Source organism: Procambarus clarkii, chromosome 66 (assembly GCF_040958095.1).
Source record: "Procambarus clarkii isolate CNS0578487 chromosome 66, FALCON_Pclarkii_2.0, whole genome shotgun sequence".
Taxonomy (NCBI): Eukaryota; Metazoa; Arthropoda; class Malacostraca; order Decapoda; family Cambaridae; genus Procambarus; species Procambarus clarkii.
Window position 1 is genome coordinate 23,887,518 of NC_091215.1, and position 65,848 is coordinate 23,953,365.

At 40.7% G+C, this 65,848-nt stretch overlaps 2 protein-coding genes and 3 long non-coding RNA genes across 9 annotated transcripts in view; 2 read left to right on the top strand and 3 right to left on the bottom strand.

The window, feature by feature from the left end:
- LOC138355139 (uncharacterized) overlaps positions 1-5,602 on the bottom strand; it is a 20,600-nt gene extending 14,998 nt beyond the window's left edge. The window contains exon 1 of the long non-coding RNA XR_011223856.1: positions 5,035-5,602. This is a non-coding gene — a long non-coding RNA (uncharacterized lncRNA). The remainder of the gene's footprint in view (positions 1-5,034) is intronic.
- A 13,502-nt stretch (positions 5,603-19,104) lies between these two features.
- Positions 19,105-29,521, top strand: LOC123769290 (uncharacterized). 4 transcript variants are annotated; one of them, XM_045760397.2, is made up of 8 exons: positions 19,105-19,258; positions 20,139-20,287; positions 20,828-20,982; positions 22,683-22,739; positions 23,923-24,061; positions 24,250-24,378; positions 27,771-27,896; positions 28,363-29,521. In XM_045760397.2, the coding sequence occupies exons 2-7, from the start codon at positions 20,167-20,169 to the stop codon at positions 27,875-27,877; spliced, it is 708 nt and encodes a 235-aa protein (XP_045616353.1). In that variant the 5' UTR covers positions 19,105-19,258; positions 20,139-20,166; the 3' UTR covers positions 27,878-27,896; positions 28,363-29,521. The 4 variants fall into 4 exon arrangements, with proteins under 4 accessions (XP_045616353.1, XP_045616352.1, XP_069165963.1 ...); XM_045760396.2 differs by having other exon boundaries at positions 27,771-27,892; XM_069309862.1 differs by lacking the exon at positions 24,250-24,378 and having other exon boundaries at positions 27,771-27,892.
- Positions 29,522-32,883: 3,362 nt separating this feature from the next.
- Positions 32,884-37,208, top strand: LOC138355142 (uncharacterized). The gene is made up of 5 exons (XR_011223859.1): positions 32,884-33,091; positions 34,187-34,407; positions 35,582-35,635; positions 36,451-36,526; positions 37,085-37,208. It is a non-coding gene; the product is annotated as an uncharacterized lncRNA (long non-coding RNA).
- Positions 37,054-53,943, bottom strand: LOC138355141 (uncharacterized). 2 transcript variants are annotated; one of them, XR_011223857.1, is made up of 6 exons: positions 53,610-53,943; positions 49,472-49,635; positions 47,812-47,975; positions 46,152-46,315; positions 44,513-44,611; positions 37,054-37,134 (listed from the first exon to the last, which is right to left on the bottom strand). It is a non-coding gene; the product is annotated as an uncharacterized lncRNA (long non-coding RNA). The 2 variants fall into 2 exon arrangements; XR_011223858.1 differs by lacking the exons at positions 46,152-46,315; positions 47,812-47,975 and having other exon boundaries at positions 53,610-53,933.
- Positions 53,944-55,683: 1,740 nt separating this feature from the next.
- On the bottom strand, positions 55,684-57,065 carry LOC123769396 (integrase/recombinase xerD homolog). The gene is made up of 2 exons (XM_045760506.2): positions 57,008-57,065; positions 55,684-56,672 (listed from the first exon to the last, which is right to left on the bottom strand). The coding sequence occupies exons 1-2, from the start codon at positions 57,063-57,065 to the stop codon at positions 55,684-55,686; spliced, it is 1,047 nt and encodes a 348-aa protein (XP_045616462.2).
- Positions 57,066-65,848: the final 8,783 nt, after the last annotated feature.

Here is a 65,848-nt window from a genome sequence, read left to right on the forward strand (position 1 = left end):
AGAGAGAGAGAGAGAGAGAGAGAGAGAGAGAGAGAGAGAGAGAGAGAGAGAGAGAGAGAGAGGGGGGGGGTTGGCATATCAACACTACGGGGGAGGGGTAAACTAAGAAGTTGACCATGATATAGTGAAGCCATAACTCACCAGAGATGCATCACAGTGGACGTTTTCTGCAGCAGTGCTATTATTATCATCATCCATCTCTCTCACCTACTTCCAAACTCCTTACGTCTTAACTCTAGCCATCTTCACCCACCCCGTCACAACGACCAGTCCTGCCTCAATATGAACCTTATACCACCCTCCCCTCCACATTCTACCTAATTTTTGATGAACGACTCACAAACCACTTGCCCTACGACACCACTAACCTACCCAACTCAAGTCCTATCTCCTTCTGCCACTCCCACCTACCAGCAACTCTCACCCATAGCTGCAACCCCCATCTCATCCCACAAGACACAATAGGATCCTCACGCAAGCACCAATGGAATCATAAACAAGACAAATGATGTTAAAAAAGAATTAAGAATTCACACATTAAATGGGGGTGAATCCATTACTAGACGTAATGGCAATCCAGTCCAAAACAATGCCAATTATACTTAATTATATGCGCTGGAGGCTACCATTTGTTATATAGGGGGACAGGCCAACTAAGAGAGAAGTAATTATATAGTCAAGGGGAAAATTGTATAAAAAGATAAAAAAAGGACTATAGGAATGAGAGTAGCATGTGATATAAAGTTTGCTGCGATAATTGTTTACAGTTTACAATTATCAATATAGGGGGACAGGCCAACTAAGAGAGAAGTAATTATATAGTCAAGGAGAAAATTGTATAAGAAGATAAAAAGGACTATAGAAATGAGAGTAGCATGTGATATAAAGGTTGCTGCGATAATTGTTTACAGTCTACCACCCAGCTGCTTGAAACCAAGGAATGAATATTTTAACAAGGTTATCATAAAAATCACAAGGCGGATGACGCTGATGGCACCATAAGATATAAGTATAACTCCTAGTCCTTGAGGAACTTAAATCGCCAATAAATGGATTAGGAATCTCAGGTCCCATAGAGGTTTAAGGAGATATGGAAAACAAAGTTAGTGGATATAAAAATAAAGATCATTCTTGGTCACTGTCAAAGTGCTACTTAAATGAGAGAAAACAATGAACCCGCTAGGCTTGACCTGATATATATATATATATATATATATATATATATATATATATATATATATATATATATATATATATATATATATATATATATATATATATATTCGGAGTGAATGAGAACAGTAAATCCAAAGAAATTGTTATAACAATGACCACATTAAGGCTGGGACCATCAAACTTGGCACCACAAACAGCCCTAAATACAGGACAGATATCAGTAAACTTTGCGTCCACTGCCATGTTCCTGAAAACGCTGAACATTACTTTTTTTCACTGTTTCCGACATCATAGTACCAGAGTAAACTTCAAGCAAGTACTTATCACCCTTAAAATACCTTTCAGCATCAAGCATATATTAGGAGGTGATCTTCCATTACATACAAAATATCAAGTAGTCAAAGCACTGGTTAAATATCTCCAATCGACCAACAAATTGGGCTACATTTGACCTGTGGCTGTAACCTCACGCCACCGACACCCATTGAAAACAAATTCCAGACTGCAAAAGCTACGTCTATCAGCTGACGCCATAAATATAACATGCAACTCGACCCGCCCTGCAGTGTTCAAGTCTCCTTCTAACACACGCATATTTTTAGCCACTGCCCCTGTATCTACGGTAAATGATAACAAAAAATCTTCAAGCCTAGTCACTCTCAACATTGACACGCCACAGTGACGCGTTTCCCAACATTATACAATACTTTAATTCTAGTAAACGGTTAACGATTTTATCATGGTGTTTGTATCAACTCTTTCATCATTCTGCATGTTTGTCTGAGGTGAAACTGAGCACCGAGCACAACAGAGAAAGTAGCAGGCTGTATGAAGATATAGGGTACGGCTGGCTTACCTTACTCGACACGGGGTTAAAGGAACTCTAACCGCATTGCGTTTCTGAAGTTGGGGCATAAGGTGTGGGACCACTCTGCCCTTCCACCAGTGTTTGTGGGTCATACGTAAAAACTTGGATTGGCTTCAGTAGGGCCTCCAGACTTTCTGTGATTCCAGTAGAAATCCGGCTGTATGACTTTTTACAAGTCCTCGGTGGTCTACCACTAGAGTATGCGACTTGGGAATGTCAAGGTCGTAGGTTTGCGCCTACCTATAGCCCTGGTGGATTTTCTCATTGATATATCACGTTAATGTGATTTCTGTGTGAATCCTTAAACTACTAACATTCTCCCTGGTATGCATGCTCCGCAAGACGACAGAGACAAAATTAATAATATAATATACCACGTGTAATGGAACACCTGTATCAATTCAGGTAGTGGAAATAATGTTATGCCAATTTCGAACTATGTAAAGTACGAAATGTACAAGTAACAGCAGCGTGTAGCTGTTTCAAACACTAACATGTGTGAAAATGTACAAATCTTTCTCTCTGATGGAGTTTGTCTCCTGTGGGTTCTCCTTCAAATATTGGTCTCGGAATGCATGACAGAACTTAGCTAAAACATTTGCTCGTAAAAAGGAAAAGACAATTACCATGAACATATATAGTGCTTAATGAAGCTTGACCCAGGTGTTTCTCTACCCGGCCCCAGGAAGAGTTCCTCTGAGGCAGATGTTTACTGAGCCGCTAGCTGTTGACTGCTATAATAATAACAAATCCTATTATCGGGGACAGGAAGCCCGTATTAAGATAATATTTAATAGTATTAATACAAATCCTGCATTAAGGCTAATCGCGATTCCCCAGGCCAACTACTGACCATCCCCAGGTTGCAACCCACAATAATTGCCTAACAACCGGGTACCTATTTTACTGGTGGGTGAACAGAGGCCTCAGGGAGAATTAAATGTACCCAAACGTCTCGTCCTTTCGCGGGATTTGAACACTGGCCTTACGGTTGAGAACCAACTACAATGACCACTGACCACCGTTGATACTCGAAACATATTTAGGATGCATAGACGTAAAATATATATGTGAAAAACGGGTGCAGTGGATACTAACTTTTGTTTCCAATCTGTTCCGAAATGTTATTGTTATTTGTGTAAAATTTATTTATCAAAAGCTTTGTGTCAACAGAAAACCAGGAATTTTCGCCCTGGGCGGAGTTGCCAGTTGCTGTTTACTCAATGTCAACATTTTCACCCTTCTTGATTTTTTGGATCTAATTTCTCGTTACATTGTGATTCCATGTTACTATATTGTTCTATATTGTTTATATTTTATACACACACACATCATATATATATATATATATATATATATATATATATATATATATATATATATATATATATATATATATATATATATATAACTGAAAACTCACACCCCAGAAGTGACTCGAACCCATACTCCCAGAAGCAACGCAACTGGTATGTACAAGACGCCTTAATCCACTTGACCATCACGACCGGACATAATGAGGTGATAGCCGAGGCTATTTGAACCACCCCACCGCCGGCACTCGGATAGTAATCTTGGGCATAGCATTTTACCAAATCACCTCATTCTTTGGGGCACACGTGAGGAACACAAATCACATTCAGACCATTCAGGCTTGTTCGCATATATATATATATATATATATATATATATATATATATATATATATATATATATATATATATATATATGTCGTACCTAGTAGCCAGAACGCAATTCTCAGCCTACTATGCAAGGCCCGATTTGCCTAATAAGCCAAGTTTTCCTGAATTAATATATTTTCTCTATTTTTTTCTTATGAAATAATAAAGCTACCCATTTCATTATGTATGAGGTCAATTTTTTTTTATTAGAGTTAAAATTAACGTAGATATATGACCGAACCTAACCAACCTTACCTGATAATATATGACATAATGTCATAATACCCCTTGTCATAATATATGACATAGGCCCGACACAAAGGCTCCATGAACGCGCAAACCATATATAACTAAATCTAAATAACCTGACCAGGATTTCGAACCCATCAGCTCAGGATTACCCCCTAAACATACATAGTAGATTAGATTAGATTAGATTAGATTTTTTCCGTTTACTAGAATTAAAGATAAATAGTTACGGCCAGCAAATATCTTCAAATATTTTATAGATGACAACACACTCCCCCGCGCAAGTCAGTGTTACTCTGGCAACACCTTAACCGTCTTTTTCTAGTCAATTGAATTGCTAGGCTCTCTCTCTTTAAATGTTTACTTTTGCCACTTGGAACGTCACTTAAGTAATATATGTGCACTTTAACTCCTTACAAATGATGTACAAATAGTTTAGATCCTCAGTCTTAAAGAATAACCCATAAAGTGATGTCTTTCACCTCAATAAATTTCGCCTCATACACATATAATGGTTAATAAACACTTCCTTATACAAGGTAGAAATGGGAGGACAAAACTAGACAGCACATTCAGTACCGCTACTGTGCCAGGTAAGTCTACTACGGGCTTACCATAGCCCGTGCTACTTGCCCCGCACCTGTGCCAGGTAAGTTACGGGCTCACCATAGCCCGTGCTACTTGCCCCGCACCTGTGCCAGGTAAGTTACGGGCTCACCATAGCCCGTACTACTTGCCCCGCACCTGTGCCAGGTAAGTTACGGGCTCACCATAGCCCGTGCTACTTGCCCCGCACCTGTGCCAGGTAAGTTACGGGCTCACCATAGCCCGTGCTACTTGCCCCGCACCTGTGCCAGGTAAGTTACGGGCTCACCATAGCCCGTACTACTTGCCCCGCACCTGTGCCAGGTAAGTTACGGGCTCACCATAGCCCGTACTACTTGCCCCGCACCTGTGCCAGGTAAGTTACGGGGTCACCATAGCCCGTGCTACTTGGAACTTATTCCGAATAGCTGAATCTATAACAACATATCAACAAGGGAGGACAAAATGATGTACCTTAATGCCAGAGCCTGGAAGCTGTAGACTTCGCAGCACACAGCGGTGGGTCGAAGACTCACGCAGCACTCCGCCCAGATGAGCAGGTCTCCTCTCCCGTTGGTGTCTCATCTGTAAATCCTCGGCAGGTCTCTTCTCCAGTCGGGTATGCTGCTCCCTACCACTGAGTTCCTCCGTTGATTGTACCATGAGGTAGCGACTGTCGGCCAACCTCCTCTAGTTACTCCACACTGGGTTACTGGTCCACTTCTCTTCTACTGTAGAGACTTGTGGTATAACTGCTTGCTCTCCCGGAGACGTTATTACTGCTGGACCAGGACTGCCACAGTCTCCCTAAGTAGTTCTACCTCTTGGCACGGCCCGCGGGTTGAATCTCAACCCCTCAAGACGAACTGGAGCTCCGCTGCCCCTTGAGAACTCCTCTCTCACTAACCAGTTCCTCTACACTTCCTCGGAAGTCCACTCATAGCTCCTCCTCTTCGCCTCTCGAGTACTGCTCAGGAATACGTCCTTCTGGAGGCTTAACTGTCCAAAACGAGGGACCGTCGAGCGACGCACCTGCCCAATCTCACCCCTGGTGGTTAGTGACGAGGGCTCTCTCCCGCCTCGCCGCCTGACGTCACGCCCGAGGCGCTTCCCGATTGGTCAATCTTGCCATGCCCCTGCAACTGACCAATCACATCCCTCGCAAGCCAGCGCCATGACACATCCCCGGAGTATCTCTTGGCGGGGAAACGTCCTCCCTCCTGAGCTGATCCGCCATATTGTGGATGAGCTGCTCTCTCTCTCTCGCCTATTCCCATACGAATTTAAAACATAAAATCTTTGTTCTGCGGCGTCTTGCTTCTTTTTAATTGACATAAAATAAAACCAGTCTTCTAGACATGTACACCGCTAGTTTGTATTTTATAAAGTAACATAACGACCAATAGCTGTTCTTGCAAGATCTTATCTCAAAAACTTGTAACTTTTAAGGATGTGAAGAGTACTGCTAAGCCTAATGAGACATGAGGCCAGACCATTACCGTACTGAAGCCTAGTGAGACATGAGGCCAGACCATTAGCGTACTGAAGCCTAGTGAGACATGAGGCCAGACCATTAGTGTACTGAAACCTAGTGAGACATGAGGCCAGACCCTTTGCGTACTGAAGCCTAATAAGACATGAAGACATCATTTACGGACTGAAGCCTAGCGAGACATGAGGCCAGACCATTTGCATACTGAAGCCTAGTGAGACATAAGACCAGATCATTTGTGTACTGAAGCCTAGGGAGATATGAGGCCAGACCATTTGCGTACTGAAGTCTAGTGAGACATGAGCGCAGACCATTTGCATACTGAAGCCTAGTGAGACATGAGGCCAGACCATTAGTGTACTGAAGCTTAGTGAGACATGGGGACAGGCCATTAATGTACTGAAATCTAGTGAGACATGAGGCCAGACCATTAGTGTACTGAAACCTAGTGAGACATGAGGCCAGACCATTAGTGTACTGAAGCCTAGTGAGACATGAGGCCAGACCATTTGCGTACTGAAGTCTAGTGAGACATGAGTACAGACCATTTGCATACTGAAGCCTAGTGAGACATGAGGCCAGACCATTAGTGTACTGAAGCCTAATGAGACATGAGGCCAGACCATTAGTGTACTGAAGCCTAGTGAGACATGGGGACAGGCCATTAGTGTACTGAAGCCTAGTGAGACATGGGGACAGGCCATTAGTGTACTGAAGCCTAGTGAGACATGAGGCCAGACCATTAGTGTACTGAAGCCTAGTGAGACATGAGGCCAGACCATTAGTGTACTGAAGCCTAGTGAGACTTGAGGCCAGACTATTAGTGTACTGAAGCCTAGTGAGACATGGGGACAGGCCATTAGTGTACTGAAGCCTAGTGAGACATGAGGCCAGACCATTAGTGTACTGAAGCCTAGTGAGACTTGAGGCCAGACCATTAGTGTACTGAAGCCTAGTGAGACATGGGGACAGGCCATTAGTGTACTGAAGCCTAGTGAGACATGAGGCCAGACCATTAGTGTACTGAAGCCTAGTGAGACTTGAGGCCAGACCATTAGTGTACTGAAGCCTAGTGAGACATGAGGCCAGACCATTGGTGTACTGTAGCCTAATGAGACATGAGGACAGACCATTAGTGTACTGAAGCCTAGTGAGACATGAGGACAGACCAGAGTTGTACTCAAGTCCAGCGACTCAGAATAGACCAGAAGCTTACTCAAGCCTAGCGAGACATAACAAACTGAAGATGGGGACTTTGAAGTTAACAAGAAGTAGTTGGAGTAACCCGAACATCCGTAACATCTTTGCGAAGGCAAAGATGACCTGGGTAAAGATGGATGTACTACATGATTTGGAAGGACGTAGAGTATAAAGCTACAGTAAAAAGAGTAGATACACCTCAAGGACAAATTAATGCCATATAAGACCTGTTGGTACACACACTAGCTGATGACATTTTAAAGCATAAGGAAACCAGCAAGACTGAAAGTTGATTTTCTGTGATGAGTGAAAGAATATAATTTGCTATACTCTTTTACGATGAATGGTTAAAGTATAAATTACAGCACAGGATGAGAGTTAAATTAAAAGCACAATCAATCACCGAGCTACTGAGGTATGTTAACTAAGAATGAATGACGCTGTCCAATAATCTCGCCCATGGGGCAAACAAAAATTGAAACGGCAGATGTAGAATATTATGAGATCTAGAACTTTGTTCCTCCCCCTTCCCATTTACCTTCTCCCCATTCCCATTCCTTTCCTTTCCCATTTACTGAACCCTTCCACCTATCCTACCTTGGCCAGGCTGAATGACCCGCGGCGAGCGAGGCCCAAGTAGCCCACCGGGAGGCATTAAGACGCCCATTTGACTCAGATACAGAGCAGGGGAAGGGAAAGGAGAGATGGTGGAGGAAAGGAGTGGAGTTGGCGGGGAGAGACGTGGAAACAAGAACAGGGAGAGGCATGGAGAAGGTACAAGAAGAGGTGATGATGGGTGAGTTGGTGAGGGAAAAGGGTGGCGAAGGGTGCGTTAGCGACGAGGAACGGGTAGTGAAGAGTGTGTTGATAAGGGAAAAAGGGGGTGAAGGTTGTGTTGTGAGGGGAAGGGGTGGTGAAGGAGGGTTGCTTAGAGTGTGTTGGTGAGGGATAAAGAATGGCCTAGAGCACGTTGGTGAGGGGGAAGGGGAGGTGAGGCGTAAAGGGTGGTGAAAGTTTTTACCTAATTGTAATCATAAACCACTGATTTATAGCTAGAAAATCCAGGGCTCTTAAAGCATCTTTATCGTAATTTATATTTGAAATTTTAATTAATATTTTATTTTCGCAGATAGGGGTATTACCTCAGGTGCAATTGTAGGGATTCGTAGCCTCGGAAAAGAGAATAAAGAGTATTCAGAAAAACTCGCCATTTGACTCTAAATACATATAAATATTCACTTCTCCTACCACCCCTTTTTACGATGTATGTTGTACACTTTATTATGCAAGGATACATAGTTACATTGCTGATTAGTTACAAAATGTAGGAAATAAAGGGAATTTTGTTTCCTAGAGACAAGATTTCTTCAAACTCCAACACCGGGCAGGAACCGAGGATACAGCAGACATTCCCCCTCTGGATCACCACACTGAGGTGCTGGATGAGAAAGCTCGCCGCTCTAGGGCCTCTTGTTGTTTTGATAAGCCTGGAACCAAGATCCTTGAGAAATCTCCTTGCACTCTCTCCCCCCATGGACCAAGGATCTCTGATCCTATTGGAAAGAAGTTGTACCAGTGTTCCATTTCCCTGTACTTGGTTAATTTGTCTCTCTGTGTGTGGTCACGGCTCCTGTTTTGCCAACAGGGAGGTTGATGTATGTGGCTGCCAAGGTAGATACGTAAGTATAGTCCCACTTTAATTGTCTGCCATTTTTCTATGGGCGCAGTGTGATTCCATCTGGACAGCCAACAAAGCTACTGAGTTATGGTTTACTAGATTGCGAGGCTCTCTCTCTTCTGGACACTGAGCCGAAGCAATGCTCCTCTTAATTTATCATCACCGTTTCCTAATGTATCCCTACCTGACTGTTATTTATGAACTCTTCTTTGAATGTGAGAAACTCAACAATACTATTTTCTCATAGACCTTTGACAAACTATTTAAGAAAGTTCTTCTAGCTGACTTCCAAGAATTCCTTTGCCTGCTCATTACCTATTTGTTTTGTCTAGTTTAATTGATCAAAACATAAATATTTTGCTGTAAAGATATAATTAGGTTTAGAAGCCTCTCTAATTTTTTTTCCAAAAATAATCTTTAATTAAATGTTGTAAATAATTTGAGACCTATATATAACTTCCAATATTGAGGTTTTATTTGTTAGGCTTCCAAAGTGATCTCGTTGTCGACCCGTTGTCATTACTATTTTGCAGAAATTTAAGTTTTTTCCAATTTCTTTAATCAGTGGCGCGCGCAGTTATTACCAGAACAATATAGAGAGCCACACCAAGTGTGTTGATCTCCGTGACAAGAGCCTAGACAAAACACCACACTTGTCGCACTTCTGCCAGATGCTGCTAATGAGTTGCCATTATCTCGCTACAAAGCGTATAAATTAGCTTCTTGAAATTTTGATAATGGATTTGGGAAACTTAAAGGGCCAATTATACGAACACAGGCAGCTAATATTATATTTTAAGAGCTGGGTGGTTTTGTTATATTGGCGACACTATGTACTCATATATTGGCAACATTATGTCTTCATATATTGGCAACACTATATACTGCTATACTGGTTACATTCTGTTGTTAATACATTACAATGTAATGTTAATACATTAAATTATTATCTTCCAACTGGTTCAATCTTCAGATGTAAACCAAAGGAAATAAAACGGTATACTTAGGGACAGACATATTAAAAGTACGTGTATATATATATATATATATATCTATATATATACATATATATATATATATATATATATATATATATATATATATATATATATATATATATATATATATATATATATATATATATATATATATATGACTTTTTAGACACTCAACCCACCAGGGGACTCGAACACTGGCCAACAAGGTGGCAGTTGCACGCTGTATCCACTGTATCCGCTGTGTAGTGGATACAGCGTGCAACTGCCACCTTGTTGGCCAGTGTTCGAGTCCCCTGGTGGGTTGAGTGTCTAAAAAGTTATAAACTTCAGCTACTGGAATAGGGTAGTCTGTGCATTATACACACACACACACACACATATATATATATATATATATATATATATATATATATATATATATATATATATATATATATATATATAAATTATAATATAATATATATAATCAATTATATATATATATATATATATATATATATATATATATATATATATATATATATATATATATATCTTCCCGTAGTCACTGATAAGTAGATACCACCCTACTCTCTTTTCACATACAAGTACCACCTTCAGTTTGCATCAGCTTTAATATAACCAAATGTAAACTCCACTCTAGGTATACATTACGTCATTATGAATTGAATCTAAAAACAATAAGGAATATATAAATAAGTCTACCAGCAATCTTAGTCAAGTATCTCAGGTTTGTGTACTAGTCACCTCCCCCCCCCACCCACCCCGCTGGGTGCGGGCGGCGTGCTTGTCAAATCAAAATCTATGTTAATAGCTCACTGCAAATATAAATTTAGTTTTTTATATTATAATTATCATGGATGCGCGAAGTGAATTAACAGTCATACACGTCTCCATGTCCCTCTACACACCTCTCCAGCTCCTTCTATACACTTATCCAGCTTCCGCTATACGCCTCACCATCCTAACTCCCTCTATACATTTCACCTTCCCCGCTCCTTATTTACACCTCTCCTTCCCAGCTCCCTCTTTACATCTTCCCATCTCCCTCTATACGCCTCTGCAGTTCCCTATACGCCTCTCCCGCTGTCTCTATACACCTCCCAGTTCGCCTGGGAAGGTGAGGTGTATAGAGACACCCACCTCGCCTAAGTCACCTGGGTGAACCTGTCACCTGCAGCCGTACCTGTGTGTGTTTTATTGTTCTCGCCTCCCTCCCTGCTGCTCCCTCCTACCTTTACCATTTTTCCTCCGTGTGTCCTAGTTATGCCCCGTCTCCTTCGCCCCACGCTACTACCCTCTCTATATCTACCCTTCATTCTCTGCTCCAGTATTTTGTTGTGGTTTGCGATTTCCTGCAGTTTAAACCCGGCATCTTCCTTTCATGGTATTTTCTCTACACTTTATCCTTAATTTGATTTCTTCCTAATGAACAAAATCGTTATTATTGCTCACCTATTCCCACTTACATTCATCTCACGCCCTCGTGCGGTGGCATAACTCTGCCACATTTTAATTTGTAAGATTGTTTTGGACAGTAATTATGGGGAGTGTTATTATGTGTTGCCCTTGACAACAACACACGTATCCACGTACCAAGGCTTAGGGGTCACGCAGAGTTGTATAAGTTGTTACCTATAATGTCCTCTAATACAATTTTATTGCAGACATTGCAGACGACGTATTGTTCAGGGAGAAGAAGAAGTAGGAGAAGAAGAAAGAGGAGGAGGCAGGAAAGTGTTTGGCTAATACCTTGGCTAATCTGGGAGGTACATCCCCCTTGAGAGCCCTCATATCATGCAGTACATCTCACCCTGTGCGTCAGCTAATCATCCTACAAAATAATCCCGTTTTAGTCTCCGCCACTGGCGCGTCGGGGGTATAACCTGTTATGGGTTTTCTACTTCAGTCTGGTCAGAAGAAAGAGTTCACTGCCTGAAAAACGCCAGTAATAAAGACTTTCCCTTGTCATGTTTTCTTCCGACAGGCAGCTCCTACCCGCCGTCCACGAGTGTATAAACATTGGAGATGCAAATGGGTAGGGGATAGATCTTAGATATCTTTATTGAGGAGACGCGTCTTAGATATCTTTGAGGGGAAGGGAAGTAAATTATCAGGAGAAAGCAGCACTTCGAATGGATCAGATAAGGATTTGGGATGGGACGGAGGGAAGGAATAGTGACCAACCACTTGGACGGTCGGGGATTGAATGCCGACCTGCATTAAGCGAGACCATCGCTACCCGGCTACCGTCTAACCCAAGTAAGTGGTTGGGTAATCTTCGTGGGGAGGGGGTCATATCTTCGACAGCTTTGTGGAGAGGGGTCACATCTTAGAGTGCTTCGTTCTTTAGAAATTGCAAGTCAATTTGAACAAAATTTGACAAATCTCCGTTTTCACTTATTGTCATATTTCCCGTATAAAAAACGTAATTTAAAACTTCAAATATGTGCAATCACCCTGAATTACGCTCGAAAATAACGGTCAAGAATAATATTTCCCATATGCATCCTATTTTTCAAAATGTAGGTCTGTTTAGGCAATTGCCCGAAACGCTATGCGTATTAGTGGCATTAGGTATTGTATGTACTAGCTCTATATATAAATCCTACATTATGTTTGTTAATCAACTATGTATGTACCTTTCCTGAATAAAAATTTAGTTCGTTATATTATTTATTTATTTAGTTGGCATTCACAACTTTTCACCATTGCCTTCATTTAACGCAAGTTTGACAAGGGCATCAACTTTATTATGTTCTTGCAGCCCAATATGATAGGATACACAACAATTTTATCCTGACTTTTGTATTAATTATGCATATAAAAACACTATCTGCATGGATGCAGCGACAAGATATATTACAATTAATTTTGCAAGATATTTAGAACCAATAATGAAGAAGGGGAATTTGAGATTTTTAAGTTGTCTACTGTAATTTTTTCAATCATTTTGACTCCAATAAGAATAGTCAACAGTTCATTTTGTACGATGAAATCGTACAAGACTCATCAGTATAGAAACTGCATGATGAGTCTATTACCGTTATAATGACGTACAATGACAACAGCACCACTATGGCTAACCATCCATAGGTGACTTATACTCTGTAACCCTTCAAATAGAACAGGTAGTAGCGTATTGCTATCTAGAACTAAGATTTTAAATAATAATAAAAATACATTTTAAATCTTTTATAGGCCTATATCTATGATATAAGCAGTTCAATTTCCTACTTTCGTCATATTCCAATATAAAAATTGGTAATTTCTAAGCAAAATTGCATATATACATTTTATTTTATTTTTACACCCTAATTTCATCTGAAATTGATACAATTAAAAAATATTAATAGTTAATACATGTCCCTTCGCACCGCACCCCCCCATAACCCCTCTCCTGTATCACCCCCGAGCCCCTCACACCTCATGTAACCCCTTCAAGTTCAAGTATGTTTATTGAGATTAGAAGAAATACATCTCAAAGGGATAGAGTAGCTTAGGCTATTTCAACCCCTCCCCCCTCCCCCCCAAAGGCAACCCCCCTCCCTACTACATTGCCTGCCTCTCGCCCCTCCCAGTGCTCCCCACGCCCCTCCCTGCCCCAAGTATGCCCGTACCTACCATACTACTTGTGAAGGAGGAAATGTACATGTTTATCTCTCAGAATGTTTGGTAACAGGTATATTGTTTGTGATGTGTGTCTATGTATGTACTAACACGTTGTACTGAACGGGGTGAGAATAGCTTGAGCTACCTCATCCCTTTGTGTGTATTTTACCTCAATAAACTTATTTCAATTTCAATTTCAATGCCCGTACCCGGTGCCCCCCCCCCCCCCTGCATGCTCAGCATCATCACACCTTCCCGTGCGTTTTACACCCCATGCCCTCCTGCGCCACTCAGCACATGTATAGGAAACCTTAATGATTTATTATTTACTAATACTTCAATTTTTTTTTTAGGAATGAAGTCCGTAAATATGTGATGTATTTGGCAAGCTCCGCCAACCCGTCCTCCTAATGGAGTGTCGTATTTTGACACATACTTTACAATGAGGCTTGCCGGAAAGAAAACATTGATTATGACTTTGGACTATCTAAGGCAATTATTAGAAACATACAAATTAAAGAAATTAATTCAGATTTAGAAGAACTAAGAAATGCCCAGCAGTATAAAAAGCTATGACAAGTTTTGTAATAATAGGTATTTGTATGGTCAGCACAGTAACCGGACCAGGCAATGTGATGTAGTCATTGCACGAATTCGCCTTGGCTATAGACACATCTGGCAGGTTAGTGAGGCTGAGCCACTACCAGAATATTCAGATTATAAACCGCGACGGCTCATGGGGGGCGTCGCGGGTGTATACGGTTAGTTTATTTCATTTATTATGCACCCCATACTCATCATGTGGGCGGTAGTAGAAAGGGTTGCAGAGGCACATAATGGGCTCAGGGACTGAACCCCACAATTCATTTAGATAAACAAGTTACAATCTTCATGAGCTAGTTACAAAATTCAACACACATCGTCACATTAACAATGGGCTCGAGACCGACCATAAGTAGTTTGGAGCCCATTGTTAACTTGACGATGTGTATTGAATTTTGTAACTCACGTGTACTTGTATATGTGGCCGGTCCTCTAGCCGCCTCTACCACAACAACAACATTAACAATAACATGACCCTCCATGGTGTAGCATTAACACAAGTTTCTGCCCGAAACGCTATGCGTATTAGTGGCTTTAGGTATTGTATGTACCAGCTCTATCTATAACTCCAACAGTATGTTTGTAACTGCATCTATGTATGTACTTTTTCTAAATAAAGTGTTATTTATATGTTATGTTATTAAGTTTGCCATGTATTGAATAGCGTTATTTGCTTTAAACTGTGAAATCTGCTAACTGAATATTTACCGAATTATTTACTTTATAAATATTTCAGTATTTATTTAAATATTAAATAGAATATTTACTGAATTAATTATGGTTTAATTCGGGCATTGTTTTTAAGGAAAATATTCGATATCTGCAATGCATATTTGGTTAAAACAAATGTAATAAAGTAATAGAATAGAATCCCCCGCTCCTGTTCCAGGTAAGTCCACTACGGGCTCACCATAGTCCGTGCTACTTGCCACTTTGTGTTCCCAGGCACGGTTGCCAGATCTAAATTGCTGAAAGTAGCGAGCTGACAGTCTAAAAGTAGCGAATTTGTAATAAGAGTAGCCCAATTTTTTTTGTGAATGATATGTGTTTCAAAGTAATATATTTTGATATATAGAGTACACTACACGATGTTAATTGTTTTATTAATATTATTTCTGCACATGCACACACACACACACACATATTTTATATATATATATATATATATATATATATATATATATATATATATATATATATATATATATATATATATATATATATATATATATATATATATATCTTGGTAGCAATCTTTCTTGTAAACATGTGTTGTTAAATATGACCGAAAAAGTAAGATTAATAAATCTAACACGAATTTTTTCAATATTTCTTATGTTTCTTTTTACTGTCGATAGTAATTGAAAAATCAGTTCTCCAAAATTCATTTTTATTTCTAGTCTAACGAGACGTTTGAACGCGTTTCGTAATAACTTATTACATTTTCAAATTTCAATTTCTTCGAACTTTCTTGAATTTCTTGAACTTGAAGTGGACTTTAATGTTTTTTCGGCAGTTTTATTTCCTTAGTTTCCGAGCTGTTTTCTTCACCGTGTATGTTGTAATAAACTATTCCTATATTTACAGTTGTTTTTCCCTGTGAAGATTATTAAACAATGGTGATTATAAGGGCGCGGAAGTTCAGCCTGGCCAGGGCAGCCAGCAGCCCTTGGGCCCGCCCCGGCAGCACTCAGTCTTTAATTTGGCACCTTTGTGAGACCTTGGTATAAGCCTAACATGTATATATACACTGGCTGCCTGTCCCCCTACACAATGATTTATTATTACCTATTATTTTATCATTTAATTTAAATATTAAATAAAATAATTTATTTAATTATTATAGTAAGTACTTAATAATTTAATAATAAGTAGTAAGTACATAAAAATGATTAAGAAGTACAGTTTAGTCATAAGAGATTCCTAGATTGGAATTCACTACCAAATTTCAATATATCCAAGTATTTTTAATGTGAAATGCTGTTATTATATGCATAAATTGTTGTTTTAATAATATTACGCTTAACCACTTGGGCTGGACGGTAGAGCTACGGTCTCGTTTCCTACAGGTCCGCGATCAATCCCCGACCGCCCAAGAGGTTGAGCACCATTCTTTTCCCCCGTTCCATCCCAAATCTGTATCCTGATCCCTTCCCAGTGCTATATAGTCGTAAGGGCTTGGCGCTTTCACTTGATAGTTCCCCCTCCCCCCAGAATAATATTACGAGAGCAGTATTTACGGGTTATTCATGCCCGTGCCACCTCTTGGGTGGCTTAATCTTCATCAATCGAGAGCAATAAATACATCCTATCCAGACTATACGATCCATCTGGTCACCACTTGGTCCGGGAGACATCTCCCGTCACGCAGGGTGCAGTCGCGCCTCCACAGATCTCTTAAGCAGTATCATCTCTTGATATTGGTAATGGCTCAAAAGGGCCACCACTTACAGGCTATTCATGCCCGTGCCACCTCTTGGGTGGCTTAATCTTCATCAATCAATTCAATCTGTTTAAATCACGGAAGACATCTTCCGTCACGCAGGGTGCAGTCGCACCTCCACAGATCTCCAGTATCATCTATTGATACTGGTAATGGCTCAAAAGGGCCACCACTTACGAGCTATTCATGCCCGTGCCACCTTTTGGGTGGCTTCATCTTAACACATTCACAAAGGAGACATCTCCCGTCATGCAGGGTGCATTCGCACCTCCACAGATCTCCAGTAACAGCTCTTGATACTGGTAATGGCTCAAAAGGGCCACCACTTACGGGCTATTCATGCCCGTGCCACCTTTTGGGTGGCTTAATCTTCATCAATCAATCACTTTATACGATGATATCCTGAACAGTTGATAAATAGAAGTAATTGCAGAACTCCAGTTACCTAATCCTTATCACAAACTATATAAAAGCCTATCATAAGCTACGGGATTTGTAGATCAGTATTTAAAAGGGAATTCGGAAGTAATAATGATACAGCTGATGCCATCTGTCGGCAAAAGAGAACACTATTAACTGGCTGGTCAACAGTGACCATAAGATACAGCTTACGCCATCTGTTGACATCAAATTACACTTATAACAAATTACCCCACAAAATACCACTAACGCCATCTCGTTTTTTTCCAACGCACTATAAATAGCCAAACAGCAACCCATAAGGCGGGTTGTTGGGCTCAGGTAGGAGGTTCCTAGCTCCGCCCACAAGTCGTATGGGGGTGCATAATAAATGGCATATCATTGGTAGATATTCTTTGTTGACATTCACACAACAGCCAATCACAGGAAGGGATCAGCTAAAGGCTCCATCCACTTAATAAATAATCTTTATTTAGCACACCATCCTTGCTTATGACATTCTGTTTCAACTTTAATCTATCTAAAAAGTGAAATGTTAATTATTTAAAAGCATTAATATAATGATAATTAAATACTGCCGGATGTAACGAGTGTTACAGAAACATGGGCTGGCTACCTGACTTGTGACGTCATCAGTGGGGGTTGCCTTACACAAATAATATCGGCGATACAATGCCTCCGCCCTCTTATTGGTCTTCATTATTCAGTTAAATGGAAATTTCTGTCTTGTATAAAACATAAATTGTTGTTCTTTTGTACAACAACAAAGTTGTTAAGCAAAAGGACGTATTTCTAATTTTGCATTTTATTCATATAAGCGTTGGCATTCCCCGCAACAGCCAATCACAGGAAGGTATTTGCTGGACGCTCTGCCTTCAACAAACTTGATTCCTAATGAACTCTAACAATGAATTCGTTTAATAAACGAGTATTTAGGGTCAAGCTACAGATGAACATTATAGGATATCGGTGTTTTAGCTTGTAGCTTCGTTAGACAGAATCCCTGGTCTTAATTTTAAAAATAAAGAACTAGAAAGCGTATTTTATTACTAACTTTTCGAGAAATAAATCCCAGTCTCATATTTGCAAACATTTATGCATTGATTTTTTGGTTTAAGTTCTTATCTAATCCTTTTCGCAATCTCAACACCACTGGCTTGTATCTTGAATCTATCTTCGTTACTTAGCCTCAAAACCTTACATTTGTCTTACATATCCTCAACAGTAGATAAAAAGTAATTGCAGAATTCTAGTTACATATAATGCCAGCATGGTATAAAACCTTATTATAAGCCAGCAGACGTATAGATCAGTGTTTAAGGTAATAATAATACATTATTATTAATGTAATAATATTATTCAAATAATAATGATACAGCTGATGCCATCTGTCGGCACAAGAGAACATTATCAACTTTTTTTTTCTTTTTTGCAGGGATAATCCTGCGCGGGCCCTAAGCCTCTGGCTGGCCCACTAAGTGTTGCTTGTTTCTGTTTTACTTGGGCGGAGTATGAGTATTTATGACTCGTATGGTCGCTTCAGTAAGATTTTGCCATATGTGTTTAACAACTTCTGCTCTGTTGAATCTAAGTTGAAATCTGAATGGGTTTGTAACTGATATTGGAGATCTGTGGAGTTTTGTTTAATTAATTGTTTTATTAATATTATTTCTGCACATACACACACACACACACACACACATATATATATATATATATATATATATATATATATATATATATATATATATATATATATATACATATATATACAATACAATACAATTTTATTTAGGTAAGGTACATACATACAATAAATATTTACAAGGATTGTTTAACTTATAGGTATAGCTAGTACATACAATGCCTAAAGCCACTATTACGCAAAGCGTTTCGGGCATGTAATATATAATATAATATAATAATATATAATATATATGTGTGTGTGTATGTGCAGAAATAATATTAATAAAACAATTAACATCGTGTAGTGTACTCTATATATCAAAATATATTACTTTGAAACCCGTATCATTCTCTCCCCCCAAAAAATTGGGTTACTTTTATTACAAATTCGCTACTTTTAGACCGTCAGCTCGCTACTTTCAGCAAATTGGAGCTGGCAACTCTGGCCGGCCGTCAGTGGTCAGTCAGTCATGACGGGGAAGGTGGCCATGACGCGTCCTGACACAACACCAACTCTTACACTGGCCAACCCGGGTGTCAACCTTCCCTCTACACCCGGACGTGAGGTGAGAGTCCTGTCACGCCCCCTATGTAACAGGATGGGTGTAGACTACACCAGATTCCTCCCTGGTGTAGACTACACCAGATTCCACCCCTGTGTAGTCACTCGGGTTAAGTACCGTGAGGTCTGGCCAGTAACTGGATGAGTGAGAGTGCAGACGGCCTCTCCCGTGGGTAGGGTAGGGTGAGGGAGGGTTCTCTGGAAGCTTAAAGCAGGTTTCCTAACGTCAGCAATGATATGGGAGCTCGGTAGAGGTATACTTAGACTTGTAGAGGCGGTAGTACACAGCTGACTATAGACACCATAAGTGTTGAGAGAGTGCTGGCGGTGACCCTGGAGGCATGTGCTGGGCTTAGGAGCTGGAGCCTAGTGTTGTACATTGTTAGCACAGTACTGTGCTAACAATGTACAACTGTAACTGTCGCCTGTAACACACAATTCTGGCTGCCAACCCAACCATGTATAAGAGTGGAAGACATCTGAATTGGTTTCTTACTAGGGCAAAATGTTTGGGCATTTACACCTAGAAATCTTACAATCTAGAAATCCAACACTATGTAACTCATTTTGAATGTATGTACTTTTTACCTGAATAAACATGATCTTATCTTACCTGATGCCTCTGTTAACTTAGCAGTAAATAAGTACCTTGTGGGCTTCATCCAAGGCAATGTCAGGTATAGGCATAGAGGGGGACCTTGATAAACCTAACAGGCTTTCTGACAAATATTTTGAAGATTTTTAATCAGTGTAAAAAGTTACTTATTAATTGTGAATCAATCAGGCAATTTGCAGAAGTTTTCCTGAATTACACTACTGTACCTTTGTTCAAATGTCAATGTCATACACTGTGAACCTTTCATCACGGGTCATTATAATTCTAGGTCCCGTGAGACTTTGTACAAAACCATCATGGCCGGCTCTGAACCACCAAGGAGACTAAGTGATAATGACCCACATGTAGCAAAAATGAATGTTTGGAATGAAGAGAGACCAGATTATAAAATTTTGCTCTATATTCCTAATATTATTGGTAAGTATGCATTATATTTGTTTGATTGTAAAATCACGCTATTATAGTATGTGTTTGTTCTTGTTTCTTGAAAAGGTTTAAAATAATTTTATCAACCTCAAATTGTAGGTTATTAGTAGTTTCTGCCCTCCGATCAAACACTTCACATAGTGAACTTTGCCTTGTCATGTGAAATGGAAGTTAAAGCAGTACTGACACTCCTTCCTGTCTTGCTTAATCAAGTACTTATGACCAGAATGGGATATTCCTGTGGCACTGTTCATATATGATACTGTAGCTCAAAGCCCGATTTAGTGTTGCAGTACAGCATAACCTCTCCTGTGTCAAAGAAGCTTGTAACAATTCTGCTCATTAACTGAACCACAAAAAATGCTAAGATACTGGTATTAAACATTTGCTCACTTATGACACTATAGATAACATTTTTGGGTTAAATTTTCTTCTTTTAATACACTATGCCATTAATGATTGCATTTGTGAACCAAATGTACAGTTAGGTATACAGTATATTATTTAATAATGGACAATGAACATTGGCAGGTTACATACGTTTGTTCTTCCTTCTGATTGCCTTCTGCTACTTGCCAATATCTCCTGCAACGTTTGTTGTCCACTACTCCATCTCTATTGCATTGGATGGTTTTGATGGCTATGCGGCTCGTAAATTACGGCAGTGTTCACTGTTTGGAGCTTGGGTTAGTACAGTAATTAGTATGTTGTTATTTAATACAATTATTTTTGAATCTCATAATTATTTTTATTAATGAGTACTTGCAGAAATTAAATTATAAAAGGAGCTTTTAGTTTTCTTTCAAAAATTAAACATGTTAAGTGTACACAAGGAATGGAAATCTTGCATTGGGATGATGAATATAATGAAAATCCAAGATTTTACATGTAATGCATTAAATATACATAATAAGTACCATATAAACTATACCACTATTGAATAATATTAAAGAAAAAAATAAATGACATTGAAATATATATGTAAAAATAGCTTTTTGATAACTCCTGCCTCACACCTGGCCCAGGGCGACCTCCACGGGGCAATTGCTTCATGAACGCTTATGATTTGTGACACAAAAATTTCCTTGTTCCACAATGGCAAATACAAGTCAAACTTTTTTTTTCTTTAATTATCCCATGATCAGGGAATGCATTTAAAAAATTAAAAGGTAAAAAAAAAATTCTTGCACACAGAGATGTCATGGAAATTTGAGTGCACAGCCCAGGGGTTAAAGAAAATATAGTACAGTAGTTATTCATGAGGTACAAGTCTCTGGTGTGTTCCCATCTCAATCACTGTATCCAAGCCATGGAGACAATTTTCAAGAGGATATACAGAACAGTGATTTTTAGGAAGGGTTTATCCCTGAAATAAGTTAACTTGCATTCCAATGAAGGTTGAGGGCCTCAGGATTAACAACACTATAAACCGGACACGACTGGGCTGATCTCGCAGAGGCCTTTAAAATACTGTACTGTACAAGTACTTAACAAATTGGAAGACATTAATTCAGACAACCTCTTTAAATGGTTACATTGTTACTTGCACAATAGGCGACCGCTTGAAGCTCAATAAGCTGCAATGTAGGACAGAAAACTGAAGAAAAACTGAAATTTTTCATTCATAGGGTAATAAACCTATGGGCTTGCCAACTTAATAAATGCCAAGGCAATACCCGAGTTCAAATTATAACTAAGAACAAAAACCCTCGGAAATAATGGTGGGATCTTTTTAAAAAGCCACCAGTTTCCTATTCTCATCAAAACCACTTGAGATGATACTTGGCTAAAATCAGAATCATTTGTAGTAAGCATAAAATCTATGAAGCATATTTTGTGTTTAATATGTTTGTTACTCCTTGGTTAGCTGAAAATGGAATAAGGAAAATGTATGTATTGGGGTATTGGAATATTACACATTTAAGTATACTGTATATTCAGTATACTGTATACTACAGTACACCTACATTATATTGTAGTACAGTGGTTTATGCCCTCAACTCATAATCGAAGGACCCAGCTTCAGTTTCCCGTGTGGGACAGAAATGGTTCCTTTCATCTGATGTCCATTCACCCAGCAGTCAATAGGTACCTTAGTTAAGCAAATGTTGTGGGGTTGCATGCTCGGAAAGATCAGTAGCTGGCCTAGAAGGGAACCTCAATAAGCATAAGTACAGACTTCCTCTCCCTGGCAACAGGAATTGTTCTCTCTCTTCTCTTGCAAGAAAGGTAAATAATATACTGTAGTGAAAGAAGGTTTTATTGTAGATATTAAATACAAAATATTTCAAGCATATATTTGTTTTGTCACTCTCACTAGGGTGTAATACAGTGGCTTTACAATATATAAACATATCTCTTTACAATGCACACTTTGTCTACACAGTTTGATGTTGTACTTGATAACCTGAGTCGAGGCCTGCTCTGGACTCATATTCATCCTGTAAGTATTGTACTGTACTAATTTAGACCATTTTAGCTGGCTTGGTCACCTATGGGAGGACTCTTTTGAGAAAGATACTGATAGGTTTATCAGAGAAAGTATTTTTGTATGCATCATTATATGGTCTGTCATACATACTGTACTCAGATTTTAAAGTATCCTTTAGTGTTTTGTGTTCTCAACTTTGTGCTCCCCTTTTATTTTGCTATTTTTTTTTTTTTAATTTTCACATTCTTTCCAATTTGTCAGTTTCTCTATACAGTTCATAATAAGATTTATTTATTAGTTTAGTCCCTCCATGTGGAGGCACAGCACAGTAGCTGTGTGGCGGCACCTTTCATGTGCTAACAATCGTTTGTTCTGTAGCATTGTCTTCATTGGCCCCTAGTCTTTTTAACCCTTGTATGTTTTAATAGAGATTCAACATTAGCTGTACAGTATCTCTATTAAGTTTAAGTCGATGGAATACTGCTGGGTTCCCAGCCACTTTGGTGTTTTTAATGACCTCACGGACTCTACTAATCAAGATGCTGTCCATCTGTGTCTATCCTATCTACCAGAAGCAAGTCTCTTAATTGGATTTGTCATGTCATTCATAACATAGTCTGGATCTATTGGAGAGAAAAGTGGTTAGCTGTTATAACAAATTATACACTATACAGTACAGTACTATCAAATGTGACCATCTTCATGGTCTTTCTCCTGTCTCTGAAACGGGAAGTATGGAGACAAATGTCTCTGGCTAGGTTACATATTAACCACAAACAGTTAACCGATGGGCATTTAATGGAACAGAGATCTGCATTTTGCTGTTAGAACTGCATTGTTTTGCTAACAGTTGTACACCTTGTAGAATACTGTATCTTGATTTGATTGAAAATGTACTTTCTCACCGTTCCTTCTAGTAGTATACCTCTTGATTAAAATGTTATGTAAATCACATTTCTTCAATCTCTTATTAAGAACAAAGTGACAAATTCTAATGTCAAAACCAGAATTTTTAGTGTTCAATCAAAATGTTTTCTACATTGTAAATATTTTTCTATAATTCATGTTACATATTTTTAAACTTTAAGAAACCCATCAGAAAGATAGGTTTCGTAAATTTCAGCAGCAAACATGTGAAATATTTAAAATGAAGCTCCTCCAACACAAGATAGTTTAGAATATTTTGCATTTTCAGATGCTGTACATGGTGTCGGCAGTGGAGTGGGCATCATTTGTGTGTAATCATTCTTTGGGTGCCGACTGGCAGCATTCTCTTACCAGGCACAAAGAAAAAAGAATAATTTCATCAATAGTTGCTTGTACATTGGCTAAAAGTAAGAGTAATTGCTAGTCAGAATGTGCAAACATGGTTGCATTGTCATGTGTGTGTGTATATGTATATATATTATAAAATAATAGTGTATTGAAGTTTCATAGTTAATAGATTGTTAAAACTTCAAAATCTAGATTATAGTACAGTATCTTCCTTTTGGATTTAGAGCTTTGGCATTTGCTTTCACAGATTTCCGGAATCCTTTGGGTGTTTGGGCAATTGCAGGCCTTCACGTGTTGCCAGTGTGGATCTTTGGATACCAATATGACTTGTTTGGGTCCCACCTTTGGTTTCTTCCCAAGTTTGTGGAGCCATTTGGTCAGTATCTAACAATTTAAGCAGTTGAAATAAGATAAGATAAATTTACTATTTAAACTTGAAAAGTCTGCATGACATGGGGCTCATGTCATGCAGGCCTTCATTAACTAGACGTGATCTGGAAAAAAAAATGTCTGCATCCTTCCTGGTTGTAAGAGCCTCAGTACTGAGTGAGTGACAAAGGGGATTTCATGCAGCAGGAGCTCACAGCACCACTGTGCAGCTCCGGTCCACAGCACCACTTAATAATGTTGAATATAATAAATATAACTGCGATTATTAAATGATTATTAATATCATAGATAATCCTGACTGTGATGAAGACTGTGTACAAGTTTTGGATATCATTGAACACAATTCTCGTTATGAAGTTCACAGCATGAGGCAGACAGCCACAGTACTAGCCATTTTGTGCATCTGCACATCATGAAATGACCTTGTGCTTCTCTAGAAAATAAACCTATGTTAATTATTCATATTGAGAATTTAATGACCAGAATTTGGATGATAATAGCAGCATTGTACCTAGTTAGAGATGTGGTTATTACATTGGAGGCATTATGCAAAGTCAGGTGGTGTCATGAGCTGACTAGCATGTTGATGCCATGCTGAGTTTGGGCCCACAAGTTCACTTGTTTTATTTGTGATCCCATCTGTTTGAGTACATTACCTTGAAGCTCACTTTCTTCTGTCCATTCTTGTTTCCTCTTCCTCTGGGTGGGTTTCCTGCTGGTGGAGGAAGTTGTCCCATGGGTGTGAAAATTTGTGGGATGGTTAACAGGGCCTCGGAGGCTTTTGGGGTGAGGGGTCAAGGGAAGAAGGGATAGGGACGGTATGGGGTGAGGGGTCAAGGGAAGGGGGGGCAGGAGGGTATGGGGTGAGGGGTCAATGGAAGGGGGGGGGGGCAGGGAGGGTATGGGGTGAGGGGTCAAGGGTAGGGAGGACAGGAAGGGTATGGGTTGAGGGAAGGGAGGGTTGAATGAGCATTTGAATAGGGACAGGGAGAGTTTGGGGTGAAGACGGTTTTTATGGTTTTCAGTCGATCAAACCATGGTTTTCCGTGGTAAACTCTTTTCCTGATCATGAGTTTACCATGATCAGGGAATGCATTTTAACAATATTAGAAAGAGATTTAAAATAGGGAATAATTTTATTTTACACACATCACAAAATGTTGCATTAAATAGCCATGGAGTACAGTGGTTAATGGTACATCACTGAGGGAAATAGTATAGCTAACTTCATAAAAGCTTGAGATTCATGGGAGGAAAGTGGTTTGCACCTAAATGGGTCAACAGAGGTGCTGTGGTGTCTAATATGTCTTCTTTTTGACTACCATACGTATGTCAGAGGCTAGTGTGGCATCAGCATAGTTTTAGGAAGAGATTAAGGACTGAAAGTCGTGGAAAGATGTGCACTAGTTAGTAAAAATTTTTATTTGTTTGGTTCACTTACATTGAATGAATGGATAATAATTTGAGAGTATGTGAGTAAATTTAAGGTAATAAGAATGAAAAAAGGCCAAGGTGATGGACAGGCATAGTGAATGTGTAAGGATGCAGGAGTTTAGTATATACAGCTCATAAGAAATGGCTGGGAAAAAGCCTAGTTAGCAACAATTTGTAAAGATAGGTGTAAATAATTAAAATTTGTATGAAACATTTCATGAGAAGTTCCTAATACCTGTACCTTGCCTTACAAATATTCACATTCCTCCAATGACAATTCAAACTTGAGACTGATGGTAACATGGCCCAAGATGATGTGCCATCCGTGCGCCACCGAATCATGGCTTAGTTTTCTACAACTAAGACTCGTGCTACAACTTTTATTCATAAGCAGGTCATTCTTTATCCACCATTGTTGCTCTTTTGAAGTCCCCTTCTCTATAAAGATTCTGCTAAACTTTTGCAGTTGATCTTTAACTTCATTTGTCTTGATCACCTCATAAATCTTGCCTCCAAGTTGAATGCTCTAAGGCCTTTACCTTACTTAAAATCTTGTCCCATACTTCCTGGGGAGCTGATAGACCACATTCCTCTCTCATGCTGTGTAAATTCAATTACAGCTGTCCTGCTTACTCGTCTGCCTCTCCTCCAACTCTTCGTCGTCTTGGTGCTCTGCACCATACTGGGTTACGCTTCGGCTCTGGCACCTTTCGTTCATTTCATACCACGAGCCTGTACAATATGATGAAACAAGTCCTATCTTTGCAGGATCATCATGATCATTACTGTTTTCGCTATCTTGTGAGATCCATGCAACATTCTCACTCTTGCTTATGCCGTGCTTTGACTGTTACCGCTCATCTGGACCGTCTTGCGTTTCACCCTCTTCCTTTTTCTGTACGGATATCTCATTTGCATGATTCCCTCTTGGTTCATGTTGCCAATATTTCTCTTGTCATTCCATCTTTGCTCCCAAAGAGGGTCGTACTTGCAAAATTTTACAAAACCTTGCCTCGCATGGTAAAGCCATGTACCCCCTCTCACGTTTATAAAATGCTCTTCACACTCGTGCACCATTGCCCTCTTCACAGATGGGTCTAAGTTTGTTGACAGTGTAGTCCAAAAACAGTCCATTGTTTTTCCTGACCAAACCTATATCTTTATGCACTTCTCTAACTGCTTTGCTGATGTCAACGTTCCTGTCATTGTGGTTGACGCCTGCATTGTCCTCATGACCATGAAGTAATTTAATCCTATGCTTCATATGGTAGTTGAAATTCAACATTGGCTATTTATTATCTCTAGCAGATTTAAGACAGTTCTTTTGCTGGGTTCCCAGCCATATTTGTATTATCTTAAATGAACATACAGATACTGCTGCTAAGGAGGCTGTCCACACTTGCCCTATTTCTAAAGAGGGTATTCTTTATTAAGACTTCTACCTAGTTTTTCACTCCTAGATCCAAGGCCGCTGGTCTGAGGTTACAGGTAACATACTGTACACTCAAAAAGTAGAATATTACGTTGGCCTTCCTCCTACTACTGTAATAGATGCTGGGAAATGACTTTGGCTAGGTTATGTATTGGCCATGCACACTTAACTCTTGGCAGTTTAATGGAACACTGCCCTGCTCCTTGCTATCCAAACTGCATTGATCCACTTAGGTATGTATCTCCTAGAGGAATTTTCCAATTTTCAGGACTATCGTATGTCTTGCTTTTCTAATGTCCCCCTAGAAAATCCTCGGGAAATTTGATACCTTTGATATTGCTGGTCTTGTGTGTTTTTGTTCTCATATTGACATCCTCAGTGATATTTAGTGCGTTTTGAATATCAAGCAACACTGATGGTGCTACATAGATTTCCCGGCTTGGTGCCTTCTTTTGATAATTACTTGCATAAACATTTGTTAGTGCCTAAATATAATTAGTCTGTATTTGCAGGAATGGTTATATTAGGGATGGGACGCTTGCTGTGTTTCTTTATTGAAATGTGGAGTATATGGGTTCATATATCTTCTCTGCTGGTGAACACGTCTGCTGCTCTATGAAGTCTACAGGTTAATGTATGTATGTAGAAGTTTCTAAAAAACTTTGAAATTTTTATAGGGGTTTATTAAACAGTAATAATATCTTATCATGGGCATTGTTAAAAATAAAACATTTGAGATTGTCAGTGTTATGAAGGGGGGGGGGGGGGGAATACCGAGCATTGCCCAGGTCTGTCACCAATTTGCCCGTCCATCCATCTTCACCCCATTGTTTACCCTCCTGCAATATTACTTATAACATAATAAGAGCAAGTGTCAGTCTTTATAATATTAAATGACATGAACACAATATAATGGTTTCCCTTTTTTATTTTGAGTTGGCCTTCAGTCTTCTATTGGAGGGGGAGGTTCAGAATATAATTTTTTATGGGAATATGGCCATTGATTAAATAGAAAATTTATTTTTCACAGTATCATTGAATAATGTGTATTTCTGTAAGAAAAAAAAATTCCTTATCAAAATATTTTCATATGTATTCTGGCAGGGCCAAAAACTGTCATGTGGGTGTGAAAGTGAACCAGGCACACTGTTGCCTCTTGAATTTTGGCGACCCCGACCAGCCTGAGTTCGTCTCATTTCCTCGGCCAATATGGGCGAGGCTAAAGCCCAGCATCTCTTCTCCAGAATTATTATTATGGCCTTCAATTTTGGACAGATGGTCTTCAATATATAGTATATAATATAAAAGGTAATAACATAATTCATCCTGAGTCACAAATGTAATTGTAGATAAAAGTATTTATGAATCACAAATGTTATGCTGCTTTAGATAAGTACAGTATATTCACTCATGTTATTGTAAATTTAATTATTGTTAATCATTATTTATATTATACATGTAAGAATTATATTGTACTATTAGTGTTGTGAAGGACCATTTAAAATGAGTATCACACCTAACCCATCCTCATGCTGTATATTGTTAAACAGCAGCTACGTGTAATGTAAATCGGGTATTGTATACAAATGTTAATCTTAAATATTTGTATTCACAACAAAATGCAAGTGTAGTTTATCAGTTAAATCACTAACTGTTGACCTCCCTTTACCTTCTATATAACCTCTTCTCCACCCAATATTTAGTGTGACATGACACTGGATATCTTTCTTGATCACTAGCATCAAATGACCATGTCATTTGACAACCCGTTCTCGCACTTTCGTGTAGTCAATATTGACTTATTATATACGTGCGTATGTGACATACTAAACATACTAGTTTACATTGAAAAGCTTCATAGAAAACACGGACCGTACCTAACCTTTTTAGTTGGTCAAGATAAGCATCTTATTGCCTCGTAATTACAATTATTACTTAACCTATTATAGGTATAGGTTAAGTAATAATTGTAATTATGGAGTAATAAGATGCTTATCTTAACATACTAAGGTGGTTAGGTAAGGTCGGTGTTTTCTATGAAGCTTTTCAAGGTAAACTAGTATGTCACAGATGCACGTATTTAATAAGTCAATATTGACTAAGAAAGTGCGAGAACGGGTTGCATTTGATGCCATTGGAGTATAATTATGTGGTATCAAATGCCACATCATTATAATCCACATCCATTTCATGTGGAGTATAATGCTGTATATAATTAATGTACTGTATATGTGTAGATACAATAAAATTGTATAACATTAAATGTGTTGAACATCCTATGAACACATAAAATTTGGCCTTGTGGCCCAGTGCTAAATAAAAATAGCAGTACTGTATAATAATTATGTACTGCACAATAATTATACAGTGGTACCTCGCATAACGAAATTGAATCCGTTCCATGTTCGTCATGTGAAACGGACGTCATACAAAACGAGTGTCCCCCCATGTAACCAGAGTGATGCACTTTATTTATTTATTTATGCATATACAAGAATGTACATAAGGAATGTGAGGATACAAATATGGTAACTAGTCTTGTAAAGCCACTAGCACGCGCAGCGTTTCGGGCAGGTCCTTAATCTAAGAAAATTTTAAGGAGGTAAATACTTGCAAAATTTATAGACAAAAAAATGATAAGTTACATGAAATGAAAAAAAGAAGACGAGAGAAAATTGTAGGTACAGTATATTAAAGCACATAGGTAGCTAAGATTGATTGCAATGACAGCTTGAATGGTAGTTGACAAAAATTGGTAAGCACAATACAGCAGAAACAATATAAGATTGATTGCAATGACAGCTTGAATGGTAGTTGACAAAAATTGGTAGTCACAATACAGCATATGGCTAGCACATAAAAGAAGACAGCAATGAACACAATGATAAGGTTGTTTGATATTACATAAAAATTAGGAGATTGGGTAACACTAGGTACAGAGCAAATTTAAAGCTCAGTGTAGGAAACTAAGAAGATGAAGTTAGGTACTTTTTGGTTTTGCTTTTAAATAAGGCAAAAGTTTTACAGTTTTTCAATTCACTAGGGAGTGAGTTCCATAGACTAGGTCCCTTAATTTGCATAGAGTGTTTACACAGATTAAGTTTGACCCTGGGGATATCAAAGATATTTATTTCTGGCGTGGTGATGTTCCGAACCTTAATGGAATCTGACCCATATATCAATCAGGTCAACCCATGTGTTGCGTTTCCAAAAGGGTCGCCCATGTTAGAATCGGTGAACGCCCTAGTAATATTGTTGAAAACATCTTAATAACTTATTAAACCAAAGGTCTTTTTATGTCAGAAGAACGGCAGAAACTGGATCTATATATGAAAACTCTTTCGGGACAAAATTTAAAGTAAAACTAAAGATATTTGTAGTTGTATAAAAGTTGCATTTTTCATCGGTCGTAGAGCCGGAAATCCGCAATATTCATCTCAGAACAATGCTTATTTCACGCAGAATCGTTAATAAACGTAAGATTTTTATACGTCTCAAGAAAGATAGAAACATAATCTTCATTTTAAATGCCTTACCATGGGCATATTTGTATTTAAAGCGAAGATACGTGTATTTTTCTAATCGGCGAGCTCCGATCCCGCACAGATCGAGCAACGGAGTAACTCTCTCTCAGAACAATGCTTATTTGACGTAAATTCGTTAATAAACGCATATGTTTTTATATGTGTTGAGAAAGATAGAAATATAAGCTTCATTTTAAATACTTTACCATAGATATATATAAAGTTCTAATGAAGATACATGTGTTTTAATAATCGCCGAGCTCCGACCCCGCACAGACTGATCGACAGCAACTCTCTCAGAACAATGCTTATTTCACGTAAATTCATTAATAAACACACATGTTTTATATGTCTCAAGAAAGATAGAAATATAAGCTTCATTTTAAATACTTTAACATAGACATATATAAAGCTCAAGTGAAGATACATACGTTTTTATAGTGGCATTCAGTAGCTTGTCGGTCATGGAATGCAGAAGCCTACGCACTTGCCAATATAGTGTGTAATTAACAAAGATACGCTTATAAAGCCTAAAATATTATATGCCTTCAGAAAGATAGAGATATGCTCGTTATTGTGAGTGCACCAAAGGAAATATATCTTGTTGGAGGACAAAGATATATCAATTCTAAAATAAGTTTCGACTCTCGCTCGGGCGAGAGATAGCGCGACTCTCGCCCCATCTATTGGAGATTCTGTTCACCTAATGACCCAAAGCTACTCAAAGCCTCCTAGCATTACTTAAATAATGAAGAAATATGGTATATTTATTCACTATAATGTTGGTGCTTAATGCAGAACACGAGAAAACATATATTTACTATAAAATAATATACTTCCATTATGAAATAAGTAAATATGTGGCCTCATAGGAAGTCAACGGTCCAGGTGTCAATGTTATGGAGCGACTTATCCAAGATATATTGTTGTCTGGAAAGTGTTTGCTGGCATATCAACCTTCTGTACACAGTGATCCAGTCGTCGCACTTCTCTCCTTAAATGATCGCAAATTTAGTTTATTATATTAACAAGTAGAATACGTATTTCTAATAATATCTAACATAACTAGCCAGAAAATATTTAAGACTTATTGAAAAATACATGTCTGGAAGTTAAATCGACTTCATAGAACAATAGTGTTGGTCTATACTAATCGTTATTCGTTAGTATGCGTTCGCTACTTAAAACATTTATTGTACTGATGTAAAATCTCCCATGTCTCTTCGCACATGGAACACCGAACCTTACACACTCTCTGATATATTGTTTAATTAATAGAGATTCACTAATAAAGCTTATAATTGTATATGTTATCAAAAAGGCATAGATAAAGTCGTTCTTACGTTTTAGTCACAGAGATTAGATATTAGTAAAGTTCATTTTATTCAGGAAAGTACATAAATAGTCGATTTACAAACATAATATTGGATTTATAGATAGAGCTAGTACATACAATACCTAAAGTCACTAGTACGCATAGCGTTTCGGGCATATTATTGAGAGAGGAAAGATATTTATATTTAAACAATTTTTTTTTTTTACCGACGCTCTCCCTATTGATGAGAACTACAACCTAATGAAGATAAATTTTAATTTTATGTAGATACTGTAATAAACGAAAGTTTTTAATGTCATCAGAGAAGCAGAAATATAGGCAAATTTTAAATCTCTTGTCATAAATATAACTGAAGTGAAAGCAAAGATATATGCATTTTGATAGTTACAAAGACAGCTCTTTAACACGGGTGGAACACGAACAAGGGGAACAATTAGTACCCAAATGAGCCACAGAGATATTAGAAAGAATTTTTTCAGTGTCAGAGTAGTTAACAAATGGAATGTATTAAGCAGTGATGTGGTGGAGGCTGACTCCATACACAATTTCAAATGTAGATGTGATAGAGATCAATAGGCTCAGGAACCTGTACACCTGTTGATTGACGGTTGAGAGTCGGGACCAAAGAACCAAAGCTCAACCCCTGCAAGCACAAATTAGGTGAGTACAACTAGGTGAATACAGCTGAGGGGCGGGACCAAACAGCTGAAGCTCAATTCCCTACGCATAACTAGGCGAGCCCATAGGAATTACCGTTTGTCCTGGCGCCATCTATGTTTTGACAGCAGTACTACTAATGTTCCCACGTTATGTGATGATCGCCATACGGGTGTTACGGTCAGTTGCTCTTCTATATATGTTTATGGACAACGTAGGTGATTTGAGGCAATTTGCGGCCAGAATGAAATAGTATCCACGCGGTGAGTGATGGAGGAGGATGTATACTGCTGTGTACTCAACCAGTGGGTGAGAGGTAAGTTATATCGAACAATTATGGGGAATAGATGGGTTATTTTAAGCGTAGAATGTCAGGTAACCGGTAACTACACAGATGGGGTAGTGTTTTTTTAAGTCTTTATTTACTAAAGTGGAACATTACATTATGCCTTTAGCTGAACAAGTCTACTGGTGGGGGAAGTAGACGGGTTTTATGAAAGTATTTTACCTAAATATTTGTATTTGGTTAACTAGTTCAGCCGTTACCAGGGAGGGTGTTCCTTTAATCTAATCTAAAAATTCTAACCGGACAAAGTGATTAAATAAATTGAATAGAACGAAGTGGTTTGCCAGGGTGCTTAACATTTAGTTTAGTTCACTTACTATGCAGCCCATGCTTAAAGAATGCAAGTTTATCATATTGAATTTACCGTAGTTTTACTGCATTTAATATACCGTTTTTACCCTATTTAATTATGGCGGGTAAAGGCCGGTCGTGGAAAGTTCCTAATATAGCAAGTTTTAAAGGAAAAGTTTGAGTTAACTTTAACGCTTAAGTTAGTGACCAATTAGGTTAGTCTATTGTGAGGAAAGTTACTAGAATCTAACATTGCAAGTGCCATTTCTCTACCCCTTTTTTTTTTTTTTTTTTTTTTTTTTTTTTTAGAAACGTGACTAGATACATGAATCGCATAGTTTTATTACTAAATGTTCATGGATTAGGTTGCATAGTTGAGGAAATGGTGATAAGGTTTGTGATTTTGTGTACCTTGACTTCAGCAGAGATTTTGATAGTGGCGCAAAATTGATAGGGGCTCCAATCATTGGGAATGCTGACTGAAGTTGATTAGGTCATGGCTATACCAAAGGAAATTAGTATAAATGGGGTTAAGTTGGGAGAAGTGTTGTAAGTAGTGCCTAAAAGCTCTCCTTGGACCTCGGTTATTCGCAAGATTATGGTTTAGACTGCAATAGTTGCAGAATTGGCAAATAAAAAATACCGATGCCCTATATAGTTTTGAAATGGTTAAGACTACCAGATGCAGTTTAATGCTGACAAATGTAAGGTTTGGGGGCTAGGTAAAGATGAGATAGATGGTGTAGATTGTTAAGAGTATTAAATTTTTTGCAGGTGGTAAATTCTCCCCGAGCTGGCACTGCTCTCCAGCCTGGGATGTTGATTGGTTAGTCTTCAACTGCCTCCCAACATGGTAGTGAGGTCCTGAGCTGACATGCAGTGAGGAACGTGGAAAGCTTCCTGAATTGGCACATGGTATGCCTCACTTTCAAACCAGCAGCTGGCACAAATGTTCCAGCTAACATCAGAATAGTGGATGAAGCCCACACTAAAATGTAAGTGGTACAGTAAATGGACACCCCCCCCCCCTCCCTTTTGACACTGAACAGTTGGGAGGAAGGGGGGGGGGAGAAAGTGTGCCTTATAGTTCTATTGCTACAGAATCTTTTGCCATAAGCCAGTGGCAGTGCCCATTGGCACTTGCTATTCAGAATCTCCCCCTTGCATAGTTAATTAAAAACAAAATGCTGTAGACAAGCTTAACTTTTGAAGGGGGGCAACATTTTCGTTGCCATCAAAGCACATCAAAGATGCTCTGAGCTAACTTCCCCTAGTCATTGGTGGCCAGTAACTCTCTAGTAGGAACTTTACTGCCAATAGAATCCATGCACTTCTGCTGTATCTGCCAGTTTGCTAGCAATTGAAATTGGCATACTTGCTCAGCAACTACTTGCCCTCTTGTACCATGTTACTCAACCATAACATAACCACCACACCACCCATTCTTCTAAAATAACATCCCATATGATAAAAACTTCTGCTTTTAATAAATATTTCTAACTTTAATATTAGTTGGCTTGCATGGTGTTAATCATTCCTTTGGCAGAACTGTAGCTAAATTGTTCCCACAACATTTAATCCATTAACAGTACTGTATCAGGTTCATAAAGAAATTTATAATAAAGACCAAGTGTGGTCATGAGTGCTGCAGATGGGGGAGATAGAACCTTAAACCTGCAGAAGTGTGGTGATAACTGGAGAGAATATGGCCTTGTATAGTTGCTAGTGTAAAAATATTACTAAATTTAGTAAAACATTGTCTTGGTAGTGTAGTTGGGTTAATTATGAATTTTCAGACTAAAAAGCTTGGTAAATAATTAAACAGAATAAATTTGTCCCCCTAGTAGTAAGCAGTGGTTGCAAAAGAATAATAATTTGTATATATAAATTTTGTATTGCTTTTATTCAAATGTTATACATGGTTGTTAAATTAAAGTTTGTTTGCAATGTTCCAGAAAAATGTTCATGACTAAAGTTGTTGGAAAACAAAATTTGTATAGGATGTTGACTTGAAATGACTAATGCTTTGTTTGTAATTAATAAAGATGGGACAACAAGATACTTAGTGTGCCATTTAAAATGGCAACTGTTAAACTGGTGGTACAGGTATGAATAAATAACATTGCTATGCAAATAACTTTTTAGTAATATTTACTCTTCACATGACAGGTTGTGGAAGGTCCTCGCAACAAAGAGCTGCAGGAAAATACTTGCAGATCTACAGTAAGTAGTGTTGTGTACATTGGAATTAGAGGGTAGAAGTTAATTGCTAAAAACCTATTAAATATTAGGGTATGGAAGTCTAGGCTTAGGCTAGTGGGTACCATATCTGCAAGTTTAGTCCTTTCAGGAATGTATTGAATAGAATGGTATGTTGAAATTGTGAAAATTGTAATGTGGGGCATTACATCTTAAACAGCATAGTTGAGGGTGTTTTATTAATAATTTTAATGAAATATAAATCTTGTTTAGTTAACATTAAATGTTTGTTAAATAAGCTTTAATCTATAAATGTATAACACTGTTAAGGGTAATCAAGAGTCAAAGTTAATGGCAGGAAAAGTTTTGTTCTAAGTGATGGTATTTTTTCCTTGAAAGTAAAAAAAAAATATTCAATGTTTACTTTAGCTTGGTTTTAAATTTATAGTTTTCCAGAATGTGGTTTGGAAAGTTAATTGCTTAAACAGAATCAGGCGAGTTGTAGTAAAGGTTAATCTGAATAGATTTGCATAAAAGTAAAAAAAATAGTAATAACTTTAAACAATATAGCATTGGCTAAAGATAAATGTAAATTGCCATTGAAGTGCAGTTGTAGATAGTTTCTCAAATGACATTTACTGAAACTTGGCAAATTGATGCCATATATATTTATATTGCTAAATTAGATCTTTACTACTACTGCTACTAGAATATGTAGGAAAGGTAAATTCCTTAAAGAAATTTTTTCCATCTGAATTTGTAAAGTACTGAATGCTAATTTGAAAAGTAAAGCAAGATTGGCTTTAAATCTAAAATTAATTTGTTGAAATATTTTTCAGGTGAAAGTGATTATGATGCATGGACAGGCTTGGAGTGAGGCTCCTTTACTCTGCAAAAGGAAATCTACAAAAGTGGGTGAGTTTGAATTTGATGTTTTAGCTATATCAATGACCTAATCTTAATTCTCTTATCTAGTCCATTTATAGGTGTGTAACAATGTCCTACTGTTACAACCCACAGGGGATGATGCAGTTTGTACTGATCCTACCCCATTTCATAAAAGGGGACCAGGCAGTCTTGCAGATTTCCCTGGCTTGGCTTTTTCAGAGCTTTGCTCTACTACCCATCTAATAGATGGACTAGATTTGCATAGGTTTAGGGACCCTTAACAATGGTTACATTGTTAATTCTCACAGGGCTTGTTTGCTGAATGGGTGGATGCATCTAAAACTTTAGTGCCTGGCATGCATTGTACAGTGCTTTCAGTAAAGCACATGTACAATGTGTTGATGGCACTAAAGTGGTGGATGTAATGCACCCATTCAGGGAACAAGCTCTGCACTAAAATCAGAGGAAGGGATAGGCCTTGCTGAGCCTATCTTGAAAAGATAGGATGTTAGGATCTTTTTTCTTATTAGGCATTGGTGATAATAAAAGTAGTGTCCCTGTTTAATGTTTATTTTTCTTTTACAGGTGATTGTCTCTGGAGTTGTCTTTGATCTTCTGTTCATCTGTCTCACAACCTGAAATGGTAATAAATATTAGATGTTATAAATACTATATGTAAAACTTATTAAATAAAACAATTTTAATGAAACTACTTTATATACCTTATCCTGAAATTATGCTGGAAATTGTTTACTACTATTGATGCAATGTTTAAACATCTGAAATTTTTTTACTTTGAAAATAAATACTTGGTAAAATTTACACCTATTTGTAACTTGTTACATAGGTGTGTGCAAAATGCATTGAAAAGATGTAAAAGTGGACTACCTATTCAATTTACAAACTGACAAATATTGCAAATTAGTCTGAAATATTGAAGTGGAAGAAACTTTAGTCCAATATTTTAGTTTGAATATTTGAAAGTAAATTTAAAACTGCAACACCTAAGCTTTGTACAAATTATGATTAAATTAACTACAGATCATTTCTAAATTTACAAAACATTAGAAGTGACACACTGAAGCATCTATACAACATGGTTTTCAAAGTCTTTGGTAACTTAAATTTAATCAAAGCTCTTAAATGATTTGTCTGCCAAACTTCAGATATTCTGAAATATTTTACCTAGATTAAAACCATCATTGTTTGAAAGGGCAAAACAGATTACTGTCAATTAGTTTGACCTAACATCTGCAAGGTCCTGAAGGAATAGAATTTTTTTTGTAAAACTGTTTGCTAAAAACAAACCCTGCCTAATGAACCTGCTCATTTTTTTTAGAAATGGTAATTGCAACATTACCAAAGGCCATTGTTTTAATAGCCAAAGTACCAAATGAAAGACCAAGAAGCAACAAACGGGTACATGGTAGAAAGGACAAAAGAATGGTTACGAGGACCCTTACATTTGTTAAAGAAATGACTGGGAAAAATGCTGTCATGCCACAAGGGGTCTTAACCCTTGTCATATACATCACTGACATTAATCTAAATATTACCAACCACAAAAATTGCTGATAACATGTTATAAAAAAAAAACAAAAATAATATAATAGAGATCTGCATTAAGGCCTCAATAACTCTACAAATAGTAACAAGACTGGCAATTTCTTAATATAAAACAGAAAAAAATCGAAGACCTTGCACGTGAGCCAGAACAATCCATATCACAACTACCACATTAAAATGAAACAATGAAGGTAAGGTAATTACCAAAAGAAGGCACCAAACCGGGAAGGCCATGTAGCACCATCAAAGTGCGAAATAATCAGAGGGCGCTAAATATCACCAAGAATGCCAATACGAGAACAAAAACGCATAAGGCGAACGATATCAAAAGTATCAGATTCACCTAGAATTCTATCAAGGGACAAGTGACTGCGAGGGACGGTCGGAAAGCAACACACACACGCTCGTCCTGGAAGTCAGGACATTCAACAAGAATATGCACAACTGTAAGAGGGACAATAAGGAGCAGGGCGGCGCTCCATTAAGTGACCGTGGGTTAAGCGGGTATGACCAACCCAAAGCAGTGTCCCTACGGTGGTAGGAGGAAGGCCACGGGGACACACTAAGTTTGAGAGTACGCAGCTTGTTACCAACAACCCTGCCAACGGGGAAGAATGAATAACAGGATAAAAGTCGGAATAAGGAATACCTTTATGGGAGATGGGACAAGAATGGATAGCTTCCTTAGCGGCAGCATCCGCACGCTCATTGAAACACCAATATGACTGGGAACCCAGCAAAACTCTACTGATTTAAATTTACTAAAAATAAGAAACAGCCAATGTTGAATCTCAATGACCACCGGATGGATAGGATTAAAGGACCCTAGAGCCATGAGGGCACTACGAGAATCAACTACAACCACAAAGGAGGAATGAGAATGAGAAAGCAAGAGACAAAGAGCATAGAGAATAGCATAAAGTTCTGCCATAAAGACGCTAGCCTCCGAAGGGAGGCGACACATGTAAGTACGGTCAGGAAAAACAACAGAGTAGCCCACACCATCCGCAGACTTAGACCCATCAGGGAAGATGGAAATAGAGTGGGAGTGCGAAGAAAAGTGCTCAAGGAAGAGGCTTTTCAGAATTGTAGGAGGGGTAAAGGCTTTAGTAATACAAGTCAAGGACGTACACAACTTGGGAAGGGGGACTCCATGGAGGTAATGAAGGAACAATACGAGGAGAAACATTAGAAATATGAACAGAAAGAGAATCCTGTAAGCGAGATAACTGGACAGAAAGTGGGAGACAATGAAGAGGAACAGGAACCACAGGAGGCTGACTCTTGAGGCCAGAAAGGACTTATCGGACGGCGATCATAACAATACGGTACACACACAAAATCACAACCTGATATACACCAAGCAGAAAATCCACTGGAGCTGTGAGGCGACGTAAACCCTTGCCCAAGGCACTGGCAGCTGCATACTCTACCACAGTATATTACTGACTTTGTAAAAGTCTTACAACCGGATTTCCCCATAAATCACAGCAAGTTTTGAGGCCCCTCCTCGAGTCAACGTCTTACGTAAGACCTACAAGCACTCAGGTGAAGGCTGAAGCAGTTCAACACCATACGCCCCAACTTCAAATACACAGTTGAGAGGCGGGACCAAAACGTGATTTTCTGTGTGTGCCTGAAGTTGGGGCATAGGGTCTTGCTTCACCCTTCACTTTACCCTTCACCGGCGTACTTCAGGGGTTTTATTTAATACTTGGATTGGCTTCAGTAGGGCCTCCAGACTTTCTGTGGCTTCACAAGTGTCACGTGAATCCCCTGCATAGCAGTGGAACTGCCTTTTCCCTTCACCTTCAATGCCTCTGCACTGGAAGTATACATCTACACCAGCCCAGAAGAGTCATCAGTCCTGCCACCTCTCCATACCCCCCAGGGCCTGGCACGGCCTGGTACGACTCAGAGGCAAGCCGGGCGCCACTGCTAACTGGCAGTTTGTCCCCACAAACAAGCAGTTAGCCGCCTTCAACTGACAGTGGTACAGCTCAACACAAAGGCACCGCCAGCCACAACGAGCAGTTTGCTAGTTGACCAGATGTCCACCTCGTGTTGACACTGGATGAGTCATCACCGCCGGACTATATAAAGAGCTCTGCCTCCCTGGAGAGGCAATCTCTCCCTTAGTGCTCTAGGATCACCTTGGTGTCTCTAACCCGTCGTCCACTTCCAGCCAACGTCATGTGACTGATGCCATGGTGGTATGGTAGCTGTCTTCAGAACACCAGTATATCTTCATACTTTTATTCATTGCTTATAGTTTATTTTTTGCATTTAAGGTCATACTAACTTGTTCACCTTTGCATTACATGATAGTCAAGTATTGTCATGTGTTATTTTTGTTCATTACTATTTCAGTAAATTGTTTAATTATTTATTTGATAATTTTCATTTGTTTCCACCTGCAACTTACACACTGCAAGGCCAATAGCATCATTTCTTTCATTTATGTGAGGGAGAGCCATACCATCTTGGTTCCGTATAGCTGTGATACCATAACCCGTCACACAAGATATCCAGTTGTAAGACTTTTACCATCAGTGGTGGTAGAGTATGCAACTGCCAATGCTTTTGTTACAGGTTTGCTTCATCTCACAGCCCCAGTGGATTTTCTCACACATTTGAATACATGAAACAACTTTATTTGATACATTTCAAACCAAAGTACTGTACAGTACAGTAATTATCAAACCATCAAATGTGTGGGATAATCATAGTGCGCTAAATATCACTAACGTCGCCAATACAAGAACAAAAACGCATACGGCGAACAATATCAAAGGTATTGAATTTACCAAGAATTTTATCGAGGGACAATTGACAGTGAGGGATGGTCGGGAAGCAAGACACGTAAGTCCTGGAAGTCAGGACATGTAGAGACAACGGTTTGGACAAGAAGAAGCAGGGCAGCGCTCCATTAAGTGCCCGTGAGTTAAAAGTGTATGACCAATATACAACCTCGCCAGAGCCGTTTCCCACCACCGGTTACGGTGGTAGGAGGAAGGCCACAGGAACACACTACTCTTAAGAGCACGCAATTTGTTACCAGTAACAGAAGACCAACAACCCTGACAACGGGCAAGAATGGGGAAATGAATAACTGGGTAAAAGTCATAATAAGGAATACCTTTACGGGAGATGGGACAGGTGCGGATAGCTTCCTTAGCGGCAGTGTCCGCACGCTCATTTAAGAACACACCAATATGGGTGGGAATCCAGCGAAATTCCACTGTCTTAAATCTACTGGAGATAAGAAACAGTGTTACGATATATCGTATCGTGTTATTTCATCGCATAAAGGCACGATTATTTAAGTCATACGTTCATTATTACAGGAAGAACGAGGTAAACAACCATGGAGGTCGTTAACTGTCAGCACGGTATGGCTCGTCCGGTGGCGGGGATTTCTGTTAGCCAATCAGAACCACCGGGCGAGGTAACGTGTGCTGGCCGGAGCATGTGGAGAGACAGACATCTACTCCCCTCCATTGAGTCAACAGGCTGTCGTCGCGTTTGGATGTGTGACCAACGGACCCAACTTTTAGTGTGCTCCACCCTCACGAAGGAAGAGGACCTCGAGGCATGGTCGACGTTCTTGAAAGTTATGGAAGATAACAGCTTTGAGATTTAGAGGTCGGTGTGGAGGTAACGCGCTGATTTTCCAGATAGCGGTACAAATTGCAGGAAAGTAGATGATTTATAAGTGGGAAGATCAATCGGACAAGAGACGACCGTAGCTTGGTCGTAGTATCTCTCTCTCTATATATATATATTTAACTGTACTTGTGTACAATGCACACCTATATTTATACATGTAAAATATTGTATATAAGGTGATTAGAGATATATCACAATATATCCATGACGAAGTTTTATACCATCTTATTTTCTTGTCCTTTGTCAGACCTCAGCACAAAGTGTGTCGCACCTGACAACAGGTCCGGCTGAGGCTGACACCTGTTCAGATTCATGTATCCCGTTGTAGTACAACGAAGCATTAGGATAAGCATTTCAGAATAAACCTAAATTAAATGTGTTGGGTTGTCAACAGTTCGATCCCAACACATATGGGGGCCTATCCGGGATTGTTTTGAGCAAGACACACTGTGTACACTTGCAGCACCCATTGCTAGTCATCTAGGTGTCCAGCCAGGCAAAGTTTTCATCATAGATCGTGTCCAAGAATTTATAACAAAAGAGGACCCATTGATTTTGGAGCTGTACGAAAGAACAGCTGAAGCAAATCGCCGAACACTATGAGATAGAATTAGTGTCGACTAAAGTGGTCTATATGAGACAAGAACTTGGAAATAAAGTAAGGTCTCGACGCGAAGACGTCGGAGTGGTAGGATTAGATGTGAGTGCAAAGGAAAGTGGGGAACAAGATAATGAGGAAGTGTCTTCTAATTCGTCTCGTAGGAGTGGAAGTTTAGAATATGAATTGGAACGTTTGAAACTGGAAGCTCAAATTAAGAGGGAAGAGAGACAGTTTCAGTTAGAGAAACTGAAATTGGAGAAAGTGAGACTTGAAAGTGAGCAAAAAACGCGTGTAGAATTAGAAAAGGAGAAAACGAAGCAAATGGAAATCGAAGCAAATAAATTTGTGGCTGCTCAGAGGCGAGAGCGAGAGGTACACTCGGAGAGCACACCTATGCCTGCAGCATATGATCACAAGGCACGTGAAAAGGAGGTTCCGCAATTTTGTCCAGAAGAGTCTGAGTCTTTTTTTGAGCATTTTGAAAAAGTTGCTACACTAAAGCAGTGGCCAGAGGAGGATTGGGCCCAATTGGTGCAAATAAGATTGACTGGGGCAGCAAGAGAGGCCTATACCCAGCTCTCTCTTGAAGATTGTAAAAATTACTGGACTGTGAAAAACAGCGTATTAAGGTCATTTCTACTGACACCTGAAGCTTACCGGAAGCGGTTCAGAGAAATGGTAAAGACACAAAGGAGCACATATGCTGAAACAGCCAGAGATTTGGAACGTAGATTCCAAAGATGGAAGATTCCAAAAAAGATTCCAAAATCTCAAAGCTGTTATCTTCCATAACTTTCAAGAACGTCGACCATGCCTCGAGGTCCTCTTCCTTCATGAGGGTGGAGCACACTAACAGTTGGGTCCGTTGGTCACACATCCAAACGCGACGACAGACATCTACTCCCCTCCATTGAGTCAACAGGCTGTCGTCGCGTTTGGATGTGTGACCAACGGACCCAACTGTTAGTGTGCTCCACCCTCATGAAGGAAGGATCCCAATGTTGAATTTCAACTACCAAAGGATGGACTGGATTAAAGGATTCTAGAGCCATGAGGGCACTGCAAGTGTCAACTACAAACATAGAGGAGGATTGACAGCGAGAAAAGAGTTGATGAAGAGCATAGAGAATAGCATAAAGTTCTGCCATGAAGATGCTAGTCTCCGGAGGCAGGAGACACAAAGGTGCAGTCAGGAAAAACAACAGAGTAGCCTACACCATCTGCAGACTTAAGACCCATTGGTGAAGACGGAAATAGAGTGGAAGTGTGAAGAAAAGTGTTCAAGGAAAAGGTGATTTAGAACTGTAGGAGGGGTAAAAGTTTTAGTCATGTGGGTCAAGGCTTACAGAATTTAGGAACGGGGACCCCTCCATAGGGGCAAAGACGGAATGACACGAGGGGAAATATTGGTAACACAAACTGAAAGAGCATTTTGTAAGAGAGACAACCATACAGAAAGAGATAGGTGGTGAAGGGGAACAGGAACCACAGGATGGGTAAAGGTCAAGGCATGACATAAGCAAGAGTGAGGGTGCTGTAAGGACCATGCAAGGTGGAGAAGACAGTAGCGATCATGGCGATCCTGTAGAAACAGGACGCCAGTTTCAACATACAGGCTTAGGGTAGGTGTCGAAGGAAAGGTACCAGAGCTGAGCCGTAACCCAGTATGATGCAGTGTGTCCAGATGGTGAAGGGTAGAAGGAGAAGTAGACGAGTAAACAGGGCCATAATCGAGTTTAGACAGAACGAGAGAGGAATGTAAAGAGAGGAGCAGTGTCGATTAGCTCCCCAAGAAGTATGGGACATGACCTAAAGTTAGTTAAGGGCCTTAGAGCATTCAACTCGGACGTAAAAAATATGGGGCGACAAAGACAAACGAGTGTCAAAGATTAGCCTTAAAAGCTTTAGCAGATTCTTTGTACAAAAGGGGATGACCCCTGTTACCTAACAGTAAATAGGTATCTGGGAGTTAGCTGTTACAGGCTGCTTCCTAGGGGGGTGCATGTGTGAGAGAAAAAAAAATTTAGTAGTTAACCACTGAACTGCTCTGTCTCCAAATAACACCCTGGTGCACAAGAAATAAATTCTTTCCAAAAATTTTTTTTCTCTTCTTATATTGTTAAAATGCAGAGTCTGATCACGGGGAAACTAAACAAAAAATATTGTATGTGACTTACTTTAGCTGCGATGGAGCTGGGAAGTTGAGCAAATTATGGGCGCTGAGCGTTGGAGCGATGGGGGTCTGTCGGCCCCGCCACCCCGTGCGACGGCAGTTGCTGCGAATAAAATGTTGCGCAATTATTTTGAAGTTTCTCATTCATTTCTTCTTTTTTTTTGCTGTAATATTACTTAAAAGTGTGTAATTTGTGGAATTTATATAATTCAAAGTATAGAACATCGCTATGCTCAAAATTATGGGCCTCATATATGCGACATATTCTACAATCAAACAGTGTTTTTGCTGTTATTACACTATATACACACATTGTATATACCCATCTACGTATGTATTCACCATAACGATCCACTATGTTGGTATGGTGAGCCCAAAAAACATGAGTGAGTTGCCACACCCTGCCAGTCCTCCCTCCCTCCTCCAACACATTACTCGCCAACATTCCTCCTCCCAAAATACTGTTATTGTGTTTATTACACTATTTACACACGTTATGTATAAGTATGTACATGTTTTATTCATGTACATACGTACATACTTGCCATCTCCTCACCTCTCTCTCTTGCCTACTTAATGCTCTTGCTTCCCTCATCTCATCACAATCGACTTTATAATTTTTTTTTTTTTTTTTTGAGATATATACAAGAGTTGTTACATTCTTGTACAGCCACTAGTACGCGTAGCGTTTCGGGCACGTCCTTAATCCTATGGTCCCTGGAATACGATCCCCTGCCGCGAAGAATCGTTTTTTCATCCAAGTACACATTTTACTGTTGCGTTAAACAGAGGCTACAGTTAAGGAATTGCGCCCAGTAAATCCTCCCCGGCCAATATACGAACCCATGACATAGCGCTCGCGGAACGCCAGGCGAGTGTCTTACCACCACACCACGGAGACTCACCAGATAATGGTCCAGGACGGATCGAAATGTCGTCGTCTATTCAATTTCCAGTGTGTGGTTTGGTCAACAATGAAATCTTCATGCAAGATCTTATAAAGAAAACCCCTAGAACGAGTTTTGCAGATACGAAAGAGTTTAAGGTGAGTAGGGGATGGTTTGAGAAATTTTGAAAAAAGACGTGGTGTTCATAGTGTTGTGAGGCATGGTGAGGGTGCCAGCTCAGACAAAGTAGGGGCTGAAAGATTTGTTCGTGATTTTAAAGATTTTGTAGATACTGTATTGATGGATATATTCCACAACAAGTGTTTAATTGTGAGGAGACATGGCTATTCTGGAAAAAATTGCCGAAGAGGACATACATTACCCAAGAGGAGACGTCACTGCCCGGACACAAGCTAACTTGGGCTAACTTGTGTCAGGATAGGCTAACTCTTGTGCTGTGTGGCGATTTGAAAATTAAACCCTTGCTCGTGTATCATTCCGAAAATCCAAGAGTTTTAAAAAATATATAACGTGCAGAAAAACTGTGATGTAGAGTGGTTTGCCCTGCCATCAAAAAATATCTGCAAGAGAAAAGTTTGACACTAAAGGGCCTGCTTCTCGACAATGCTCCTGCTCATCCTCCAAACTTGGAGGATGCATTGTTGGGGCCACTTTTTTTTTTTAGGGATATTCCTGCATGAGCCCTAAGTTTCTGGCTAATGAACCAATGACATGAAGGAGGAGTTTTCAACCTACCTTGTGTTAGGTGTGCAGGGGTCAATAGGCTGAACATAATGTCAGGAGCAAAGGGGGCCGTTTGCCTCTTCAAACACAATTGTGACCATCTTCATCTCATCGAACTATCCTAAATGCTCTCTTCACCTGTCTGACCAAATTGGGTGTCCAGACCACCTTTGAATCTGAAATTGTAAAATTAATAGTGATTTCAGAATATTCAGTCCATTTATACTAACAAAATTATATACAGTATACTGTAATTGAAATTTTACAGACTGATAAAGGCAATTTAGTAACTTTGTTAAAATGAACATGGGGGAAATACATGAAAATAGGTTAATATGGTTTGTAAGGTTGATGGGAAATGTTTATTACTTTTATGATTTAAAAGATGTATAGCCCTGATACTCCATCCTGGGTGCATTCCACCAGGTAATGACCACAGCAAAAGTTTTCCACGAAACTCTATTGTCACACAAACTTTTCACATTTTCAAACTTGATTCATCTTTTTCCCCCTCGTTCCAGGGGTTTTCTTTAAAAGGTCTTCATGCAAATGCCTTGGTTTCTCACAAATGATGGCCTCTGAAATGCTATCACCTGCTAACTCTTTGTTGTGTATCCAAATTAATAAAAACTTTTCAACATCCTCAAGTGTTTGTGTTCTTTGTTTCGGGATTGTTGATATGCCTTTTGCCACTTTAACGCTCATAATGTCCTTTTTCTTAGCAAGTATAGTGCATATTGTTGACATATATTTGTTGTACTGCCTAGCTAGTTCAACAACCTGTGCACCGTTTTGACGTTTATGAATGCTCTCTTGTTTTTCCTCTATGGTCATTCTCACATGTGTTTTCTTGGCTTGAACCTTACCACTGGCTTTCTTGGGACTCATGGCAAGATATATAATAACAAATTTTATGTTCAAATAGCCAAAAATCCCAAAACAAATGTAATGCTTTATAAAGAATTCAGGCGTGATAGTTACTAGGCAGGAGACACTGGTAAACTGAGGTGCGATCACCATGCCACCACGCGCTAGGTCAGCCCATACGCATATCAACAAACTCATTTCCCGAGGCAAAGTTTGTAACCCGATTCAAATTTATCGAAGAAATTAGGCTCGTAACCCGAAAAGTTCATAAATATTCATTCGTAAGCTGAGGTGACACTATATATAAGTAAAAAATTAAAATTTTGTAGATACACTGTGCTGTATTGATGGATACATTCCACAACAAGTGTTTAATTGTGAGGAGACATAGCTATTCTAGAAAAAATTGCTGAAGAGGACATACATTACCCAAGAGGAGACGTCACTGCCCGGACACAAGCTAACTTGGGCTAACTTGTGTCAGGATAGGCTAACTCTTGTGCTGTGTGGCGATTTGAAAATTAAACCCTTGCTCGTGTATCATTCCGAAAATCCAAGAGTTTTAAAAAATATATAACGTGCAGAAAAACTGTGATGTGGAGTGGTTTGCCCTGCCATAAACAAATATCTGCAAGAGAAAAGTTTGACACTCAAGGTCCTGCTTCTCGACAATGCTCCTGCTCATCCTCCAGACTTGGAGGATGCATTGTTGGGGCCACTTTTTTTTTTTTTAGGGATATTCCTACATGAGCCCTGAGTTTCTGGCTAATGTACCAATGACATGAAGGAGGAGTTTTCAACCTACCTTGTGTTAGGTGTGCAGGGGTCAATAGGCTGAACATAATGTCAGGAGCAAAGGGGGCCGTTTGCCTCTTCAAACACAATTGTGACCATCTTCATCTCATCGAACTATCCTAAATGCTCTCTTCACCTGTCTGACCAAATTGGGTGTCCAGACCACCTTTGAATCTGAAATTGTAAAATTAATAGTGATTTCAGAATATTCAGTCCATTTATACTAACAAAATTATATACAGTATACTGTAATTGAAATTTTACAGACTGATAAAGGCAATTTAGTAACTTTGTTAAAATGAACATGGGGGAAATACATGAAAATAGGTTAATATGGTTTGTAAGGTTGATGGGAAATGTTTATTACTTTTATGATTTAAAAGATGTATAGCCCTGATACTCCATCCTGGGTGCATTCCACCAGGTAATGACCACAGCAAAAGTTTTCCACGAAACTCTATTGTCACACAAACTTTTCACATTTTCAAACTTGATTCATCTTTTTCCCCCTCGTTCCAGGGGTTTTCTTTAAAAGGTCTTCATGCAAATGCCTTGGTTTCTCACAAATGATGGCCTCTGAAATGCTATCACCTGCTAACTCTTTGTTGTGTATCCAAATTAATAAAAACTTTTCAACATCCTCAAGTGTTTGTGTTCTTTGTTTCGGGATTGTTGATATGCCTTTTGCCACTTTAACGCTCATAATGTCCTTTTTCTTAGCAAGTATAGTGCATATTGTTGACATATATTTGTTGTACTGCCTAGCTAGTTCAACAACCTGTGCACCGTTTTGACGTTTATGAATGCTCTCTTGTTTTTCCTCTATGGTCATTCTCACATGTGTTTTCTTGGCTTGAACCTTACCACTGGCTTTCTTGGGACTCATGGCAAGATATATAATAACAAATTTTATGTTCAAATAGCCAAAAATCCCAAAACAAATGTAATGCTTTATAAAGAATTCAGGCGTGATAGTTACTAGGCAGGAGACACTGGTAAACTGAGGTGCGATCACCATGCCACCACGCGCTAGGTCAGCCCATACGCATATCAACAAACTCATTTCCCGAGGCAAAGTTTGTAACCCGATTCAAATTTATCGAAGAAATTAGGCTCGTAACCCGAAAAGTTCATAAATATTCATTCGTAAGCTGAGGTGACACTATATATAAGTAAAAAATTAAAATTTTGTAGATACACTGTGCTGTATTGATGGATACATTCCACAACAAGTGTTTAATTGTGAGGAGACATAGCTATTCTAGAAAAAATTGCTGAAGAGGACATACATTACCCAAGAGGAGACGTCACTGCCCGGACACAAGCTAACTTGGGCTAACTTGTGTCAGGATAGGCTAACTCTTGTGCTGTGTGGCGATTTGAAAATTAAACCCTTGCTCGTGTATCATTCCGAAAATCCAAGAGTTTTAAAAAATATATAACGTGCAGAAAAACTGTGATGTGGAGTGGTTTGCCCTGCCATAAACAAATATCTGCAAGAGAAAAGTTTGACACTCAAGGTCCTGCTTCTCGACAATGCTCCTGCTCATCCTCCAGACTTGGAGGATGCATTGTTGGGGCCACTTTTTTTTTTTTTAGGGATATTCCTACATGAGCCCTGAGTTTCTGGCTAATGTACCAATGACATGAAGGAGGAGTTTTCAACCTACCTTGTGTTAGGTGTGCAGAGGTCAATGGTTGAACATAATGTCAGGAGCAAAGGGGGGGCGTTTGCCTCTTCGAACACAATTGCGACCATCTTCATCTCTTCGAACTATCCTAAATGCTCTCTTCACCTATCTGACTAAATTGGGTGTCCAGACCACTTTTGAATCTGAAATTGTAAAATTAATAGCAATTTCAGAATATTCAGTCCATTTATACTAACAAAATTATACATACAGTACTGTAATTGAAATTTTACAGAATGATAAAGGCAATTTAGCAACTTTGTTAAAATGCACATGGGGGAAATACATGAAAATAGGTTAATATTGTTTGTAAGGTTGATGGGAAATGTTTATTACTTTTATGATTTAAAAGATGTATAGCCCTAATACTCCATCCTGGGTGCATTCCACCAGGTAATGACCACAGCAAAAGTTTTCCATGAAGCTCTATTGTCACACAAACTTTTCACATTTTCAAACTTGATTCATCTTTCCCCCCCCCCCCTCGTTCCAGGGGTTTTCTTTAAAAGGTCTTCATGCAAATGCCTTGGTTTCTCACAAATGATGGCCTCTGAAATGCTATCACCTGCTAACTCCTTGTTGTGTATCCAAAATAATAAAAACTTTTTAACATCCTCAAGTGTTTGTGTTCTTTGTTTCGGGATTGTTGATATGCCTTTTGCCACTTTAATGCTCATAATGTCCTATTTCTTAGCAAGTACAGTGCATATTGTTGACATAGATTTGTTGTACTGCCTAGCTAGTTCAACAACCTGTGCACCATTTTGATGTTTATGAATGCTCTCTTGTTTTTCCTCTATGGTCATTCTCACATGTGTTTTCTTGGCTTGAACCTTACCACTGGCTTTCTTGGGACTCATGGCAAGATATATCATAACAAATTTTATGTTCAAATAGCCAAAAATCCCAAAACAAATGTAATGCTTTACAAAGAATTCAGGCGCGATACTTACTAGGCAGGAGACACTGCTAAACTGAGGCGCGATCACCATGCCACCACGCACTAGGTCAGCCCATACGTATATCTACAAACTCCTTTCCCGAGGCAAAGTTTGTAACCCGATTCAAATTTTTCGAAGAAATTAGGCTCGTAACCCGAAAAGCTTATAAATATTCATTCGTAAGCCGAGGTGTCACTATATATAACTAAAAAATTAAACTCAGGATTACTTTCAACCCCCACCCCTTTTGCTCTACTCCATCGCCACCTACCTTCACCCCTCTCTAGATGTACTCTTCCATAGACACCTACCTTTGCCCCCCTCCTCCCCTCTACTCCTCCATCATCACCTACCTTCACACCCCCTCCCTTCTCCACCTCCATCGTCACCTTCCTTTCACCCTCCTCTATGATGTACTCTTCCATAGACACCTACGTTCACTGCATATAATGCTCCCCTCTACTCCTCCATCATCACCTACTTTCACCCCCCGTCCGCTCTACTCCTCCAGGATCGCAGACAATTTCACGAGCGTGAGAACTACGAGTTCTCTAACCACTCTCACACTCCTACTCTCTCACCAGTGAGGGGGAGGGAAGGAGGGAGGAAATGAAGGAAGAAAGGTGGGGGAGAGAGAATAGGCAGGGGGGAGGAGGGCCTAGATACATTTCTTCCATATAGATAGGTAGACTGAGGGAGAGCTGCTTGCCAAGAGCCCTATCAGACAGGCTTCCTATTCCTCAACCCTCCCTAATATGCCACATCCTGGTCAGGACAACTTGCTCGATTGTTATTCTTGGTGTGACTCGAGAACTGACCTCGAGGCGGGGCATGGGCATGGATTATCTCCCTGGGGCACGCACCTCCCTGCCCCAGCTCTCTCTCTCTCTCACATAATCTATCAAGGGTCTAACATGAGGTCATTGTGCCTACCAGAAGTGTATATGTCCAAGGCTGGCCACCTGTCTGGACCATTCAAATGTATAAACACGTAATTAGTCTATTAAAATTATATATAATGCTACAATTATAAATTAATTTGTTCATGGTCATTCGTTTATCAGTATTTTAATATGAGGTATATATACGCATGTATGTATACGTTGACGTACACATATATGATTATGTGTATGGAATGATTATGATTATGTGTAATCATATATGATTATATCTAATGGAATGCATTAGTAAGTGATGTGGTGGAGGCTGACTCCATACACAGGTTCAAGTGTAGATATGATAGAGCCCAATAGGCTCAGAAACCTGTACACCTGTTGATTGACAGTTGAGAGGTGGAACTAAAGAGCCAGAGCTCAACCCCAGCAAGCACAATTAGGCGAGTATATGAACGAATGCACATGTACACTTTCAAATGAATTAAATTAACACTTTCGCGCTCTCCGCAAAGGTCACTCAGCCAACCGAATGTGCGCGCTGCGTTTTTATCGCTTAAGCGTAAAAACAAAAATGTGTATACTCTTTTTACTCTTCTGACCTTAGTTCTCATGCTACGTATTTCATTTTGGTACCAACGTGTTCGCAATAAAATTCTCTAGAAGAACATTAGTAAAATAAGTCACGAAACATATAGGGATACCAGCACCAAATAAATAACTACGTAGATGACTCGCCGTGAGCGCCCATCAGCAACAAAATGTTTTTACTCTTGGGATTGTAATCACCTCCACGCTTGCTCTACAGCATTAATTTTGGTATCAATGGACTCGCAATGAAATTCCCAACACGGTGATATGAATATAAGCGTAGAATAATGATGCAGCCCGCCCGCAAGAGTGTGGGAAGTGGTGAAATTGTTACCCGGTATCGGTGACGGGACGACGCACGGCGCTTTGAAAGTTTATACTTATTTCACTCTCATGACATTAATTTTCTATGTACGTCATTCATTTTTATGTCAATGTGTTTGCAATAGAATGTTCTATGTGCCCATAGGTAAAAAATATCAACAAAGCGTAAGTTAGAATAGCGACAAATATAAAACAACGCTGGAACATATCAGTGAGCGTCAAACACACACGAAATATTTTTACTTTTGTTATGTTTGTCAAGATTATACTTGTTGCACACAGTTATTTTTGGTTGTATATTGATCGGAATAAAATTCCCTAAACAGACATATGCATATAATACATGATATGGGGGAAGAATTACCAGTATAAACGGCTAAAGTCACCCACCTGCAACCCGTTTGGGACAAAATACCATTTGATCGAAGTTATCCACACCTTTCATGAACTTATTGTACCATGCAGCCTAGTGGTGAGAAAGAGAGCCTCATAGCGCGCAGTTTGAAACAAACCCAAAGTAAATCGGATAAAAATTGAATTTTATACAAATATTTTAAAAGTTGACATAACTTTATGTCCACTATGCGTTTACGTTAGACGAAACCGAATGCGCCGGCGCGTCCAGATAGCGCGAAAGTGTTAAGATACCTTGAGATACACAATGACTTAGTTTAAATAGTTTAAACACATTATGGTACTGATTTTGACATGCTGATGTCTGGAAGGGAGAGGGGGTGTGGGGGGTTATTGTCTGAGGTGGAGGACCAGAGGAGGGGGGTCAGTGGAAGGATGGTGGCTGGAGGGATGCCATTGTTCTAATGGTTATGAAAATAATTATTGATGGCAGGAATTCAGTGGGTGTGTACTTCACCCGCACCATCACCATACTGTGCCCTGCTACAACCCCCCCCCCCCCACTCCACCCATGCTGTGCGGGGCGTATTACATATTATGGGATAACCGACTGTCTGTCCATTCCTGTCTGCTAGTTATGCTGCCCTTCCTTTTGAAAATTGTCTGCTTTATCGACTTCCTTCAAGACCACACGTTAGCCTCTTATCACCCCCTCTTACCACTCTCAGGGAGCCGGCTCTTCTATACAATAGTTACCACTCAGTCCCCAAGGTGAAAGAGTGTCCGGGCATATGACTTGTTACGTGTACTTATTTGCGATTCGTTTGGGCTGTCACGTGTGGTGATTAGTGTTGGGTAAGGCTAGGCCAGGTCAGGTCAGACTAGGCCAGGTCAGACTAGGCTAGGTAAGGCTAGGCCAGGTCAGGTCAGGTCTGGCTAGGCCAGGTCTGGCTAGGCCAGGTCAGGCCAGGCCAGGCTAGGCAGGGTGAGAGAAGTAAAGCGGCAGGTACTTACGTTTCCGAGAAAGTAGCGGCGGTAGTATATTGTTGATTTAGATTCGACGACATCCTGAAGCTAGTAGGTGGCGGCCTCATCGCTCTCGAACTTGTTGTTGTTGTAGGGGATACGAGGCACACCCAATATCCCCCTTACATTGATCACATCGCACACTAATATTTTTACTATTTCGGACACCAGATTTGTCTGTTTCGTATATGTATAATTGTTCAATATTAAAACCACAATAGAATGCTCTAAGTACTTTCGTATATTAATACATCTTCAGAAGGAATGATTCGCTCTGAAGATGTATTAATATAAGAAAGTACTAAAGGAAATTCCTGTTTCAATTCTTCCTCCGTGGTCTGACACTCTTATTATATATTGTATATACTGAATTATATATACTATGCTTATATAATATATACTGAAATATTGTTACATTTAACGTATGAAACAAAGTATATATCTGTATTTTTAATAAAATATAAAACATTAATATTTATCAACGTATCTCTGTGAATTACATAATTTATCAGTATTGTACAGCCTGTGATCTCCACCTGGCTGGCCACTTATACCTAAGTAGCTTTCATGTGTCCGGACACCGGCGATAGGATTATATTATTTAACTTTAAAGAGAGAGATATTTCTGACCAGGGGGAGAAAGATACTGGCAGTATGGGGCGTTAAAGTTTATTGAAGATTAAATTCTGCAGAACATGTAAATATATAAAGTAAGAATTAACAGTAACAATTCCAAGTCCGAGGACTAGATTTAACTTAAAAGGTACACCCGTAGTAATTATGAGACCTTAGCCTATAGTGACATGGAAACTAATTCTGCAGAAACGTAAAGCTTAACTGGTACTAGAATTAAGGCCGAATGCAAATGTGAGTAATTATATAACACTAGGATATAACAGGCAGGACACAAAGAGTAACTAATAAGTGAGAGACCACATAACACATAATGTACCCGACCAAGAGGCCGGAAAGACCTAATGAATAAGGAGAAGGGGGTGACTACAAGTAGGGCTTACTAGCACCTAGACTGGGCAAAGTATTAGCTGCGGACAGCGGGACACTTGGGGACCGGCGCTGCACCCCCCTTCCCACATGCAGTGGGGAGACAATCGGGACAACTGTGCAAAGCATGACAGGGGTACAAAAGCAGCCGCTTGCAAAGGGGGGGAGGGTGGGGTTTTGCGAGGGCAGCGGCGAGGGCAGGCGGAGTGAGGGCAGAGCCCCAAGAGATGACAAGATGACGATTAAACCATCGAAAAGGTGGCACGGGCATGAATAGCCCGTAAGTGGTGGCCCTTTTGAGCCATTACCAGTATCAAGAGCTGATACTGGAGATCTGTGGAGGTGCAACTGCACCCTGCGTAACGGGAGATGTCTCCCGGATCAAGTGGTGACCAAATGGACGGCAGAGCCCCATTGTGCGCCCGTATTTATACGGCCCCAAACTGCCCGCGCAACGCCGCAGGACGCGCTGCGCAATTGTTTCTTTCTCCCCCGCCAGAAACATCCCCGCTTGCGATCAAGCAGTGACCATTTTCTGACCAGGGGGAGAAAGATACTGGCAGTATGGGGCGTTAAAGTTTATTGAAGATTAAATTCTGCAGAACATGTAAATATATAAAGTAAGAATTAACAGTAACAATTCCAAGTCCGAGGACTAGATTTAACTTAAAAGGTACACCCGTAGTAATTATGAGACCTTAGCCTATAGTGACATGGAAACTAATTCTGCAGAAACGTAAAGCTTAACTGGTACTAGAATTAAGGCCGAATGCAAATGTGAGTAATTATAACACTAGGATATAACAGGCAGGACACAAAGAGTAACTAATAAGTGAGAGACCACATAACACATAATGTACCCGACCAAGAGGCCGGAAAGACCTAATGAATAAGGAGAAGGGGGTGACTACAAGTAGGGCTTACTAGCACCTAGACTGGGCAAAGTATTAGCTGCGGACAGAGGGACACTTGGGGACCGGCGCTGCACCCCCACCGCAGGCCAGCGGCCGGACCCCCCCCCCCCCCCGAAGGGCGAGTGCCAGCTGGCCGCGTGAGGCACTCAAAGTGGCAGAGCAACAACGTCCCGCCTGACGTAGGATGTGAAAGCACTACTCCTCCACCTGCCGACAGCCATTATTTCTGAAGTGGCGAGCCCATCCCGAGACAGCTGGGTGGCCCTGCCGATATGGAAGGAATGCGGCGCGTAGTCATCTGGAGGCAAGCCTAGCGGCGTGAGGGCAGAGCGTAGGATCTTGGAGAAATCTCGCCTGGTGACAGGAGCGCCTGCGGCGTGTTTGAATATGGGCCCCGGGCCCAGGCCCCTGTAATTAAAGTATTTAGACAGGGCACGGACCGGGCAGTACTTGCTGGAAGGGTTCGCTCTCAGGGAGAGGGTGGGCGTGCGCCCTGCACTGTGCTTGTAGGTGTTGAAGACGATATCTATTCCTGCCGACGTAAGTGATACCTGCTCAAGGTTGAGCGTGTGTCGTCCATGGTCCACGTAGACCGCCTCACCCGGGCGTAGGCAGGCGTGGAAAGCCAGGGAGAAGAGCGCCCTGTAGCAGGACTTCTCGTAGGCAGAGTTACATACGCCTCCCAGTGCCCGCAGCAGGCGATGCAGGAGGCTCCTCGTCACAGGGAGACGCCGTGCAGCGGCCCGCTGTGCGGAGTTACGTGCCCCTTTGAGGAGTTGGGTGACCAGGAACTGCCGAGTTGGGTCCCTCCTACCGTGTAGCTTGCAGACGAAGGCGATGGCCGCTAGATAGGCGTGCAGAGAGCGGTAAGCCAGGCCCCGCGAGAGCAGGGATTGCAGGAAGTTCCCCAGAGTCGAAGGTGCAGCATCGAAGGGGCATTCTCCTCGCCGCCCTGCCGAGACGTAGGCGGCGTACTCCACCCACTTAGCCCTGTAAGCACGCCTCGTCGCTGGCTGCAGGGAGTTGAATAGGGTCCTCACAGTTGCAGGGTGAAGTTGCAGGGCAGGAGGTGCGCAGGAACTGTTGTCGGCGTCTCGGCGAGGCCTGCTTCTCGCAGGAACAAGGGCGGCAGCGTCTGTAAGCGGGAAAGAGCATCACAAACCCCGTTTAATTTTCCTGGGAGGTGGGAGGGGAGGAGTGTAATGTTATGGATGAGTAAGAGCACTGCCAAGGGCCTGACAATTTGCATTAGTAGGGTTCACCTAGCAGAGAGTGTGTTGAGCACGCTTACCACTGCACTGTTGTCCGATTTACACACCAGCCTCTTATTGGCCAATACCGGGGCGAAAAGTGCTATGCCCATGAAGAAAGGGTAGAGCTCGAGCAAAGCAATGTTGAGCCGACCCCAGACCTGCGGCCACGTTCCCCTGAACCAGGCTGCCCCTATATATATATAGCGTTAGTCCATACCCCTTGGAAGAAGCATCTGCACACATTGAAAGTGATGGGGCGTTTCCCCACCCGCCATCTGGGGAAAAGACTGTTACTCCATTGAAATCAGTGAGGAAGGAGCGCCAGGCGACGAGATCGAGCTTAGCCTCAGCGTCCAAATGGCATAGGCGCGAGGGACGCTGTGGGCCTCGCGTAAGCGAGTGCAGACGACGCAAGAAGGCCCGGCCTCCCGGGATTACCGCGGTGGCGAATTGCAACTTCCCGATGATCGCCTGCAGGTCTCGGAGGGGGGGCGGAAATGACAGAGGGCCGAAGAGAAGATAACGTCGCCGAGGCGCGCTGGACGGCACACAACCCGGTCTGAGAAAGGACATAGGCCCAAAAGCGAGAGGCGACAATCGTAGAATGGGATGGAAGAATGCGGAAGTAAGAGGGCGAGACCGAGTAAACAGGGAACCAGGGGGGGGGGCAACCGATAAGCCGCGGCTCGCGCACCGCTGGCCATACCTAAACATACCTAGACAGGAAGGGGAGAAGCATAAAAGTAACCCAGCAAAAGACTAGTAATTAGTAATTAGTAACTCTGCAAATAGCGCATCCTGGCTGACTTTACTTAATAATTTACTTAGTAACTCTGCAAATAGCACATCCTGGCTGACTTTACTTAATAATTTACTTAGTAACTCTGCAAATAGCACATCCTGGCTGACTTTACTTAATAATTTACTTAGTAAGTCTGCAAATAGCACATCCTGGCTGACTTTACTTAATAATTTACTTAGGAACTCTGCAAATAGCACATCCTGGCTGACTTAATAATTTACTTAGTAACTCTGCAAATAGCACATCCTGGCTGACTTTACTTAATAATTTACTTAGGAACTCTGCAAATAGCACATCCTGGCTGACTCTACTTAATAATTACTTAGTAACTCTGCAAATAGCACATCCTGGCTGACTTTACTTAATAATTTAATTAGTAACTCTGAAATAGCACATCCTGGCTGACTTTACTTAATGATGTAAGGCAAGGAAAAATGAACAAACATACTGAACACAGCAACGCAAAATTAAACATGCGACATGAGCAAAGCATCAACTGTCGGAGTAAATTAAGGTAGGCTGTTTGGGAAAAGGAATCCGTGGTAATCTGAAAGCAGGAGGCATGTTAGTGCTGAAATGTAGAACGTAATTAAGAGGAAGGGCAAGGCATGTCGCGAGATGTCTGCAAGTACAAAATAAGAAACCTTCCAAATAAAGTGTGTGAAAATCTTAATTTACATTGTCTTAGGAAGGCAAAGAACGGGATATCATTAAATATACGACGTTCCCGACGACGCTTCGACGCCGCCATCTGCTGGAGTGTACCGTGCCCCAGGCAACGTGGGGGCCACCCCCCTGTCCAGGTCACCTGAATAGGGGCAAGGCATGGCCCGTGATATCTGCAGGTACAAAATAAGGGTATACAATCGGCGTGCATATATAACCATTTTTACATTAAGAGAACGGAGGTGAAGCATAACATAAATATAACCAAATAAGTAACGTGAATAAACTGCAAGAGCCAAGCGTAAATACTGTAAACACTGAGGAAACTAAACTGCAATAGCTAAGCATAAACTACTGTAACTACCGATGAAACTAGGCAAAAAATGCAGGGCCAGGAGACGAAGCTAAAGTAAGGGCCCGCGAATACTGCAAATAGCACATCCTGTCTGACTTTACTTAATAATTCTTAGGAACTCTGCAAATAGCACATCCTGGCTGACTTTACTTAATAATTTACTTAGTAACTCTGCAACTAGCATTGCCTGGCTGACTTTACTTAATAATTTACTTGGTAACTCTGTAAATAGCACATCCTGGCTGTCTTTACTTAATGACGTAAGGCAGGGTAAAAGTGGGCAAGCATACTGAACACAGCAACGCAAAATTAAACATGCGACATGAGCAACGCATCAACTGTCGGAGTAAATTAAGGAGGCTGTTTGGGAAAGAGAGTCCGAGGTAACCTGGAACAGGAGGCATGTTAGCGCTGAAATGTAGAACATAATTATGAATAGGGCAAGGCATGGCACGTGGTATCTGCAAGTACGAAATAAGGGTATACAATCGGCGTGGAAATATAGCCACTTTACAATAAGAGAACGGAGGAGATGCATAACATAAATATAACCAAATAAGCGACGTGAATAAACTGCAAGAGCCAAGCGAAAGTACTGTAACTACTGAGGAAACTAGGCAAAATGCAGGGCCAGGGAACGTAAAGCAAATTAAGGGCCCGCAAATACTGCAAATAGCACCTCCTGGCTGACTTTACTTAATAAATTACTTATAACTCTGCAAATAGGACATCCTGGCTGACTTTACTTAATGACGCAAGACAAGGAAAAGTGAACAAGCATACTGTAACACAGCGAACGCGAAGATTTGAACATGCGACATGCACAAGGCTACGAATGCCTGAGGAATTAAGTTAGGCTGGTGGCCAAATGAATCCGAGGTGATCTGAAAGCAGAGGCATGTCAGTGCTGAAATGTAGAACATACATATGAATAAGGGCAAGGCATGTCGCGAGATGTCTGCTAGTACAAAATAAGAAACCTTCCATAGAGAGTGTGAGAAAGTCTTAATTTACAGTGTCTTAGGAAGGCAAAGAATGGGAATCATTAAATATACGACGTTCCCGACGACGCTTCGACGTCGTCATCTGCTGGAGGATACCGTGCCCCAGGCAACATGGGGGCCACCCCCCTGTCCAGGGCACGGCCCCTGGAACTGGACGCCGAGGACTTAACGGACATAACGAAGTCATCCTGGATTGCCGGCGGCAACGCCGAACCCAGGGCCTGTGGTGCGTACCGTTAGACGTAAACCTGCCGGCGTCGTCGAGCTGATCTCGGGTCCTTGCTCCAACGCCGGCGTCTCCCTCCGACGAAGAAGAACAACAGACGACACAGGCGGATGGGCAGGCGGACGAACGCTGAACTTACGACGTAGGAGGAATCCCTGCTACAACGGACGGGCAGGGCGCTTAAGACAAACACACCAGCCTACACCGGCCAGGCGGGAGCGCCTGGGAACCAACCTGCCGGCAACACCGGCCAGACGGAGGACATGGAGTAACGGTCCTGGCTACCCCCCAGGCAAGCAGGGCACGTGCCTGAGGGCCTTGACGGCGGAAAGCTTGAAATAACACACCGGGCAACACCGGCCAGACGTACGTCTGGGGACTACATGCCGGACTTACACCGGCCGACGGAAGTCTGGGGACATCTTGATCGGCGCCACTCTGGGGAAGACGTACCTGGGGACTCCGGGACTCCGAAGGGCCTGGGGCTAACACCCCGGGCAACACGGCCAGGCGAGACGTCCGAGGGCAACGTGCCTAGCAGAGAACACACCACACACGGCAAGGACCCCGTGGCCTACCAACCACGCGCTGCCACACGGCATGCTCAGGGCCTAGACGAAAAGGGAGGGGGGGGGGCCGCACACAGGCGCGGCCGTACGGGCGCAAGGCAGCCCGAGCCCCGACGTGGGAAGCCGTGGCGCAAAGCCACGTGGATTAGCACCCAAAAGGGGACAGGAAGGGCAGGACACAGCCCAACCGTGCGCGCCACGGAACGCCGTGCCACGTGGCAGCACGACCAGGCGTGTGCCCCGTAGCAGGCCCGGGCGGAGGGCCGGACCTGGCCACGAGTCGTCGCCAGGGGCGACGCTTGTCCGCTCAGGGGGACCCGACCCCTGGGGACATCCCAGGGAAGCCAGCAGACCGGCAACAGGGAACACCCGAGGGAAAAACAGGAAAGACGCAGAAGCACGCCCTGCCGGCCAGGCACGTGACGATCCGGCAAGGCATGCATGGGCCCCGAGGCGGGGCCCGCCATAGGGCCGCCCACGCCTGGCCACGTGTCGCCGCCGCCGAGAACATGCGCCCCGGGCGTAGGACCGAACCTGGCCACAATCCGTCGCCGACGGCGACACATGTCCTCGGACAAGGCGAAACCTGGCCCCCTGGGACACCCAGGGAACCCGGCGGGCCGGCGACAGGGAGCCCCGAAGGAAAAAGGCGGGAAGGACGCCGAAGCACGCCCAGACGACCAGACACGTGGTCGATGGCGGCGAGGGAAGGGCTCCAAGGCAGAGCACAAAGGGCGTAGGGCCCACCACGCCTGGCCACATGGCGACGCCGGCAAGGGCACGCCTGGCCGCCGACGGGGCCCCGGGCAGTGCGCGCGCCTGGGCACGCCGCGCTGCGGGGCCCCTTGGACACGGACGGGCACGGCTGGACGGGGCCCCACATGAGAGGAGACCGAACGCAGGCCACTAGGGACGAGGCCCGCGGCACGCCGACCCGAAGCCAGCCACGCGACCAGCACAGCACGGGGGCGCCCTGCACAGGCCCAAGGAGGGCGCCCCAGCTCTCCGGGAACTAACAGCAGAGAGCCCAAAGGACTAACTAAGGCAGCACACACGTACTGCGAGGGGATGGCGCTTGGCACACGCCGCACTGGGGAGGACCTGACTAGAATTGAACAGAAAACCTCACCTTGGGTTTAAAAGTGTAGGGCAGGAGGGCCCTGCCGGAACAGTCTGGGGTGTCGAGGGCCCCAGGATGTCCGTGAGAGAGAGGTCAGGTACCGAGGCAGCTGGCGTGTTGTCCATCTCATGCGAAGTCGGGCGGCCGGGGAGTGGTTGCGAGGGCAGCGGCGGGGGCAGGCGGAGTGAGGGCAGAGCCCCATTGTGCGCCCGTATTTATACGGCCCCAAACTGCCCGCGCAACGCCGCGGGACGCGCTGCGCAATTGTTTCTTTCTCCCCCGCCAGAAACATCCCCGCTTGCGATCAAGCAGTGACCATTTTCTTGAAATGTTGTCACATTAACGTCTACATCTTCCTTCCTTCTGACATATAGATTTTAAGGTTAATTAGCATATATGGAAATAAATTACACAATTTATAGGCTGGTGTGAAGGGCTTCACACTCTTAGAGCAAGCCATCAAGAAACTGTACAGTATCAACTGCATATATACCTTCGCTTTCACTTCAGTTATATTTATGACAAGTATTTAAAGTGTAGCTTATATTTCTGCCTTTCTGTTGACATAGAAAACTTTCGTTTATTACATTATCTAGATAAAATTAGCATTGATCTTCAAAAGGTTGTAGTTGTAACTTCCATTATAAACAACATTATTATTGCAAACAGTAGGAGTTTCAAAGTCTCATTTGTATGGATACCTTCTCATATAGGTGTTGTCCAGCATGATGACACAAACAAGGCAGCTAAAACTGAATGTGATAAGCCTGAAGTTGAGTGGGATATGGGCATTCCAATCTCTTCTGTCAAAGCCGCAATATTTTAGGAAATTAGGGAAGACAGAAGAGCAGTCACTGACACACAAAAGCCAGAAAGCAAGAGTATAAAGAGCTATGACATGTTTATGTGCCTCTGTAACCTTTTCCACTACCGCCCACAAGATGATATATGGGGTGCATAATTAATGAACTAAACTAATTAAACATGTTTAGAATCGAGAATTATATGAACGGACAGCATAAAACTTCCACTAGTGTCACAATGACAGTGTGACATTGTAATTGCCAGAATTAGGCTAGGATATCGATATGTATCGCAGGTGGCTGCAGGTAATGAATAGCCCCCAATGGTGAATATTCCAATTGTAAACTATGTGAACAAGAGCTGGGACATACTCACCAACACTATATCTGTGATTGCCCTGTTATAAGTGACTTCAGACCAAATGGTATAAGGTACTTTGAACTCTGTAATTACTTCATACACTTAGGAATATTGGAAGATATTCTTATGCTGTACCCGGATTTTGCTAACGGAGGCTAATAGATCAGCCTTATATTTTATGTTCTCACCTGATTGTTACCTTGAGGTAGGCCCGTAAGTGGTAGTCCTCTTGAACCATTAACAGTATCAATAGATGATACTGGAGATCTGTGGAGGTGCGACTGGACCCTGCGTGATGGGAGATGTATCCCTTGTTTCTTGTGATTGATTGATGAGGATTAAGCCACCCAAAAGGTAGCACGGGCATGAATAGCCCGTAAGTGGTGTTCTTGTTAGTCACAGTTGATTTTTTTTTTATTGAGGCTGGTATTTTATCCCCTGATTCCATGTATAACTAACCATCCTGTGAGATGGGAATATTTAATGAACTTATAGCTAGTTTTTGATATACACTGTGTAATCTTTCATATAGAATAGGGTAGCAGCACATTACTGTGTATACCTAAGCTTGTTAATAATAACAAAAAAAAAAGTTAGTTTCTATCGATAGGGAGAGCGATGGTTCAAAAATCCTTCTTTAAAATATGAATATCTTTCCTATCTCACTAAGATCTAATCTCTGTGATTAAAATGCAAAATTGACTTTGTCACTGCCTTTTTGATAACGTATACAATCATAAGCTTATTTGTGAATCTCTATTAAACAGTAAATCAGAGAGCGTGTAAGGTTCCGTGTTCCATGTCCGAAGAAACAGGGAGATTTTACATAAATACAGTACATGATAGTTTAAGTAGCGAACGCATACCAACAAATAACGATTAGTATCTATAACAAAAATATTGTTCTATGGAGTTGATTTAACTTCCAACCATGTATTTTTAAATAATCTTTAACGTTTTCTGGCTAGTTATGTTAGATTTGATTAAAAATACGCATTCTACTTGTTAATATCGTAAGATTTGATTAAAAATACGCATTCTACTTGTTAACATCATAAATTAAATTTGCGATAATTTGAGCAGAGAAGTTCGACGACTGGATCACTGTGTACAGAAGGTTGATATGCCAGCAAACACTTTCCAGAGAGCAATATATCTTGGATAAGTCGCTCCACGATATTGTTGCTTGGACCATCGACTTCCTTTGATATTACATATTTACATCTTATTTTGTTATGAAATGATATTTTTTCAGAGTAAAATTATGTTTTCTCATTTTCTGCATCCAGCATCCACATTATAGTGAGTAAATATACCATATTACTTCATTGCTTACGTAATGTTAGGAAGGTTTGAGTAGCTTTGGGTCTTTAGTGGACAGAATCTCCAATAGATGGGGCGAGAGTCGCCCCATCTCTCTCGACCCGGCGGGACTCGAAACTTAAATTAAAATTGCTATATCATTGGTCTCCAACATGATATATTTCCTTTGATGCACTCACAATAACGATTATAGCTCTGTCTTTCTGGAGGCATGTAATATTTTAGGCTTTATTAGCGTATCTTTGTTAATTACACAACATATTGGCAAGTTTGCTTGCCCGAAACGCATTGCTTGCCCGAAACGCATTGCGTAATAGTGGCTTTAGGCATTGTATGTACTAGCTCTATCTTTATATCAATCCATTAATGTAACATCACTTGTATGTATGTACCTTACCTGAATAAACATATTTATTTATATTTATTTATATAAGTGCGTAGGCGTCTGCACTCCATGACCGAAAAGCTACTGAACACCACTATAAAAACATATATATCTTCACTTGAGCTTTAAATATGTCTAATGTAATGTATTTAAAATAAAGCTTATATTTCTATCCTTCTTAAGACGTGTAAAACATTTGTGTTTATTAACGAATTTACGTAAAATAAACATTCTTCTGAGAGAGTTGCTCTGTCGCTCAGTCTATGCGGGGGTCGGAGCTCGGCGATTATAAAAATACATGAATCTTCATTAGAACTTTAATTATGTCTATGATAAAGTGTTTAAAATGAGCCTTATATTCCTATCTTTCTTGAGGCATATAAAAAATTTACGATTATTTACAAATTTACGTGAAATAAGCATTGTTCTGAGAGAGAGTTGCTCCGTCGATCGATCTGTCCGGAGTCGGAGCTCGGCTATTATAAAAGAGTACACGTATCTTCGCTTTAAATTTAAATATGCCCGTGGTAAGGTATTTAGAACGAAGCTTATATATCTGTCTTTCTTGTGACATATAAAACTCTTACGTTTATTAAGGAATCTGCGTGAAATAGGCATGGTTCTGAGATGAATGCTGCGGTTTTCGAGTTTGACGAGCGATGAAAACTGCCACTTTTATACAACTACAAATATCTTCGGTTTTACTTAAAATATTTGTCTGGTAGAGGTTTTACATATAGATCGCGTTTCTGTCTTTCTTCTGACTAGTAAATAATTTTGGTTTAATCAGTTATCAAGATGTTTTCAACAATATTCTTTCAGCGTTCGTCTTTTCCAACTTGGGCGACCCTTTTGGAAGCGCGATACTTGGGTTAACCCATCCTATAGTTGGGTCTGTTTCCAACTGGGGTTCGAATAGTGATAATGGGTCCTATTACATCTGTCCAGGGAGAGTTTCAGAGCATGGTTTGCATTTAAGAACAGGGTTTTGTAAATGTAGTTGACACAAGAGAATGTGTGGAGGGAGTTAATATTTAGCAAGTTTAGGGATTTAAACAAGGGAGCTGAGTGTTGTCTGAAAGCAGAGTTAGTTATTATTCTGATAGCAGATTTTTGCTGTGTGATGATGGGCTTAAGGTGGTTTGCAGTGGTAGACCCCCATGCACAGATACCATAATTAAGATAGGGGTAGATTAGTGCATAATATATTGAAAGGAGAGCAGAGTTAGGAACATAATATCTGATTTTGGAGAGTATACCAACTGTCTTAGAGACTATCTTAGTTATGTGTTGAATGTGGGTGCTGAAGTTGAGTCTCTTGTCTAGGAATAGGCCAAGAAACTTGCCATCATTTTTATTACTGATGTTAATGTTGTCTATCTGTAGCTGAATTGCATTTGATGATTTGCTTCCAAATAAGATGTAGTAAGTCTTTTCGATGTTT

Coding starts and splice junctions, on each gene's coding strand:
- LOC123769396 (XM_045760506.2), bottom strand. CDS start 57,065: ATGGCGGGTGGGGAAACGCCCCATCACTTTCAATGTGTGCAGATGCTT. Junction 56,673..57,007: donor GCAGATGCTTCTTCCAAGGG/GTATGGACTAAC, acceptor TCCCGCTTACAG/ACGCTGCCGCCCTTGTTCCT.
- LOC123769290 (XM_045760397.2), top strand. CDS start 20,167: ATGGCCGGCTCTGAACCACCAAGGAGACTAAGTGATAATGACCCACAT. Junction 20,983..22,682: donor GTTCACTGTTTGGAGCTTGG/GTTAGTACAGTA, acceptor TTGTCTACACAG/TTTGATGTTGTACTTGATAA. Junction 22,740..23,922: donor TCTGGACTCATATTCATCCT/GTAAGTATTGTA, acceptor TTGCATTTTCAG/ATGCTGTACATGGTGTCGGC.